Genomic DNA, 55733 nt, shown 5'->3' with positions numbered 1-55733 from the left:
TTAAATTTAGTATATGAGTTAGTGGTATCATAATCTCATTTCTGGTATACTTTATTAATGAGTTTCCAAAACCATCCATGCCGGGTGCTTTACCATTTTCTAAATTTATAATCAGCTTTTCAACTTCCTCGTGATCTGTTCGAACAATGAAAAATGAATTTGCTGGTGCGTTTCGCACTTTAACTTCTTTCATAAGATCCACCTCTCTTTTACCCAGATTTGAGAGGATTTTATCAGCTAGTTTTTTGCCAACTGTCGCGAAATGAATATTCGTCCAATCAGCGGACTGTTGCATGCTTTGGCAGTTATGTAGTGTAAGTAATTCTCTTGCAGTTTTATTTTGACTAGTAATATTGCAAATGTCTTTTATAGATTTCCAAAGTTTTCGCGGATTCTTTAGGTTTGTGGTCAGTTCCCTTTCTTGATGTTCCTGTTTTATCTTACGTAATAGGGTTGTGAGAAAATTATGGTAACGTGTGTAGGTAATCTTAAGTATTTTATTGTCGGGGTCTTTTTTAGAGTTTAAGTGTAGTTGGTCACGAACTCGCATACACTTCAATAGTCCTGGTGTTATCCAGGGCTTCAAGTTTTGTTTGCTTCTGCTTATTTTAATTTCCTTCGAATGTCTATTAACAATATCCGTAAATATACAATTGAAGGTTTCATTTGCTTTATTAACATCGTTTATATCACAAACGACAGACCAGTCGATTTCACTTAGAGCTTTTTTAATTGCAACAAAGTCCCTTTTGATAACTAGACGATTTACACAATGGTGTCTTGGTTTTTGTATCCTCAGGCCAGCTATTACTGGATAATGGTCTGTTATATCACTTTGACATACTACACCAACTACGTTTTGATAACTAACCCCTTTAACATAAATATGATCAAGACATGAAAGCTCACGTGTCGGTTCCGTTATAGCTGGGAGAAAACCACGTTCTGCCATAAAATACTGGTATTCTAAGCTCTGTAGATTGTTTGAGGTACTCAGTATGTTTAGGTTTATGTCACCAACAATAACAAACGGTACATTGTTTCGATCAGTTTCATTAATATATGTTTCTAGAGAAGTGAGAAAAGGGTCAATGATTTTAATAGATGGGGATCGGTATATGCCGAGTACGTGAATCATTTTGGGAACGGTTATCGCTAAGCAGACTGCATCGTCTATTGATGGTTCTAATGCTATTGCATTCAAAGTATCTTTTACATATATAACCACTCCGCTATTTTGGTTTAAATATTTTTTTGTTTGGTACGAATTATAACCCGGCAATTGTGGAACAATAAGTGAGTCATGGAGCCAACATTCAGTTAAGACTAACATATCGAAAGGGACTTTTATATTTTTTAGGGCTACTTGTAGGATATCGAAGTTTTTATGGATGCTTCTTATATTTAATGAAAAAATTTTAAAATTATGGTCCGGTACAACAAATTCTCTAATTCTAGTACAGTCAGACACAGTTTGACAATGAGGATTTATGGAGTCTAGGTCTGAACCTAGTTTATCGGTAAAAGTATTCTTTAAATCACTGTCGGATATATTACTCAAGTTTATCTCTCTATGTTCATTACAGATAGTTGAACAAATAATACATCTAACAAGAATCAGTAGACACAGACTTATGAATAAGATTTTCCAGGTCTTTGTGGGATCGTATAAGTATCGCCGGTTTCCCTTCGCGTTGTCGGACGTATATGGCACCATGTATACACCAGCAGAAGTTATAGCCGTGTTGTTTAGCTCTAAGACGGGCGTCTCGAAATAAAGCTCTATTTTCTTTAGTCAGTCTCTCATTAAAAAATATACGTTTTGGTGAGCCAGATATATCGAGGTCGGAACTACTCAAGTTCCGTCTTGATTTTATTGCCTTTAGGAAGAGATCTCGTTTTGTTCGGCGAAGAAAACGTACTACAACAGGACGTGGCAGTTTAGCTCCATCCTCTGGTAAGGCTGTTGTCACCGGAGGACGACGCGGCCCAACTCGGCTGATCCAGTCTATGTCTTTTTCTTCTAATTCTACCCCCACCTTTTTTGCGGCCACGAGTATCGTGTGGTTTAGATTTTCAGAAGCTGTTTCGGGCATACCAACTATTTCGATCTCGTTTTTTAAGTTGTTTTGTGTCTGGGTAGAAAGTTCCTGTTGTAGACTTAGAACTGTAACCTGTAGCGATTCTACCTCCCGTTCTCGCTTTTCTAAAAGTTTAATCCGTTCTTCTGCTGCATTCCATTTAAGCATTACTTCCTCTAGTCTTTCGTTTGTAAATGCAATCGATTGTGTTAAGTCATCCAGTTTATTTTTAACTGAGGTGAACTCAGACGTTAGTAGGCGTAGCTGTTCAGTCAGCTGGCTCATTTCAGATCCGTTTTGGTCAGGCTTTTTTCGGAGGGTAATGTTTTCTGGGGCAGAGCGGATAGGTGTGAAGCTGTTGTCTCATTTGTTTCCATAAGTCAGCGGCCTCAGCACCGCATGAAACCTCTATCAAAATCCATCATCCATGTCCTGGAGGAGTTTGCTCATGTGAGTCGCTTAAACGTACGAAGTGCCTCAGATATTTAGGAGTTCATATTGATGAAAACCTTTCATTTAAATTCCATATAGAGGTTCTCTCGTCAAGAGTCAGAAAGATTATATCAGTAATGAGAAGTGTTAGAGATGTAGCAAATCGGGAAACCCTCAAATCAATTTACTACGCATTGTGCCAGTCAATAATAACATATTGTATAACATGCTGGGGGAGTGCTGCCAAAACCTTCATGATCCAAGTCGAGAGAGCACAAAGATCAGTCCTCAAAACCATGCTTAGGAAGCCATATAAATATTCTACAGACAAACTGTACAAAGAGGCTGACGTTCTTAGCGTAAGAAAGCTTTACGTTTTAAAAAGCACGCTGTTGACGCACCGCAAAATATTATCTGCCCCTGATGAGTACAAATATCTACGAGATAAAAGGGTCTACAGAGTGAATATGCCAGTGGTGAATACTGCCTTCGCGCAACGCCACGGTCTCTTTGCCAAGGCGTTTACATATAACAGAGTGGCGATGCACTGTAACATTAAAAACAAGAAAATCTACGAGGTAAAAAATATCGTGTCAAACTGGCTTGCCTCGTTGTCCTATGGCGAACTCGAGAATAACCTGGACTTAAATCGGCTAAACTAAAAAAAAAAAAAAAAAAAAAATAGTGATAACTCATCTATACATAATCCTCACGACACAGGCTTAGCCTAGTGTGAGGGTTATAGGAAATAGAAATTTTAGAAATAAGTAAACTTTGTTAATCTATATCGCCAAATCTAAACTGTAAATAATTTTTGTCAATAAATCTTTTCATTTTCATTTTCATTTTTTTTTTCATTTTTCAAGGCATTGCAAGCAGTGGGCGTCTACCGGCTGAAAAAAGAAGAAGTATAAGCCAGATATATATAAATCAATCTGTAGTCTTCTAAAGTGTCACATTACAGTGAAATATTATTTAATAAACACTTAAGATTTTGAACATTTTTGATATGTTTAAATTTAAAAGCAAAGAATCTTATCATTTAATTTACTAATTCAATATACATATTGTAAGTGACAATCAATATATATTTAAAATAACTTTTAAACTAAATTTACTTTTAAAGAATTGTTATAACTTTTTAGTAAATGCAAAACTAGGCGAAAATCGAAACATTTTTTTCTAATCACTTTTTATTCAATTTATTATCCATATCCATAATGAGAGCAGATAGGTACGTTGTTATAACTTTCTCTTTCTTTCCTTTTATAATAAACTCCTGTGAAAAAGTTTATAAAGTAAAAAGTTTTAAAAAATCGGATATTACGAAGTGGCCTGCATCCAGTGTCTTCCAACTTAATTATGGCATTCCGTGACCTAAGCTGCCATCTGTTCTGCATGCTTAGTGTTTCCTGCAAACTACCACTTGAACTTCTTAATCTGCTGGACTATGCCGGTTACTATCGTTCATCTACGAATCTCCTCATTCCTGATTTGATCTCAAAGGGAAATCCTGAGTATAGCTACCGCCATGGCCCAATTAGCGACTGTAAGCTTTCAATGAGGGAGTATCCATCACTGGTAATACACATTTGTCGCAGACTTTTATCTTTAGGTGTTGAGAGATTTTTTGAACGCTGCCCAGCCGTGTTGCATTTGTTGAAAAAAGAGAAATATTTTAATAGTAGGATTAAGGATTAGGCAATTAAAAAGTTCTGAAAACAGACTATGTTTGTTGTAGGCTGCTATTAGATGACGAACCGTTTTGAATCCTTTATTTTAAGTTAAAGGATGCAATTGTAAAGGTGAGCTGATTAAACTATAGTTTTTAAGAAATTAGGCTCTCTTGGCATTCTTCGCACGACATACACAAGTGATAACTATAAAAAGTCTAAAGAGGTAATAATATGAATAAATGAATACTAATTAAGACAAATCTTGCACGAATAAATAACATGATACACGTTTAACAGCGGAAAAGTTACGTTAGCCTCTTACTGGTTAGTACCTTACAATATCTTTAGTAGCATTGACTACCGCGCACTTTGTTCGATTATTTATTTATTTCACTCTTATTACACTTTTTGCAATGGCAGATTAAATCTGCCTTATTTGTATTCTCTACGAGTCCACACATTATAATGTAATGTTAGTATTTCTTCCACTAGTAAATGTCACGAATGTGTCACCGTTTGCTGACCGTTTAATTCCGAGAGGGAATTTATAAAAAGTTAATTCAAAAGCAGAAAGTTTCGGATAAGAAAAAACACATGAAGTCAGATTGAGAGAAGTGCCAAGAAGTAAAATATCATTTAACAGGTTTATGTCTTGATTTGAGTTAAGCGAAGGTAGGTATGGTTAAGTAGGAAAGCGAAGTCGCAACAAATCTCCTCGACATATGTATACCATTTATTTAGCTCTACATACGTATAAGAAAGAATAATTGCTCTTGTTTTACTATTAAGGAGTAAAATAATTCAAAGTGAAAACCCAGATTAAACCTTTGACGTCACGGATTATTTCGAAATATCTTTAAATGATTTATAGGTAAACTACATACGAACAATGATTGGAATTTTCTATAGACCGATCAGGTCCCGTAATTCTAGGAATTGTATGTTTCACACAGAAAGTAATCAAGTAACAAATTAATTGTCTGCCTTCAGTTCATTATGCAAATTACCCGTACAATACAAAGATTTAATTGTGCAACTGATTTATGTTCCGTTCGATCGTTCAACTGTCGTAGACTTATATTATACCGGTATAAATTAAAAAAAACCCGACATAGAAAAGTATCAGTAAACATGTTTTTAACCAATTATTTGTTGAAATAAAATTAGTTTAACTTTTGTATTGTTTTTAAATTATTTTTTTTATGATTAAGTAGCATGACGTGTAATTTATTGCTTTACACAATTAAATATAAATAAAAGATAAATTTTAGACAGGATGTTAAAAAGCCCAAAATGAAATTAATAAATAATTTAAAAGTCATGTGATGTTTATTAACATAAAAAACCCACGATTATGTCTTCAAGTCATGTCACATTGGTGCTAATATTGTGTATACTTTATGATATAATAAATACACGTAGAGCACAATATTTACAATAAAAGACTACCTTAGTCAATGTAACTAAAGTTTGTATATTAAGAGTAGTTTCTCGGAAAATTTATTGCCCGTAATGCAGAATAATAGGACGTGATTATGATACATAGTTTTTTAACGAGTTTTTTGTACTTACAACTTTTAAAGTAAAACCCAGCAAGCCTAATGACTGATGATTACAATACTATTTGCTTTTGCAGTAAATTTCAAAAAATCCAGCTGCTATTATTTTATCGTTATACAAAATTGGTACCTAGATTACATTCTATACACTTAATACATATCCAAAAAGGAAGTGACTGGAACGGTAATGTTTAGCAGAAACAAATGTTTAAATCATCTGCTACGTTCGATGTAAAACATTAGTAAGAATCAATGAACCAAGACAGATGTAGATCGGAGAATTATTTCGAGCTGTATTGTTTGTCTGGAGTGGCAGTGGGCGGGGTACATTATTCGTGCAACCGATGGACGTTGGAGCTGAAAGCTTTTCGAATAGCAATCACGGGCCGGTACACGCGGCGTGGGTAACACCACTACTAGGTGGACTCACGACAATAACGACATAGTCAAGGTCGCAGGAAGTCTCTGGATGCAGGCGTCGCAAGACCGGTCATCGTGACGATCTTTGGGGTGGCCTTTGACTTGCAGTAGGTTTTGTTTAATCGAAGTTTCATCAAAACGTTCAACATTAGGTAAAAGTCTTTTGGTACAATCAAAGTGCGCGCGAATATTTTCTTCTGTGTTTTTTTATTGAAATATTTAACCTCCTTGGTATAAAATACATACCGGAAAGTCATCGTAGCGTTAAATGTCTTAAAATATTGGTTGCTTAATGTTCATATGACATATTTAACTGCAATAAAAAACACACATATTGTCGACAACGTACTAACACTATGTATTAACAGTGTTCTGTAAATGTAAAAAAATGACATGCGTCATTTGTATAATTTCTTTTGCATTTCGAATTGTTAAAAACAAAATAATAAAAAAAATCAAATCACTCTGTCAACGTTTTGTTATATTCAAGGTTCTCTTTGTATTTACCATAAAATTTGTAATTAACAAGAAATTTGAATTTTTTTTATTTATGTTCATGTTCTCGTGCGTATTTTTTTGAACAATTATTACAAATCACTTCGAACAGAAACAGGATATGGCTTTTAATGAGAAATGTTAATGATTTGATTTGTTAGCCAGTATACTAAGAATAATGGTAAGTTGGATTTTATTACGAAGCTATTTTTTCAGTCAAGGACGAATGTTGTTGCCCAATAACATACCCAGCTTTACTGGGTTTAAGGTTGCAGAATACTGAAGGCTCTTAGCCTAAATACTTTTACAATTTTTCTTCTTCTTCTCAGCCACTAAACGCCTACTGCAAGACATATTCTTTCTCCAAAGGTCGCTACGGTGACTGCTCTTGCACTGGTCGCACTCAGCGACTTCCTCCGACATTTACTATGTCGTGGGTCCGCCTAATAGGATATATATTTACGTTAGATGCATGTCATGTCATATGTCACTCGCTAGCTGTCTGCCAACGCTGACGGACGTGCTTTCTCTATAGTCGGCAGTCCATGCTGACTGCCTGTGTTAGTGTACGCAAGTAGTGCCAGTGCTCACTGTTTAGCCTGAAAGCCTGCCGGGCGGTCTTATTTGTAGAGCGCCCCGATGTGGGCTGTAAGACAAAAAATGTATGGAGGACTTAAGGCGACACCCAGCCCCCAACTATCAAGAAGTTCACCTCAAGCTATGGGTGGGCTTCTTAGCTAAGCACAAGTGCTTCCTAGAAAGTGAGTCCGACAGCGTCATTACAGTCCCCGCTAGGGCACTCACACCTAAACGAGCAGCCGCTAAGGTCGTCGTAAGCCTCTTCCTCCACTAGGAAGCTTGCGAGGCAGCAGGACTCGAACGCGAGCAACTCGAATATGAAAGTAAATGGACCATATTCCGGTCAGAAGGGCTTCACCATCGTCACGAAAAAAACAATAAAGGGCGCAGGAGAAAAGCGTCACCGAAGGCACTTTGGCCTCTTCTGGCAACGGAATGTCGACTCTCTCAAAGCTCATTCTTTGTCGGTCTTCAAGAAAACCACAAGGGTGATATTCAAATCGGAACCCAGTTCGGGGCTTTCCCCGGCTTCATTTGGCGGCTGATAAAGAAAAAGAATGTCACCACGAGGTAATACGACAGATATCCTTCGGAGTAGAAAAGTCAGAGATTTTGCGGCCTTCAAAGGCACTGCAAAGTGCCTGTTTCAGAACATAGATACGACATTTGGGATGCGCTGCTTCTGAACCTCGAACCTTTGGAAGACGCCTATTGGCGTTTGGCAGTCTAAAGGCAGAGGACTACGCAACAGTTCTGATGCCGGTTTTTGAAGACTTGGAGAAGGCTGTGGAATTCGCCGACAGTTTACAAAATCGGCGTCAAAAATTAACACACTACACAAACCCACACACTTACATCTAGTTCACACAGAAGTAAGTAGGAAAGTCGCCAATTACCCAAAGTCACGGAAGTAAAATTCGCTGAGCTTATCAAAGATCTCAAGCCAATAAAAGCACCCAAAGCGAAATATTAGTTAGTTTGTAAATTACAATTAAATTGCGTATCTTACATTGAATCTAGGTGATCATGACGAGGCGTTTGTTCCAAATAGGATGTTCGACGAATACGAGGAAGATCTTCGATCACCGTTAAGGGCTAGAAAGACTTAATTCGTTTTGGCATTCCCATGGTAGGTACCGGTATAAGAGAATCTGCAAGAACTGTGGGTATAACTTTTTTGACAACTTCTGTACTGTATATGTAATTATTTGGACCATTATATACACATGTAATAATAATATACGCAGAAGTATTAGACTTGGTAAACGATTCAAACTCACTATTACGAGGGTCAAACTGAAAGTTCTTAGAAAATCCAAAACTAGGCATTCTAGCAAGTTATTAGTTTTATTATAACTTTTCAAAATAGCGTCCATTTACATCAATACATCGCTGCATTCGATGGAACCATTGAGAAAAGCACCTTGCCCACTCGGCCTTAGGGGTCTCTTCGACGGCGTTTTGAAACGCAGCCACTGCTTCTTCGGCGTCCGTAAAATGTTTTCCTCGAAGTTTTTCTTTTATTTTCGGGAATAAATAAAAATCGCAGGGTGCGAGGTCGGGGCTATACGGCGGGTGACCCAGTAATTCCACGTCTGAGGTCGCCAAATAGTCGATCGTTTGCCTGGCGGTGTACGACGAGGCATTGTCGTGATGAAGGAGGATCCTGCTGCGAGCTCGTTTCTCTCGAACTTTTTCCAAGACAAGTGGCAAACAGTTGTTAGTGTACCACTCTGCTTTAACCGTTTTCTGATCCTCTAAGACAACTGTCGCGTAATGACCTGTCTTTCCGAAGAACGAGGCCACCATCTTTTTTCCAACACTTTGACCTCTCTTTACTTTAGTTGGCAACTCTTCGGAAGGAAACACCCATTGAGCAGACTGTCTTTTGGTTTCCGGATCATAACAGTAAATCCAGCTTTCGTCACCCGTTAGTATGTCGAACACAGCATTTGAGTCACCTCCGTTAAATTTTTGGATCATTTCTCGGCACCAATCAACACGGCGGAGTTCTAAAAACTTTCAGTTTGGCCCTCGTAATACAACTGAATTGCAATATTGAAAAAGGCTGAAAATTTGGTATTATATCGGACTACATTTTTATAAACTTCTTAAATACCTGACGGATTTGTGACCCTTTATACAGATTTAAAAGTGATTCCATTATGTTTTTACTTCATCTGTCCATTGTAAAGCGGAGGATCCTCTAGATATTTAGTCTGGTCCTAAATACTGTTACAATTCTAAAAAAAAATAATACTTTCGGATTTGGAATTTGTCATTTTTTTAAAGATTGTTCGTGGTGTTTTCTTATTTTAGCGCCAATGTATTGTAAAATATATTTTGATATATTAAGTGGGGCAATAAAGAGAACCGAACGCTGTGATTGCATTACATAAAGTAGGTATGGTACCAAACACAATTTTTAAAACCCTTCATACCCATCCGGTATTAGTCAAATGTTTGGATACCAGACTATTGATAAGTACAATAAAACCTCTGCTTGTGATAGAAAAAATTCTTGACATCCAGTCATCAAGTTTTCGTACAAATATAGCGACCAAAGCAGTAAGGCAAAGAATTCGAAGAAATCCTGTCCGAAAGCAAAAGATTTTAATCTTGGAAGATGAAGGTAACTTCTAGAACCATGTCGCGAATTTCAAAAGATTACTTACGTCTTGCAGCCTTTAAGAGATGCACTGCTAAACAAATAATTTAGTGGTAAAGTTAAAACAACTACTTAAGTGAGGAAAGGGAGGTGATAGAAAATTTTGGTTTACGGATGATAAAAATTTTTACTACAGTACAACGCGGAAGTTAACTGATTTTGGTGATGGTTTGGTGGGGTGTTGGCCATAAGGGGTTACTGAACTATATTTTTGTAAAAAAGGTATCAAAACATCGTGTACCTAGTCGTGGTAAAGTGCATCAAGATACAATTTTTGAGAAAATAGTTAAGCCCCTTAATAACACTATGCTTAATAACCAAGAATGATCCTTTCAGCAAGACTCGGCTCTGGGTCAAAAAGCTTGATACACCCAATTTTGATTAGAAACAAACGTTCCGTTCCGGATTACAAGACCGTCATCTAATCCGATATTAATCCGCTGGATTATTATTTGTGGTTACTTTTAGAGTAAGACCTGTTTTAAACGACATGACAATTTGGAGTCCCTAAAACAATCCATATGTTTGATTAGCAGTGAACAATTTTTCGATAGAAAGAGAGCGTGCTGCTGTTGATAACTGACCTCAACATTTATAAAACTGTACTGCGACCAATGGAGCCCACTTTGAATAAGCGATATATATATTTTTAACGGTTTTATTTATCTATTAAACTATCACACTGTAATAGTAATAAATGTTTCATACAATAAAAAAATGTTATTCTATCTTTAGAATAATATTTATGGCCAACTAAGTAGACAACATTCAATAGTATCGTGTTTCTCTCACGTAACATGGTGAAACTATTGCGAAAGTTAGCTTAATTTTAAGCTCTTGAAGAAAATGGCGCAGTGAAGTCCATCAAATTTTCAAAATTTTTCTTCATTATCACAATTTCAAGGCATTAATGTATTTCAATTAGTATTTTTTACCATTTACCATTCTAGCTCACGTTAAGAATTTTACAAAACGAACTTTTGTGCTTTTTTAATTATCTGCTACTGTCCTAGATCCTGAATACATACTCTTTTATTCCCTAAAATTTATCTCTAAATTTTTTAAATTAAGAGATTACCAACTGGTACTGCATTATAGATTGTTATGCTGATTGTAAATATCACTATTTTATTTATATTATTTATTTAAAGTTCAATCACAAACCTATATACGCGGATTTAATTATATAAGCTTTATCAAGGTAAACGGGTCTACATTCAAGAGATAGAATGTTGTAGATTTAAAAATTTAAGGAATATAGAATTAATAACACAATTAAAAACATACTATTTGTGAATAATAATTTCATTTATTATTAGTTCGTATCAACTAAAGAATCTTTTGTTTCATCCCCGCAAAATCAAGGTATCATTTAATAAACGTCTTTGATAAAATCAGACTAAAAAGAAAGAAGATTCAACAAAATGGTACAATTCAACGGTGTAAATAAATGGAAAAATCAACAAAAAAAAAGAAAGTATCAACAAAATGGTAGTTTTGAGAGGATTATTTAAGTAAAGAGATATAAGCGGTCTGAACGTTATTTTTTACTTCATGGTAATATAAATGTAGACTGTGTATAAGAGAGTCCACTGACCGTAGTTTGTGTTAAAGTATTGTGAAATGTTGATTCGCGACCCTAGTGCGTAGAATGCTCAATATTCAAATAGCTGATGTTAATTCAAGGTTTGTTGTAATCCAGAAGTGACGGTTACTTTCCTTGTTAGTTAATTAGGATAATTCTTACATTTATTTACTCTTTTCAGACATTATTTAATGACGGACTTTATGCTGCATATTTCTTTATGAGCAAAGAATCTGTTAATTTGAAACGATATGTTCAAACTTGAAGATCACATAATTATAAGGCTTACTAAGTGTGACTTAGACTCTTTGCGATAATTAGATTTTGAGCAAATGTTAGATGCAGTATAATGATGATATATTTAAACCTGCCCGCTAACATACACTTTGGAGATATATAATGATTCAATAGGAATACTTTTAACTATATTGATTGTTAAATATCATTATTTAAAAAACAACTTTTACTTAACAATATGTATTGATTTACACTGATATACCATTAAAAGTAATTGTGATTTAAAGTTTATTACAAACGAAATTACAAGTAATAATTCCTCACTTTACCATTATATTAAAATTTAACATTTCTTAATCAGAAGTTTTTATTAGATGAATAAACCTTCCTACTTTCAAATTATGTTTTTATTTTCTAAACTATTTAATATATATGAACAAATAAATAAATATAATATAAAATTTTCCTTAAGTAGAGTTCATTATTCATTCAAAAGCATATAACGCACGTATAACGTCAGAGTAGCTCCAATGATTACTGTCTGATTACTTATTAAAACAACTAATAAAGACTACGTCCGTGTGTAGGAAATACCAGAAAAAACTGCGAAATTTTCCACGGCTCTTGTAACATTACGATCAAAAATATATCAAATTTCATAAGCCCCGTAGTTTAGCTTTCGCCTATAATTTTTTAGTTTTGTTGTGCTATTAAATTTAGTGCATTTTTATCCTAGTTTTATAGAATTATTTTACGGGTTATTTTACGGTTTATGAGTTATACAGTATAGTATAAATTATTAGCATAGTTATACATTATTAGTATAAACAGATGTTTACCTTGAAAAGCTAATTTAAAAATAATTATGAATGTGTGTATGATGTATATATATATTTATTTAGATATATATAAACGTCATAAAGTTATAAAGTCAAACTATGTACAAATATATAGATAAAAAATTATTTCACACCATAATAACATATGCACGCACAAAAAACTCATATAAAACTAAACACGATAAAATAAAGAGTGATAATGAATTAAAATATTTCAGTACATATAATTTACATATAGCACATATAGAAGCATGGATATAGGTCATGATCTAGTGACCAGAATCGGCGGACGAGATCTTCATTCATGACCATCATGACCATTTATATAACATTGAGGAACAAGAAAAAATAATGTATTAGAAATATAACCAACATGTTTAAGGTTATTTAACCGTTTTGTTTAAACCGAGGTTAATGATTATGTGTGCCAATGTTATGATCTCTCACAAATCGAATATTGACCCTGCATTTGAATCTTGCCCGGATCTTATGGCAAAAGCGTAATATCGGATTAGGTAAGATGAGATCATCGCTTTTTAAATATTGAGACGGTCGCTATTTTCTTTGACGCTTTTATTAAGCCTGAAATACATTACATACACATTGAAACTTATAACCTCCAAAGTAATGTTATGTATAATTATCTTTTAAGTTATAACTATTTATTTGTTCTAACAAATATATATCAGTAATAAAATTATATAAATCAAATAATATAAATCTTTCTGAAAAAATATGTAATTACACACAAAATAAATATCCTATAATGGTATGATGCAGTATGTGGAAGCGTATTGGTGGCTTTTGTCTACAGATTTTTATACCTGTGCTAATATTGAATATAATAATTGGTTTGACTACGAAATTTGCAATTAGTAAACCTTATTTCAGTCCGCTTTGTTTAAACCGTACACATAACGCAATAATTTGTGTGAACTCTATGCTTGTATTTATTCTTGGAATACTACAATATATATTCATAAATTTTTCCGATATGGTCTTTTTTTAAAGTAATAAACTTTTATGAACCTTGAAGACGTATAATCCTTTTTTACGTGGAGAGCAAACTGGTCTTTTTGCCCAACCTAAGTAACGCTTGAACAATAACAATGCTGACGTACAGGCGCTTGTAACTGATAATGAATTATCCTTTTTTAGTTTTTTTGTTTGGAAATCTCAAGTTTTTTTTGTTTTGCAGGGCTTACGAAACTTAATAATTATAGAACCTATTGTGATATGCAGTTTGTTGACCGAAGAATGAACAATATAAGTAAGTAATAAGAAATGAAGAATACTTTAAGACTACTTATTTGTTTCATCGTGTAGTTATTACAAAAAAATCCAAAAATAATCACTGAAGAAAATAAAAATAGAATAGCGTACCCAGAAACGAAATTACACTAGAAATGGTCGAAACATTTTTATCTCTTCTCATACATCAGTTTTTCATCAATAAGTAATGCCATCCGTACAAACTCCCGCTAAACTAAAGAAAATAAGACACTAACTTTTTACACTACATGATATCAAATTATCGATTTTTTATATATGATGATATTGAAAGTGGCCTTAATTTATGCAACTGTATTCTGAATGGACACACACACAGCAATTTTTTTTTCATAAAGACACTACGAATCAAATATTAAATAGCTGGAATAGTTCTTTTCTACAGGGCGAAAAACGTGTTTATTGCAGCAGCGTTTCTTCACAATAAAAAGCCATAAGAAATGAAACTGCACATGAAGCTGAAATAAAATATGATAGCTGTTTCAAAATCAGTCATTTTATTTTGTTTAATGCGAATGATGCCTAACTGAGTCTATTCGCTAGTCTATTGATTTAGTGGCCCGCACTTTCTATCAAGAAACTTTGCATATATTACCTGTTCCTCTATTTTTTGGCGATAAGAAAAAATTGCCATTCATAAAACTTTTTTATATCGTTGAAATTAGTCAAATGTCGTGTCACTATAAATTAGTGAATTGTCACTAGCAAACAGTATAATCTCGTATTTGTTTTTCACCATGTAACGTAAAAAAACATTAATATAAATGAGAAAAAGATAGGGTCCTCGAAAAGATCCTTGTCGGACTCCGTGGATCATATCACATGACCACTATCATCTTTTTATCAAGTCTCAACTTTGTAAAACATAACGATAATAAATTGAACGTTTTTGTAGCAATATTGTTCGAATATATCTTGAATACGCAATTCTATATATGTAGTAGAAGTCATATCGTGCCTAAAACGCGCCAGGAAGACTATTGCACTTTATTTGACTTGGCTTAGAAGATGATGCAATAATTGGCGTCATTGCTATAGCAGCAAAGGATACCGGAGTTTTTTGTTCATTTACAAGTTCTTGGTTTGTTTATGGCAACTGCCAAAATAGATTCAGAGCATTCATATTTAACGGACCTGCCAAAGGTTTTGGTATACCAAAAATGTATGTCCCGGATAATAGCAATTTCTTTAGACTCCGTTTCTTCTAAATTTTGGACTTTGCGACGATGGCATGAAATCTTGTTTAGTGAAAATATTCGGGTTCAATGGACAAATTCCTGAGGCCAGAAATCTAGATTCTGTTTATCTTATGTTCGCAATTTGTACGCATGCTATGGTATAGAGCTATTTAAACCATGAGCTATTAATGATATGAGCCATTAATATGTAAGCTATTAATGATATGAGCTATTAATGCCTATACAGAGCTTCCAGCGGCCTATAAAAGGACACACACATCCAGTGGCTTTACTTTATAAGACCTGTAAAGTGGAATAGAAAGCATTGTGAAAAATTAAAAGCTTGAAGAGAAATGTGACTGCTGTGATTGTTCAAAATTAACAACATAGGTAATTCTTGGATGGTCATAATATATATAACAAACTGCGTAAGCTTTTAGCCAAGTGACAAATAAGTCTTACTTTATTTAGCCAATGTTAGAGTTATAACGCATCAGCCGATCATCTTTTTCTAATAAACATCACTTTCTGTCTAGTAAAAATCCACATCACAGCAGTATGTAGTTTCCGGCTGCACTTATGGCGCGCGTAACTATTTTGTTGCTTCCTCGTTGGCCGCTTGTAACAGATCCTTTAGCGACGACTCTCGTTAGTCCTTTAACGGCGGGGATTTTTCCTGGGTCTGTCATCGCACTGTAAATGTTACTAGTTAGATGTAACTAGTTACTTACTAGGTATAAACTTATGTTGCTCTATTAAGTCGTCAAGTTTATGACAGAAATATTTGAATTCTTTTTTATTGAAAGCAAAAATTCATTTTCCTTATATTATTAGGGTCTATCTTCCTCAGACATTAGCGTCCATGCCTTTGTTTTACATTTACACTTAATATTTCTAAATCTTTTTTTGCTCACGTTTTTGAATGTTACAGCGTTTATTTAAAAAAAAGTACATCTCTTAATCTATTTCAACGACACCTTAATAATGTCGAGTTTTTAAGATTGCGTTTCGTGCTACCTCTCCTCAACCCTATACCGTATTGCCATTCTCAGTATGTACACTAGTATTTGTGCGGCGGTTGCCGTATTCGCCACATCGATGAACCTTGCGATCGCATCTTGAGTCATGTGCGTGTAATACATGCATGTGTTTGTGTTACGTGATATTGCTACCGCTGCATGATGGACACTCATATGCAGCTCGAGGGCGTCTGTTATTTGACGGCGCCACGCTCTTTAGCTCTTGAGCCCTTGAACCTATCTCTGTACCGCAGCCTTGGCTAATGTGAACTTGTTTATCGGCTTGGTGTTAATTAGGTACAGAGTGTTTCTCTATTTAGGGATCTTCTACCCAGAGTAAGAATATATGCCTTCGTGTACTTCCTTTAGAGCATACGCAACGTCCAACGGGTTACTGCGGGTGCAGAACAGTTCCTCATTCGCTGAAAGAAATAATCTGGGCGGTCGTACCTCACCGGGAAAAAGTTGTTACGGTCGATGGAGGGCAGCTGGTGTACGTCGCCTATTATGGTGTTATCTTCTTTGACTTCCTCCCCTGAATAGTTTGGCTGCCATTACCACAGCTACGAAGTGGTTCATCAGCGGCAGAAATCCATTTAAGCTTACGCAATCTGTGACACATAGTCCGTAGTAAAGGAAACCAAGCAACTTAACTTGTTCAGCAATTTAAATTTCTTCCTGTAGATTGCAAACGGGCTTGTAGTCTCGGGTTTGGTAGTAAATACCATGTTATATTGTTGTTTCTTTAGGAAACATCTCGAATGTTATTGACCGGAGAATTTAAGCAGATTTAAGTTCTCCGGTCTAAGCCGCTTTAGTGGTGGGCCTTCACGATTTTTTTGCATATTTACAAAAATAAAAAATTTAATTATTCAGGGGCGATGGCACTCTTAGGAGAGTTATAACCCGAAACGAACGTTTTTTTTTAGTCAATTTGAAATAACAAGAAAAATAAATTATTGCTGAAAATGATACTGTAAAATAAAAAAGTTACAACGTGGTTTTGTAGTTAAATAGAAAAATGAATAATTAAAAAATTACTAAATTTTTTATTTACCGAGAATAAAAAACAACCAAAAATCAGAGCGGTCGCAATCGAGAAACGAGCTTCACGAGTGATGCGAACTGACTGTCCGTTTGCATGGCTGCCTGTTAGAGGCCCCTCTCCTCGTATTTCCCGCGACGTTGCATATTGCTACATTCCATTTTGACTGAGGTACAGAAGTGAGCGCCATTCCTCCTACAGATACTACAATCACAAATAAACGAACAATGATTACAGATGAATAAACAACAAGGGAAAAAACCCGATATATTAAAAAGCCTGTACAACTTCTGTATGGATTCCTTTGTTAATAAATTAATTCAACGCCGCCAAGCTAAAGAGCAAACCAACTTGCCTAATAAAACTATATCGAGGAAACTCGTGATTTTCGGAACAGAGAACATTTAAATACCCGTTACTCTGACAATGTGGTCATCGGTGTTCTGTAAACTGTAACATGAATAACATTTTACGAACCAAAAAACATCGATTTCTTTCGCCATACTTTTCTAATATCTATATATAATTTGAATAAAGATTTAGCGAAACTCTGGTGGCGGCTTGTTAATTATGAAAGGATCGGGATTTTTCTACCAGCTCTTATCAGGAATGAGGATATCTGTGAAGCTTTGCAAGCTTGGAAAATTGAAATGGCAGTGGTCACTTAGTGCGTAGAACTGTTGATCGCCGAGGCTTTAAGATTCTAAAGAATAAACCACGCACCGGCCCGCGCAGAGTAGGTTGTCCATAAGGAAGACATTTATTGCAGGTTGTTTCCAAACGGTCCTATTGGAATTCTACGGTCCTGAAGTGGATGCCTCATGCCTTAAATGATAATAATTAAATAAGGATTAATTAGGTTTTACCGGCTTAAAAAATGTTGCCATTATATTATATACGTAAAAAAATTATGCGCTGTTAAATTTTATCGTTCCGGAACTAATTTTTTGGTTTGGTACACGTGAACACTTTTTATTGGAAACGTTGGAGGTTTACATATTCGTTAACTAAAATGCGAAATAAAAACTTATAATAACAATGAGATTTATCATAAATAGTAATTTTTAAGTAGAGAATAAAACTGTTTGTTGTGGAAGTCTTACATCCATTGCATGTTCCTTTTATTGAGCTTGCGGATATCTGATGCCAGCGGTGAAAGAACCAATGTACTGAACGAAATCGAATAATTACTTATTACTCAAAAGAAATTATAATTTTTTTTAAATCCGGAATTTCCTATATTTTTAATTTTAAGATTTAAGCCTTGGCGTTTGCACATGTTAACTGCGCAATTGTAAATGTGGCCTTTGACAGTTTTTTTTTAGTTTTTGCGATTGTTTGTCACTGTTGACGTGCTTATATAAATAAATAAATATGATTCAAACTTAAAGAGTGCTTAGTTACAAGTTATTTTGTAAAACTATCCCTGATAATTGCATTTGGTCCGCCTCACATTTTCAGTTCACTCTTAAATATATCATATTAAGTTTATAAATGACATTAATTACGGCGCAGTAGAATCGGTTCTTCAGCGCAGTGTAAATAATAATTTATTGATTTAATGAAGAAAATGATATTATCTGTGGCGAAATATAAACCGCTAAACTTTGTTTGTTTCTAAACCAGTTTAGCTCTATAATTTGGCGGCAGATTAGACGTCGTGCATTTTATTGCGATTGAATATGGATTTTACAATAGTTTGACTACCTCATGGTAATGATTTTATCGCTAATTCTATTTGTAATTAATCCAGTCTCGATCATCATCGATCATTCTTTTAAAAAGCGATTAGGTATCTCTTTTTAATAGAAAATTCTACAGATACGATTTATTAGGTTTTTGTTTTAAAGAGTTCGTGTGAAATTTTGTAAGTAGGTTTGAATTATTTAATATTAATATTAGATTACAATAATGAAATCATCTTTCTATCGTGGTTGAAATACACGAAGTATTATACTGCTAGACATAGGACCTTTCTCGAAAAGAGCTCTGTTACCAACACGAAAAATAGTAATACACGCAATTGAAGATTGTTTGACGTTATTACGTGCAGGACATAAGCGTATGTGGTTATATAACAAAAGAGCTATGAAAAATCATTCGTGAATAAGCTACATATTTTGTTGTAGATATTTAGTATAACAAAAATTAAATAAATGAGGCTTCAGTCCAGCAGTGGATGTCTTAAGGCCGACATGATGTTGAATAAAGTATTTATAAAGTGAACAAATTTAATAACATGGTGTAAAATTTAAAATGGCATTAAATAATATTAAATCAGTCTATATGTATATCTGGCAATTGAGACGGCTATGCCCGGCTTCGCTGCGTGGTCGAAATCAGATCCGATGAATAACAAAGGTCGCCAACGTAGCTCGAAGAATTTTTCGTCTGAAGTGGCAGTGGGCGAGGCAAATCGCTCGTACAATAGATAGCTGTGAGGATCGAAGGGTTCTCAAGCTGGTAGATGATGATCATGATATACATATGGTTAATATAACTCGGTAAACTAAATGTGAAAGCTTCACAAATAGAAAAAAACAAATACATTATTTAAAAATACTTTATTAAAATAATAAATAAATTGCAAATGATTAATTATGAGGCAAATTTTGAGCAGATTGTCGACTTGCTCTCGCCGGTCTTTAAAACTCGAATATCCGCATTATTTTTCTACACATTCAGAATATAGTATAATGCAACGAATAATTGGCGAATTTTTGCAGGTTGTGCAACACCTATTGACATATAATTCAATAATGGACGGAGCATTTGACAGAGTTCCCAAGTTATGTTTTTGCAAATAACTCGTACCGATACTGTGTACTGTTTTAGGTTAATAATCTGCAGTAGAACTCATCAAACCGCCAATGTGTATTCACGAGCCTCTGAATAAAAACAGATTAATATTCATAATTCCGAGCGTAGTAAAAAGATATTAATTTCTTTATAGGTAGACTTTTTAAGGTCGTCGTTCGTAATAGTAAAACAAACTAATTTCTCTACCACTAATATTAAAGACCTAACAAAATTAGTCGCGAATCATAAGTTTTAAGACGATAGTTATTAATTTTCTTAGTGTACTGAATTTGCAGATTATTATGGTGGTCGTAACAGTGTTTATTTCAAGAGTGATTTTATTAATGTCATTTTAAAATCGCACAGCATGTAATTTTATGGCTTGTAAATAAATCATTAAAAGGGGTGAATCGTGAAGATTTAATTTTATTTGTATCGAGAACGTGCACTCGGAAATATTAATAGTGTTCGAAGCACGCGTATCTGAGGAAGCAATGTCATACGGCTTCGTCTATTACAATAATATGTCTATACATTTTACACTAAATAATTTTTGTGTTAATTTATCGAAAATACATTAATAATAATAATAATAATAACAAAGTATATTCATTGGTATTTCCAGCGAAATATAACAAGAACACAATTATGTAAAGTTGTTAGATGAAAGTTTACACACAAACAATTTTTTAATATTTAGTTTAAACCAGGAGAGTAACTCTATTTATTCTTTAATTTTAAAATTTATCAAGTATTAACAGTGTTAAAAAAGCAATACACCAAAAAGCAAATATAACTCTGATTTTTGAGATTGTAAACAATAAATAGAACAAGAACATTTATGATCAAACCGCCAACAATATACACAACAGCGTGCGTGCATACTATATGTGTATTGTTTGATATTAATTATAAAACTATATCTTTAATCCAATGTGTGCTAACATATGTTTGATATATTTAATTTAGGTGCGTGTTATAAAAAAACATGAACGACTTACAAAAGATTTATTTTAAATATAATATGTAACAAAGTATAAATTACAAAGAATATTAATGTGTTGAGCGGATTGTATAGTTGATTGCCATTATTCGAGGACCGTTTATGAAATAATCATAATAGAACAGCTGTATGAACCTATGGTAACGTAAGTAATAATTGTATTCGTGACCTGCGTAAAATATTTACACAACACAAGTGGTAAACAAACGTACCTACTAATGTTTAAAAACTAAAGCGTTATATTAAAAAGTATATTTACATAAAAAAAGAATTGTGTTCCGTCTATAAACAAAACTACAAATGCAGACTTAAAAGTATAACTCACCACAGATCCTTCCACCAAAACCCAAATATTACATGTACGAGACAACATCTAAAAAACTTTGTACTTAAATAATATAAGGCATTCGATGATAGAAGATTTATAGAGATTTTGTGCATTTTGGAGACCAGAACGACTTTGCCGCGTACTTTAGGGATGTTTCTTTAAGTTTGTACATGAAAGGCGATAAACAAGTATACTATTCACCTTATTAACTATTGCCTTGGTTCGACGAGACACGATCAAAAAGCTTGTAATTGCTGAGGACTATGGTGGATTACTTTTTTAAAAACGAAATGCAGCGAATTACAACAATACTTTAGTACATGCACCAATAGTTTATTTGCACTAGAAGCGAACATGTCATAGCGACGTGTGTCTCATGGAAATTTCGAGACTGTCCCAATTTAAAGCTATATTTTACATTTTTCACCCGCGCCACTATGAAACTGGTCTTCTGCGGACAAAGGCGTCTGCTGCTGAGGATGCGTACGAGTTGGGCACCTCGGTAACAGCCTCTTGTTTGTATCCGTTCTTTCCGTTCAATGAACTACTGTTCTCGTTCATTACGACCTGCCACAATGAAAACATGGAAAAATTATATCAGATCTTGTTCCCACATTTTGGGTTACAGCAAACAATCATTAATACCTACCTTAAATTTAAACAAAGACAATCGTCAGCAGAAGCAACAAGTGAATATTTTTTATATAAAGAATTTCAATTAATTTAAATTTTCAAATTAAATTGATCAAAGAAGTGTTTTATGTTACTTAATATTATAATGAACTTAGTGCACAGGACAAATGGCCGCTAGGGCCTTAACATTTTGAAGAAGAGACGACAGACTACACGTAAGGTGGGCTGATTGCCTTGTTAAGGTCGTTCAAACGCGTTGCATACAGGCCGCTTTCCACCGGGACGATTGGAAATTTCTAACGTGAAATTATAAAGATATTATGAAATAAAATGAATTGCTGGTTTTATTCATTGTCACCTTTTGTAGTACAGAAATCTGCCACGGATACAATATTCAGCTTTACTGACTTTCCAGTTTTTTCGAACTCTAAGAGCGAAAAGATAATAGCGCGCGAGACAATTCCCGACAAATTAACCTAATAACAGGTAATTTAAGTAATGTAATTGTAACTTACCATACAAAGACCATTGGTAATTTTGGATTTTCTCTCCGCTTTATTATAACGTGCTTTGTAGAAATCGCTGAAGAGGAAAAGAAAGAGGAAGCCGTGCATCGCAATCCAGTAGACGAACGGCCGAGGGTATTGGCATGACGGCCTGAACAACACTTGCAGCTGGTGACTGAAGATCAGCACAAATTGGACCTGGATAAGATAAATGTTTCACATTACAATTTATCTTACCTTTTCCACTCCTTCATAATCCATACATTTGAATTTGCTAAAGGAAAAGGTGTTTATTAAATATTAAATTTATATTGTTTTTCTATAGTCTAACAAAAAATTCTACCATGAAAAGCAATCGTTAAATTTTGTCGCTAATTTTTTAATTTTTTGTTCGTTCCAAGAACGAAAATTGCATTGATGTTGTTATTTTTAATTTTTTATAACTCAGTTTCTAATTGTAGATAAAAGTTATAAGAAGCTAACAATTATATTCCAAATGACCTTTGTAATTCAAATTCATCGTGACGTTCATTTTTTAAAATCTGTATGTTTTGAATATGTGTGGAAAATTTATCACTTTAATTATTAAGTTACGTACCATTTGGAAGGCGGTGAGGTATTTCTTCCACCAGATGTACTTTTGGTACTTGGGGCCCATGGCTGATACCATGTAGTAGAAATACATGACGATGTGAACAAACGTGTTCAGGAGCGCGAAGAAGGTGCTATGCCCACCTGCGTCAAGCAATTTGTAAATTGATGCGTGCCGTTTAATATCATTCTCACCACTTACGCTCACGTCAGAGATACTAACGACAAAACAGCAATATTTGCATCGAATTTTACACAGTAGTGTAATTGCAAAAAGTCAATGTGCGGACCAGTCAATATACAGACTGTCAGTCAATATTGGATAAACTTTAGCATAAAACAGAAACAGTTAAGCTCAGTTTGTTCAATAAAAATAGCTTGATGTAAAATTTAAAGTGTTAAAATACATTGATTATACAGTGTTTGTCGGTAAATTCGATTTGTGGTTAGACACAATGAAAAAGGAATTATTTGTGAGTGACTGCAAATGTGGATATTGCGAACTTATAAAACCAGTATTATGTTTTTTATATAATTTTCGAATCGACTTAAGCCGGTTCACAAAATGAGCTAATTAAAACTTGTCTATAAACAATGCTTATTTTCACATTTACTTGTATAAAGGGTTATTGTTTCCGTAAATAATTATAAAAACTACCTTTATAATTTTAGTTTTGCTAGATTTATTTGTGAAAATGCAACATTTATTACCATTAATTCAATTAAGGTATTACACAAAATGCTCACGATTCACATAAAACGTAAAGGTAAATGAAATAATGTGAATACAATAAATACATTATTGATAAAAAAATTAACAACAATATAAAGGGTATATAAAAATTCCTTAGACATAGTTAAGGTAGCTGGTTGTGGGCAGCTCAAGACCTGGTCATTGTGGCAAACTTTGAGGGAGGGACCACGTGTTGCAGTGTGCGTCTGTTGGCTTATATAATGATGATGATGATGAAATAATGTTTAGTAGTAGTATTTATCCATTGGTCGCATTTTTGTTTGATAGTTTACATAAAAAATAAGCAATACTACCGTCGCTAATAGATATTGTCAAGTACACAGTAATTATTAATATACTAAGTGTCAATACAAATATAAGTTCGAGGTGTGTTATAAATATTGTTTTCTGTGAAATGCACACGGAAAATACTGCATTTATATACTTAAGATGATACCTATTTGCCTAAAGAATTACTTTAATGAATGCAAGTGGTAGTGTTGCATGTCTTATGTATTCCATCTACAGGATGACTCGGTATAGGGGTAAAAGCATAAATTGTTTGTCAGTGAAAAGCTAAAAGTTTTTATACTTGCTAGCTATTGTTTTGAATCGAGTGATCACTTTGAAATATTATTTTTTACTTTTGGAATCCGATAGGCCAATGGTTGTTCAAAATCGGCAGAGACATTTAAATTTTAAACAAAAATTGAACGTATTACAAATAAAATACACTAATTTCCTAGAGACATCAGATTTTAATAAATTCAATGGTTTCCTTGACAAACTTGCTTGCTAAATATTTATATGTCATTAATTTCATTAATAATATTCATATTTCACGTTTGATATACAATTGTGAATTTACTTAAAACTGTTAAGGATTTACACTTTTTGTACCTTATTGACATGTAAAAGTAAATATTAACATAGACTGTATGAAAAACAATTCTGACTATTATTTAGGACCTACTCTCTCTTTTATTCTGTCTAATATTATTAAACAATTACAATTTTTCTGCCTAGCGGGCTTTACTTTATAACTCCCGGATTTATTTCGAACAAGTTAATAATCTCCAATATTCAGTACTATACACGACTATTTTTTAAATAAGATAAAAATCACCAAGTGGCCATCTAAATCACCTGATCGATCCGAACCTTATTAAAATGAAACTCAAAAGCAAAACAAAAATTTACTAGCTTAAAGAAACTTTAAGATTTGTAGCAACTATAACATTAATTTACGTAATTATGCCTAAGATAATTCAAGTAAAGATGAATAAATAATAACAAAATATTATTTTCTCAACACTATTTTTATGAAGTTAGTATAAGTCCTTAAATTTATGAAAACATATAAACTTTAGTTTATGTTTTTTAAATTAACTTTACCTTGCCTCTAACGAACATTTAAATTATTGTGTATTACAAAGGTGTGCATATGAATAAACAAAATACAGATATTTGGTGTACTGTATTGTTCGCGCCGCATGGTATGCGAGTGTGATGTTATAAATATTTAAAAACTATACATTTATATGTATATATATATACACACACACACACATAAAAGTTATGAGTGACTTACCGGGTGCGAACTTGAGCCCGAACCAAACAGACATGGGCATGATGCCGTGGTGTATGACGTGAAGAGTGGACACGTGCTCGTTCTTCTTTCTTAACACAAAGAACAGCGTGTCGAAGAATTCCGTGAACTTACTGAAGTAGTACCACCAGCATGTATTCGCCATCTATATATATTTATATGTTTAAATAAACAGAGATTTAATTTATTTATGTGCACAAATCGGGGTATTAAGGGTAAAGAGCTTTGGCTTATGGAAAGTATCGAAATAATCTTTGAATATCCGAGTTCATTAATATCACTCAGACAGACATTCTAGTGATACCGGAAAATAACAACTCGGGCGCAGATATTAACAGATAGTAAAGTGGCTTATTTTTTAGGGCCGCCGTTTTTTTTTAATAAACTAATTTACCTACATTTAATTACACAATTAATATTTTAAAAGAGGCTCAAGCTGAAGCCGCTTCCGTAATTTTTTTACCAAAATAATGTTTAATATTCGATCTCTGTTTTTGTCAATTTGTTACCTTCATAATAAGTTAAATGGCGAGTAACGGCAAAAAATATTTATTTTAATTTTGTTTTAATAAAGTAAATCACTTATGTTTTGTTTATTTTTTATTCATTTATTTGATTGACTTCCTTTATTGTCGCATACTACAACTTAAAGCTACATTTAAAAATCCTTCACAATGTAATAGGATTATTTTACAACTTTTTAAATTTTCTTGTTTAATATATTTCTTATTCAGAGACTGTTTAACATTAAAAATTCACTTAACAATTTAGATGAAATGACGTACTATAATAATAACCTTTGTACTTGTGGACGCTATTTGTAAATAATAATTAAAAACACTAATAATAAGTGAAATACATTGTTTAATAAAATATATGTGAATAGAACATCATAGAATTATAATGAAATATCTTTTTAGTTCAGTTATCGTCGGGGTTTTAATGTTAGATCCGAATAGGAGCTCTGTCAGCCTTCAGAATATGATGGTTCTCTAAGTTAGCTAGCTAAGTTATCTCTGTATCAAAAGCGTCTTACTGCCCACACTAAATTGCCTTTCTTTAGCCTACATACATATTTCGTAATTATAGTTTTACTTTAACACTTAAAATTTAAAAGCAAAACACGGAAGGCATTAAATTAAAACCTTGAATATAAAGTAATGTCCTTTTAAGCTGCCGACGTGGCCGTGCTGGCCTTGTAGATATTTCTGAATTTCTCTTTTTATTGCATATTCTTATTAATCTTTTCATTTAATATATATCGTTTTTCTTGCCTAGACTACTAGGCAACAACATCGTATTAAAAGCAGCGACTTAAATTAAATACTTGGCTATATACACATAAGCGATATCGTTATGGACTGAACAAGACGTGAATAAATATTACATATATAAATATTAATGAAATTAACGGAAAAAGAACTGGTTTTCTGATATATGTCACGGTCTATTCGCAAAATTATTAATATAGCATTTAAAATATCAACATTTTTGTTCTGTTTGAAGTTCCTGGGTCCAGGGTACATGTTAAGAATATTGTTCCTATCCAGGAGCAACAAAACTTAGTTTTAAATTATATGTATGATATACATGTTCTTGTGTATATTGCTGTTTTTATGTTTATATAGTTAAGACATGTTAAATAAATCTAGCGAGAATTAGCCAGGGCTGTTGGAGACTCAGTAATAAATGTTAGTTAATCAAGTGCGACTAACGTGGCAAGATTGTTTTTATTTATGTTTAAATTTTATTAAAATTAATTAACATTCATAAATAAATTTTACAAGTTTACTCTTAGAGTATAAGATAGGGAAAATACTTATAGATGACTTTGTATATTTAATGTCATAACTTACCCTCATCGCTCGGGGATTCCGTGAATAATCAACGAGTTGACACCTGAAGTCGTAGTGACCCAGCCAACCGCTCATCAGATACTGCGAATTTGAGTGAATAGCCAGTTTTAAATTTATTGCTGTTGCTGTCCAAACAATTTAATGTATTGTCTATTCAGAATGCAATTATTTCTATAATTTCATTTGAGTAATTGTTAGTTTTGAATAAACTTTTAAAATGAAAGATATGAAAAAAAATTACCGTGTTCCCTTTATATGAAATAATAAAAAATGCACCTTTTGTTTATAACAGCTCTTACATAATGGGATCAAAGAGGAATTATTAATTCCACTCATACAATACGTAACAAGCTCGCACGGAAAAGCGGCGAGGAATAGATTAAAATTCATATGTGATGCAAGTAGGTCAAATTCATTAATAATGCGTACAATAGTTTGCAAAATTTGATCACCCGAAAGTTATATCAAAAATTGGAATAGTTGTTTGTTTTAAAAAATCGAACTAATGTTCTAACCAGGTAATCTCGTTGTCATACGTGTAAAACATCAACTTCCATTACACGTAACATTATTATATAAGAGCAATCTTGTTTAATGCTAACAACACGACGTACCTATACAGTCGTAGATATTTCTTTAATTATTGAAAGCATCCTCAGCAGGATGTGAAAAATAATCCAAAATATTTCACATTGTTACTGCTGTGTACTGGTTGATAATTTTTTACATTTATTTATATAAATAAAAATAATTAAATGACTGAAGGAATAATGTGGCAGGTGTGTGATGTAATAATAATGGTAATAGGTAGTAATAGGTAATAGTTGCGTGGCAAATATTGAAAAAAAAAATCAAATTTGCATAACCCGCGTACGAATCTCTGTTTACCTCGTAGAAAATCCACGCGCTGAATATGGTCTGCGTAAGATTGTAAACTATAAGAATGTTTCTTAGTTCGAACGGTTTCCGGTTGGCCATGAATGCTGGACCTAATTTTTTGGCACAAAATGCGTAGCACAAGCAAGCTGCTAGCGTTGGCCAAGGAGAAGACATCATGGGCCAGTCATTCACCCGTGGATCTAAAACAAAATTAAATAACAAAATTATCACAGAATTTGAAAAGCTTTATTTTTTTCTTATAAGAGTTCTTAAAAGTTCTACCTACTCTAAAAGTTGATTATTTTTTAGGCTTTTGAGAAGAAAAGATTTAGGAATACACAGTATAATGTTTTAATAAAATTATCATGTAAAATGTTATTTTAATTGCACAAGTACGCTATATCAATAACGCAATTCAATATTTCCGTAAAAAGTACGAGGACGTAGCGATTTAAGGTTCATTTACTTTTTCTCATATCAGTATTTATCCGGTTGAGTTTTCACGGTTAATATTTACAAGTTCGTTGGGTTTGAGGTGATGTCGATTTAAAGGCGCTTTGCCTAAATAAGTTTACGCAGGCAGGGCTTCCTTAAGAGCCTCGGAGTGTTCACTGGATTTCAGACAAACCTTAGATCGCTTCATCACATGGTTGGAACGTTATTAAATAAAAGTTAATTTTCATCAAAACGACTTTGCCTTGCTTAAGGCGGTAGTTGGAAAGATTTTCCTTCCAAAAAACTAAAGTGTAATAGTCTGTTTACACATAGTAAAATATCATAATTGAAAAGATTAGCGAGAAATATAAGACAGGAGAGCTCTCGCTCAATATAAGAAATGAGAATTGAAAAATTAAAATATACTTTTGAAAATTAAAATATACCACGAATAAAGAACAAAAGAGGCTATTGTATAGGAAAGTAACTCTCTTTGCTCTTGAAGGGTCCGAGTAGCCTATATAGTCAACAGAAAGTGCCGACTAAACGAATCCATGCAAGCTCACCTTGTTAAAAGGCAACTTCACTCGTGTAAAGAACGTGACTTCGATCGGTTCTTTGATGTGGTTTTTCTTTTTTATTTCCTTGTTCCAAATAAATCTCCATTTTTAGAATGTATATATACGGTCGACAAATAATATAACAAATTTTATATATTTTTACTCGTAAAATTTATTTTTGAATTGCTGACAAATTTCGGTATTTATTGGATTAAGGCTGTCATTTTAATTATAACAAAACAATAATTCATACTAAGCTTATATTGTTCACCGTTTTTTTATTAACAGCCGATGTTTAGCTTGTAACTCTAATAGAAGTGACTGTAATAGTTATTTGTACGGAGCATACTATGTCACTATTTTCCTTATACCTTACGCTACGTTAACCAATGCTTTACTCAAGAAATATACTTCATAGTCTTGAATTTGTACAAGACCAACAAGGATATGTAGTAAAACATAAGATACATGCTATAAAACAAAACATCTGCTCACTTCATCTGTGTAATGTATAAGAGTTATGAAAGAAGTGTTTTAAGATACACTCGTTTATTTTGTTTTTTGATACAAAGAGTTAACTAACCTACGTTTCAAATAGTAAAAAAATTCTGGAAGATTCATACGAGTTTTACTAACGTCTAATATTTAATACAATCAAACAACACTACAATCAAGTTACCTAACGCTGTCTGTTTTTAGTCTTTTAACTTACATGTTAAAATTTTTGATTTAGCATCAGTTTTAAAAATACTTGTTTTAAATATTATCTACATGAAGATTATTTTAGGTGTAAAAGATTTAAAGGAGTTAATGTGTACTTTATTGGCTGGCAATTAATGAATGGTACTGCCTTACAAAAATCAATGGTTGCGGAAATAACATGTAATGAATAACATAGTAAGAAATATTTCAGAGAGATCACATTATCCTGATTGAGAGATGAGATATTCACCCTTTTTAAAGCCTTTACACCAATAACCAACCACTATGTACAATGTTAGGGGCACATAACACATGGTTATGTCGTATTTTAAATTGTAGCGAACGTTCTCACATACCAGTGCTAGATAAAAGTTTTTCCGAGTCATGTGACTTTGATTTATACCTAAATTTAATGAGTACGGTGAACTCGTTCATTTGCTAATATTTAATTTAGATTTCTTATTTACATGCTAAATCGATCGCTGAAACCAACTTCCTTTTCTTTACTGAATATTAGCATATAAACTCTTGGTCTTATTTCGAGGAAGATCAAAAAGTATCAAATTAATATCATCAGAGATATTTATAAAAAATAAACTTCGAAATTTGTTTCCGACTACTAAAAACAAAAAAAAATTCAGAAGTTAAGTAAATTAATTTTTAGGACAGGGCGGAAGCCAGCCTGTTTCTAGCGTCTGCATAAACTAAATTGTAAATAATATTTTATTATTATTAATGTCTTATTAGAGTTTAGTGTTGCCTGATTTTGTTAAAATCATCTGATCCTCACATCGGGGTCGATATTCGAATAAATTGCCTGTCTTCTTTTTCCACGATATTCTCTTCCAGAATCTTGACTCGTTACGAAACAATTCCTTTGCTCAAGCGACAACATTCAAGTTTTGTGGGAAAGAGCAAGATGGACTGTGTTTCACGATGACTCGCTGGGGGTAAAGTGACTTTGACCTTCAGACGAAATTAAATAGTTTTGGTGATAATTTTTACTTGTTGAATATAATAAGGGTTATTACCTCCGAAATCGGCGAATTGCAGCTTCCTGCAATATTGCTTTACAAATAATTTTTAGTTCGTCGCTAATGTCTAATTCTTGTGTTTTATTTTAAATCGACTATGCACTCCAGTATACATTATACAGTATTTCATTGACATCGCTCGGGTTGCCGACGGTCTTTAGGGCTAAAAGGTTCTTGAGTGGCGGCCACGAGCCGGCAAACGCGGCGTAGGTAGGCTTCGCTACTAGATGGACTGACAACATAATCAAGGTCGCGGGAGACACTGGATGCGGGCAGCGCAAGACCGGACATTATAGTAATCTTTGGAGGAGGCGTGTGCGTCTTGCGGCGGCATCAATGAATGAATACTCACTCATAATAAACGATAAACAAAAAAAAAAAACATCAATAATGCTGAAAATCATTGAGTTGGACTAGACATTTGAACAACACTGAGAACTGACATTTCCGTATAAACTTGCCATGCGACGTCAAAAACATCAATATTAAAAATAATTAAAACTGGTAAAATATGTAGTATAACAAAAACAAGAAACGTTAGAAGTTCTATTCAAATTATTTCGCAAATTATATATCTCTGTCGAAATATAATAGTATTTCGTAGTTTTATCAAATGTATCCGTGAGAGTGGTTTACTTAAACTAAGCCGAATGGCGTGGCTCAGTAGGGGCCAATGCCCAACACCGAATTTGTCAAATATGATGATGATGTTCGGACTGTAAATAAATCATTTGATGCTATCTCCCGCAACATCAAGCACATATTGGTTTTTCCGAAAGACCAATTTGGCGGTGAAGAGATTTCTTCACTAGCTAATTATGATGATATTATTATAAATGAACTATATAGTTCTTAATTCACTTTCGATAAGTATAATTAGTTTTCGAAAAATTTTCCAAAATTGACTTTTCATTTACATATCACACAGTGTTAACTGTTTATAGTAGAAATCTTCTTCTTTGACATATTAAGAGATTATTTGTCAATTAAATTTGAATGGACAAATAGTGTAGAACTGGGGCTACCAGATCCTTTTATTTTATATTTTCGTTACGGCACGAGGGAGGTTTTTAGCCAAAATAACAATAGTGCGCAAACCGTAGAGTAAAAAACATGTCACTAGCTTTTGATGTCAATCAAAACTTTAAAAAAAAGCCGACAAAAATATCATGTACGATTACAATGAAAACATTATAATTGAAGTCTTGTAGTGTACAAAATTTAAGCCTTAATTTTGTAAATAATAGTTTTATATTATTAAGATATTAAATGTAATAAACAGAGTTATCGCTCTAAATTCGTTTAATTTAGTATATACAGTATATAGTGTATATAACAATGTGTATACAGGTATGTAACAGGACCGATAGATCAAAACAAAATTCATTTCACTCCCATGTATGTTCAGCTATTTTGAATGGTTTGGTTGACATAAGATAATTTGTGATGTCTTTGAAAATATCCGGTTCTTTTGTTTGGTCAATCTATCAAAATCAATATTAATATTTATTTTGTTAAATAAAAATAACCATTTAAATGTTATTTTTAATTTTATTCACCAATGATTAATTTCAGTTACATGATACAAGGCTTAGTATTCAATTAGTTTGAGGCAAAAAATCACGAGCGTAGGCTTAACAGTTACATTGTATCATTTTCTTAAGAAATCAGACTTTTTAAATCTGAAAATTCAACTGAAAATCGCTAAATATACGTTGGGGTGAAATGGAGGACAGGTATTGAGAGATTTCAATCGAGTGTCACAACCTGTACACATGTAACATAAGAAATAAAAATAATATATGGAGAAACAGTAAATAGTAGGGTAACAGTAAATAAAACAATAAAAATTCTGTTGTGGCTACAGAGTGCTGCGTCGAGTGGTATATCGCAGGCGTTACGGTAGTGATGCTACATCAGCAGAGTTTAGATCAGTGCCGCTTTACGTAATTGTGTTGAGCAAACGCCTTCGATGACGCCGTCTGAGCGGCGAAGCGCTCACTCGAAAGTTAATTCGACTCGATCCACTTAAAATTTTGCTATCTAGTTTTAATTTAGAAGATTGCGAAATTAATTTATTTATAACAAAATTATTATGTAATACCTTTAAAACGTTTCGATTACGTTATTATTGACTTAACGCATGTGGCATGTTTTAATATACAGTCTGGTTAAAAATATTGCGAATTTTGAAATTCCGCGGGTTACGTATTCGATTTTATTATGGCGTTATATTGGCCCTCATGTCCCTAAACGTTCAGTTAATGTTTTTTGATGTAAAAACAAAAGAAAGTGCGTCGGACGCATTGCGTATGTTAACTGTGGCATATGGTGATGCCACCTTAAATAAAAGTAACGTTCACGGTGGTGCAAAATGTTTTGTAAGTGTGCTGGAGGCCTGAGTATATCAACAACAAATCAAAACAGTAGTTGCATTCGTCAAATGTTGGATGACTGTTAGTGAAGTTGCCAAGGACCTGAACATAAGGATTCGCTGACAACATTCTATTTTTACCAAATTTTTAGGCGTAAGACGGGTCGTCGCTAAATTTGTACTAAAATTGCTCAATTTCGACAACATTAACATAGTTAAGGAGTTGTTGGACTCTACAATCGAGAACCCAAATTTGTTCCAGATGGTAAAACCTGATGATGAAACATTTGTCTATAGATATGACGTGGACACCAAATTTTAATAATTGCAATTGGAAGCTTCCACATGAACCAAAACCGAAAATTGCGCGCCTTGTTCGATAGGATGTGGAGTTATTGCTTTTATAGTTTATTTGCATTGTAGAGGTGAGGTGCTCTTCACGAATTTTGTGACAAAGATATCTTCATAATGTTATGCGCAATTTATACGAAACAATTGTCCAGAAACGCCTGGATTTAAAGAAAAATTAAAAAAAAAATTGGGACAGCCCTTTTTAAACAACGTTACCTATGAGCGAATTTTTGGCCGAAACATTACTCTATTTAAGTCGCAGTCTCTGTATTCCTCGGTTCTGTGTATATCCATCAGAGTTGTGTGACTTATTGTTGTTCCCGAAACAGACTAGGAAAGGAAAGAACGACGCTGTGCTACGATTGACGAGATAAATGATCGAGAGAAACGTTGAACAAGATCATTATTTATTTTAAACGTGTTAAAAAATGAAATATACGTTGGCAAATGTATAATATCTTATGCGTATTACTTTGAAGGGGACAAAATAGATGTTCATGAAAAAATAGGTAAATTAAAGATACAAAACATAAATACACATATTATAAATAATACACTAAAACAAAAAAAAATCACTATACTTATTGAAAAGACCTCATTCATTAGTTAACAGACTTAACTTTTTATTTCAAATAATACTCTATACTTAAATCTTAATGTTAACTAGTCATGCAGTCGCGTGTTAGTAACAGTAGAATTTTTTTTATACCTACTTTTTTATTTTTAAGATAAAACATCCGAACAGAGACGTTATAAAATATATTTTACTTGTACAAATTTATTTAAACAAATGAATTATACTTAAAATAACATGGCTACATAGGCTAAAATATTTAAAACATTTAAGGCATTCACGACGATACTGATAAAAAAAAATTACTTACCGCTCTTGTTGTCCATTAAATCTCTGTACCAATGGTAAATACTCGCCATGGTGGGAAGGGTTTTCCAACACGAAAATTCTGTAACAAATAAAAATACAAACTTAATACCAATTAAGTAAGCCGATTGCTGGACTCGAGCGAATTGTTCGTACAATTAGGCCATTTGACTAACATCGGTAAGGCGTGGTGCGTGGAAGTCGGCAGTGTGCGGCTATTTCTAGTCATCACGGGTTTGGTTTAATTCAGTGTATTCAACGTGCCTAAATGTTAAATTTCAAACTTTTAAAATAATAGTAGTCAATTCATATAGCGCGTACAGATGGCCTTTTTTATCAGTGATATAATAAATACAACAGATTAACAAGATGGTCAGTCAACGGATTAACAACAAGGGGCCTTAAATTTCTGGAGTAGGGACCTCGGACCGTCAAGCGCAGCGTAATACTTCCGCCCTCAAGGTTACAATCTTGTTAAGATCATAGATGTAGGTCGCTTCACACTGAGCTTATTGGAAATCTTTCAGTGATGCCTATGTCTCCATATATACATGCTAGCTATTTAAACGCAAATTATTAATAAGAACTTGTATAATAATTATATTTATCACCAATAATGATCTCCAGAGATGTATAATTTTTTTTGTTCAACAGATAAACTATTCTAAAATTTTCGGACGTATTACAACTAAACAAATAAAAGCGACCTTATATAATATCCTTGAGGTTATTTAAATAATCGTGTTTTAAGCAGGGTCGGATAATATTGACAGATCAATGTGGTAATAAATATAAAGAAAAACATAGGTCTGTTCCAAGAACTTAATCAGATACATTTAAGGGATAACCTCGATTTTTGGGCCGTTATTTAAAAAAAAAAAACTAGTATTTCTACATAGTGGATGACGAATAGAATTTTTTACATTTTTTTCATATCGTGAAATGTACTTTGTTATATAAATAAGAAGATCTAGAACACGTCGTAAATAAATCTACTGTAATAAATATTATATAAGTAGATTTGCATTAAAGCAACGAACGCATCTAGATCAGAGATGACAATATCAAATGGAAAGCAAACGTATCCGCGCACACGTTGAACATTTGAGAAAAAAAGTAATGTAGTCGCGGAAAATGGAAATGTCCTAGAGCAATCGACGTGTTTATTAACGGAGTACATCGATGGAATGTTTACTCAACAAACATCTTTAACGCACGTACGTAACTTTGTTTGTAGCGCGGATAGATGGCGGAAGTAAGCGGGTTGCAGCACTGTCCTTAAAAAATACGGTTGCAGATTTAGCATACAGAATGAATGATTAAGTGAATTCCAGCTATTACATCATAGAGCACATGCTTTAGTGAAGGGGACGAAAAACGAGAAAGATTTTTGTATTAAAAATGTTTCGAAGTATAATTAAGCACGGTGAATCACCACGATCACAAGGATGTTGCAGAAAATTTATCTGAATTGCTTTTGCTTTAAGTTGGTTTTCTTTCTGCAACTCGAGGACGACTAAATAAAAATTATTTGTTTACATAACATAAATTACACTGTTGTACCATACTACCGAAACATTAATTGGCCTAAAATAAACAGTTATTAGAAATTAGATTATTGTTCTGCTTTATAACAACTCTTTCTTATACGATGCTGGTTATCCAAACATTCTTGTATAACGAGCTCATCTGCCCCGTATAACGCGTTATATAGAAATGATTCCCATTTAACTTTTATTGTTTTGGGTTTAAATCGAACATAAAGATAAAACGCCGTTCTGAACGCAATCGAACTATACGTTATAACACTTGTTATTTGAGGGACATTTAATCACGTTATCAAAGTAAAGTGTTATGGGGGTGCAGTTTACTATCTTTAAAGACCTTATATATAATATTGTAAATTGCAATTCACAACGCTTATTGATGAATATTATCCTGAACTATTACCTGAATCAAATCTGCAACCACGATTAGAATTTTTTGGTTTGTAACATCGCCGTTTTAACTGATTTGTATTAAAATATAGTTCTGTGTTGTTATTGACTTTATTCAGAATATACAGAACTATATCAGAGGATACAGAAACCATTCATAATTTTATTTTTTTCTGCCACCGGTTTTTTAATAGTTTTTATCTTTTTTAACACATTACATATAGAAACATTGCAATATAATATTGACTAGTAATAATTGAATCAGTATTGTGTTCCGAAACACAAAGACCGCCATTTCGTACGTATTCGTCCATCATGTCAATTAACAATCGCATCGGAAGTGGTGACAGCACGTTTCGCTTCTAAACTCACGTTGGTATGCTTTCGTTCTATTGTCACGTTCCATGAATGTCATACAAAACCATCTATCTTTGAGTAACATTAGGTTGTTAGTGCAAATTGTTTGTACAAGTGTTAAAGCACTTTATGCTTTAAACTGTAGTTATATAAAGACTATCTGACAAATTGACAATAAACGTTAAATGCATTTAATCGAAACTGTGTGGCTTGCGCGTGCACGCACGTTTTCAAACGCTGATAAATTACGTCGACATAGAGAGAATACATTTGTTTAATACTATTTTGGAACTTTCTGCTAATGGTACTTTTCATATTTCATTAAGTCTTACTATTCATGTGGATATTTGACAAAGTATATCAAGTGCATGACGGCGATTAAAAACGGGAACGATTTCAATTGAACTCGATTTATGCTTGACGAATTAAAACAATTACCTTGATTTACTTCTTTTCTCTTCAAAACTTCCAATAAAAATAACTACTGTAATATACCTTTAACACAATGTAAGCATTTAGCTTTTTATTTTTATTTATTACTTATCATTGATAGTGCGTATTACATCTTGAAACAGAATACACGGGTCTATTGGTTATATGTGTAAATGCATTAAATCTTTTACACTTATTTCTTACCACCTTGTATACAGTCACTATGAAATGTGATACATTATTATTATTTTTTTAATTGCAATGCAGCACGTCAAAAACTTCGGGCTGTAGAAAGTCTGTAAGGACAGATAATAAACAAAAAATAATTCTCATATTTAATATATTATTATTACATAATTTATTATTTTTGAAACCTCTGAGTAGGGTTTACCATGCATTAAGCAAATAAGCTATACATTCACCCATTTAAAGCTTGTACACCTATAACCATGGTGACATTATTAAAGTTTATATTTCGTACGAAAACAAGCTATAATAATTGTGGATCGTAACGATATTTGCTCACTCATATTTACCGAACCAAAAGCACGAAGAAAATACAAAAAAAAATTCGTTCGTATTTCTACAAAAGAAATGTATTTATTTTATATTCGAAACAAACAAAACTATACCTCGTCACATTATCACATATCACATTCTTGAGACGACATCAGCGGTAGAAAGAGCGGGAAGATGGAACAAAGCTGATCTTACACAACTGTCTATTATACGTTAGACCTTGACCCGGTCTCTGCGATGCTAACTCTCACTTACACTTGAAAAATATTTAAGTGTTACTCGCTATACGACGTGGGTTATGTAATACGGAGATCGGTTATTTAATAATAAAAGAATATAAAGTTTGTATTAATCAAAATAAAATATTTCGGGAAACGATTATGTTTTTCAACTGAATTCGGCATTTTATAATTGCTGTACGTAGCCAACTTGAATATTAATATCAATTTGAATAAAAATTAATTCGATTTAACTGACCTAATAAATGATTAATAGAAACTGTAAGCAACATAAAAACCGAGTAATATTTAACTTATTAAGATAATCAATTCCTAAATCAGAGGCGGTTTGATTATTTTTCAGATTTTCATCTCGTGTGTCTCACAGAGACTGTTGAATGGTTTTATGAAAAATATTTATATTCAATAGGGATTCACACGTCCTAACAAGGATAAAACACTTAACTAAAAATAAAAATCAAAAAAGGTAATTAATTGTCGATATTAGCAATTAAAAAAATCATGATAGCAATCAATTAAATTTTTCATGACTTACGGCCTATTATTGGCATTAAACAATTTGCCTGCCATATGAGGGCAACGAAATAATTATAAACAGGTGCATGAATTATTTGTCAATGGGTAACGTTGTGTACAATTCGATGGAAGAATGTTTATAATGCACGGGATTCGTGTGACAGCCGGTAGGTCGCGGCAACTTTCACTCGTACTCTGTCTTACGTAAGGACGTTGCGCCAGAGCGACCACGTTCGCGCCCTGCGGAACCACTGACCCACTGCCACAGAGCAGTAGTGGTACACCCCACTACCCGACATTCATCCCATAGAACGTTTGAGAACGTTGCGTTAACGTTGCGCGAGTTACCACTGTTTTTTCTTGGCGTTCGCTTACTCGATGTCAGAAAAGATTGCAAAGAATATAGATAAAAATCACTGCGACTGGAATTGTTTGGCGCTAATTTAAATAAAACGTCTTCAAAATTTAGAATATAAAAAACGTAGGTCATATTTTTTCTTAACTCTATTAATGCAGTTAATGACATATATCAAACGAAAATCGCAAATTTAATTTAATATTACTTATGTACGAGCAAATTCATTTACATATAATAGCTGCTTTTTATTGAAATTCATCAAATCGATAAATGATAAGCGAACACTAAAATATGATTTAAAAGTTTTTGTAAGTAAATGATTAATATGGAAATTTCGGCGGTTTAAACAGTAGCCTACATCGAAAAGATACATTTCAGGTTATGTATATATTACGTAAATATAACAAGATTCTAATTTTAAATGTTTTGTGCAATATTTTATTTGATACAAAAACATTTAAACGAATTTACTAAAAAAATAAAAACTCAAACGATTATATCAAGTTGTGGATGATAAATAAATAACACTTATCTTTATCATATATTTGTCAGAGATAATCATAGGTTTTGAAGAGTTCTTAAAATGTTAGGTTGTATCGAAACCTCATAAAAGATAAAAATTGGTATGGATCCATAGTCCTTCATAAATTTTATTTTTAATTTCCTACATTTCATTAATTGTTACAAATCCTGTACCAAGTAGCACAATTTCCACTGTTGTGCATCTTGGATGTAAATTGTGCTACAATAAACTGACAATTGAGCCAAAAATAAAAAAAACTGGAAGATTTTAATGTCAAAAATCCGCACTAAACTTCCAAAACAAGTTCATCTAAGAGAGGATTATCTGAACATTAAGACATAAAAAAGATGTTTGTATATAATATTTTCCGTTACGTTTGTATATAATTTTTTACCTGTTAATGCGTTACAATGATATTCAAGTACGCGTATTTTTTATCTATATCATTATTTTCGTAAGTAGAAAGGGGTGTATGTAAAGCAATTTGCTGTCAATTAATGTATGGTACAACCTATCTAAAGATCAATAGTTTCAGAAATAACAAATAACGTAATGATAAAACAGTAACAAAAAAATCGTTTTCAAAATTCGGCTTACTACAAATTAAAATTAATTATTGTTTATTACCTGTCCCTGTAGACTTATTACAGCCAGAAATTAATAGCCTGGCGCATTTCAATAGAAGAAAAAAAATTAAATTCTAATCTAAATAAAAATAAATACTACTACTACTAATAAATAAAATAACCTTTACATATTTCTTATAAAATTATTAACTCAAAAACCTTAATGAGAAATAAGCTTATCTGATCACTCGAAATACCAAGGATAGCGGTAAAGTTTTTGAGTTTATTTATTGACGACAGGAAACGAAAAATTACTTACGTCCGAAAAAAAAAAATACGTTTATAAATAACCATTGTGCAAGGAGTTCCGATATCGCCTTCTTTATACGGGCCTAGTAAAATTTAAAGGGCGCGATCTTGACTCGGACGTTGACCGTACTTAAAGTGTAATTCATATTAATGGATTACACCTTAATTCAAAGACCTTTAACGATTTCTGATATTTTTTTTATTGTTGAATGCTAAAGATCAGAATAAATACGAGATGTACGTAGTTTTGTTTTATTTGGTATGCGGTACTTTATTATAAGATTAATTAATATTTAGATTGATTAATTTTTTATTTAGGTACATATTGGTTACTTATATACATTTAAATAAAGACAGGAGTATGAACGATTAAAAGCTGTTAAATCTCTGCGAGCTTTGTTTTCTAAATATCGTAAATTCAAAAAAGTCATATTATGTCACCACACTAGTAATATATATATATATATATTTATATGTTTATATATATATTCATATTACAATTCTTTACTGAAGTAGCATGAGCTACTCAAAATATCATATACGTGTTTATTGACGTAAATGCTTAACTTTTAAATAAAATAAATACTCGTAAATTATATGAGTTGTCTTAATATGCAGTAGTTCATTTATTAAGACTTATCACGGCCATTTTTATACCTTTTTATTTCCGTATATACCAGATGTATCTTTGCGCAATATATTCTATCGGTTTTTACTTGAAAGTTATTAATGTTTTATATTAATATTAATTCAAATAAACTATTGAAAGCTATTTACAATTGCTATAATCGATTTTGTATAAAGTAACACATTTCTTGATAAACAATATCGATAATTTTATACAGGAAAAAAATACAAAACAAACTTCCATTTACACATAATCGATGTTAAGTAAAATCGAACGTTATGCGATTTACAACATACATACGTAATATTTGTAAGTTCAGTTTTTAGTGTGAAACGTACCTTTGACTTTTTACAAATTAAATTAGTTTGATAACTAAATTATTCCTTGTAGACAAGTAGTGCCCCACTCAAGATTATCCAGATTGGAACATATTCTTTAATATCAAATCCTGCGCAACTTTACGTTCATCTTATTGGGATAAGAAAGAAGTTTGCGTAATACCAATAGTTTCGTTAATTACGACAACATTCAAAACGGAAAAGTAATGTTTACACACTTGCAGACGAACCGAAATAGACGCCTCGGTGCGGTAATATGGGATAAACAATTTGTAAAAGATTCATGTTAACATTATTTCTTAACGCAACATGTCATTATTTAATAACCGGAATTATTTAAATCCCATGAAGTAAGGTCTTACCAGGTGGTCAATTTCTACTCGGTAAGCCGTGTTCCGGGAAGCATGTCATAAATCCCCTACTATCGAATTCTACACGCCTTTACCACTTTGTCGTAAGTGTTCCAAAAATTTATAACAATTTATATATATTTTGGATTTATTTATAGTATATTTATTTACTCGACAATCAATTGTATTATTGATAACAGTGATAGCCAGGAAATTTTTCTTCGCAAGAGATCTGTAATTACAACTTGTTATATTTAGCTAAAACCATTTAAGGATAGTTTACATTACTAATATGTAGAAGAGACGGCTGTTGAGCCTGTTTTTGTTAGGATTGCGGTAAAATACTATGAACTTTGCAAGAAGGAAATCATAAAGCAAGCTTTATGTAGCAATTAAGAGTAGTATTACAAAAACAACTTCTTTTTTGTTTAACACATACGATCAGCCGTTAAAATAAAATCTCGTTGTAAATTTCGGTCACAACTTCGTGAAGTAAGCAATACCTGTTATTAAGTTTTGGTTGATTCGAAAAGATTATGTTGTTTGCCACAAAATAATTTAAAATTATTCAGTATACATTTTTTAGAAATATAATTTCATGTGAACAAATTGAAAATCACACTGATAACAATGAACTACTTAAAAGGAAAATCAGTATTAACATTGTTTATAAATAAACATTGTATAAAATAATATGAAATTGAAATATAATTGTTTTTGCGTAATTATATATTTACATTCATCCTGTATAAAGTAATCACTCTGAAATTGTTACATCGATTTGTTTTTTCTATTGGAATGCGACAGGCGAATAACTTTTGTCAGTACAAAGTCTGCAGGGATAGACAGTAAACAATAATTAATTTTAAATATAGAACTTTGAATTTTGATTAGCTTTGCGTTATTTATTATTTCTGAAATCATTGATTTTTAGATAGAGTACTAAGTATTAATTAGCAGCAAACGAGCTATGCCTTTACCCTCTAAAAGTTTTTACAAATAGGTGTCTAATCATACTGTACAGTTAATTTACAGTCAAAACTTAGGTGTGTAAATTATAAAATTTAAAGTGTTGAAATAAAAGTTTAGCAACTCTTATTAAACCCGGTCAGCGTCTGTTGAAATCAAACGTGCGGTACAACGGTTTTTACGTATTGTTATGCGACCAATTGTTAATTTAAAAAAAAAATACTTTTTAAGATAAAAATTCATTTTTTAGGTGTATCTACATGAATAATTTTTATTAAACTTTATCTTCGTTAGCTAGATATACTTTTTTTCTTCCTTCATTAATTAAATTTTTAACTAGATCATCAAATTTTAAGAATTATTCGATAATCGAAAAATTTTAAGAGTAATACAATATCGGCTAAATATTATTAATATTATATAACAAAATAATACATAAAACAAACTTACATTTAATATAACGGCAACTATTGTTTGAGCGACCCTAATTTCAAACTGGCGTAACTGGCGGTTTCGAATAGGAAAATAAATCGAGTCGAATTTTTGTGAACCAGCGAAGCGCACACGCAGATGTTAGCGTCCGCCGAGGGCACGACAGACAGTGACTGAACGTAGCCGGCTCTTACCACCACTAAGTCGTTATTAGCTCGCTACCTGCGTCACACGCACGTCAGAGAAGCAGCCAACAGCGAGTCGACAACTTCTCCATAAACCAGAAATGATCGTTCCTTTAGCCTGTTTTCTATAAGTTCAAGCTCGTCTTATCTTCAAGTATTAATGCGACTTTATTCTATTATAAAGAAACATCTCACGCAACATTAAGTAATATGAATTGATCAAGATAAAACCAAAATTTGAAAAAAAAAAAACTGGAGGACTTTTGTATGTAAAATATTTACAAAATTATATATAAATGCATGGAACTATTTGGACTGTCTCCTATTATTCATTATAAATAATCGTAATAGGACAATAGACGACTTCTCGGACTCTTGGAGGTTTTTGTAGCAATGATTCTCTAGCATCCGATTCCAAGCGATGCAAATCCTACTGAAATCTTCACCCTACATTACACGAATACTACAATCGGTTCACTCACAAGGCATACATAATCTATCGAAGAGGACTGTTAAAGCAGAGGGGAGAATAACTTCGGTGGGCCATATCTGACAATGTGATGCCTTCTGATTAAAAACGCAGGCAAGTGCGCTAAATTAGAGAAAGCAAAGCCGTAGTTCGAAAAGAGAGTTGGAAGTAAAAAGCTGAACTAAAAATTTCTCATCTTGTCTTCTGAAAGATTCAAAAAGTAGAGATGCTTTTGTATACCTCATTTCCCTCGCCCGAGCCGCGCACTCCGCTAGACGAAGAAAAAGATTTAACAACAGCTTAGAGGGCCAATGCTATCTTACCTACTTCATCTTCCTTTCCTGTAAATCCTGCCCACCACTTAAAGTTGGCCCTGCAGTCGAAATCAATCCAGTTACATGCGACTTTGTTATGGATGTCACTCGCAAATTGCGCCTCCGTAACAGCCCCTGGCTTTAATAACTACACCATGAAGGTAATTAAAAGTTCTTCAATTATAAAGTGGTATTTATCAACAAGCTCTTTTCTAACGATTGGAAGAACGCAGATGTTCTAAGTCCAAGTTTTCTTTAAGCTTTTGGGATGATTTATAACCAATTAATCTTGAAAATTATTAACAAATCCTTGAACACTTTGGATTTTAAAACAAATATATACCGCGCATCTCCGCCGCGTCATAGATTACATTACCGCCAACCGTATTAAGGGATCTGACACAGAAGTTCCGATCTTCTACGACGAGGTAATAGTGTTCGTCAAAGTCAGACACAACGGCACATATAAAGTTTATTAGGTAATGCGAATACGTCGAGGGTGTATGTACGGCAAGTTTGCACCTATCGGGTCGTCGCCTAGGATAGATGCTGGGTCTGACTTTATATACGCTCTGAATCAATAATCCATCTCTTTTCAAGGGTGTAGACCTAGGTTTATTCGCTTACATCTGTCGTACACCTCTAGCATCAGAATAGATGCCATACGACAACGCTTCTAAACCGAAGCCAACATCTTAGAGTGTTGGTTCAGGAAACGAAGAATAACTTTAACTTTAGTGCAAGCTCCACTAAAGCGCGAAACAAGGTGGTCTTTATTTTGAGCTGTAATTCCTATTTCTGAATGAAAGTAAAAAGTTTCATTTGAAGAGTCCTAACATAGGCAAGAACGATCTATGCGCGTGTTAGGTGTGCAAGTTATTCACAGACTGCCGGTTGTACATAACATTCGTATTGAAGGTCTGCATGTGGACTCCGAACTACCAACGATTGTTAAATTTCTCAAACTAGCATTCAAACACTGATTCTTCCGATTTTAATGGATATCCGTTAATTGTAGGTGCTGTGACCTACGAAGCAATATCACCAGAGACAGTTAAATGTCCCGCCGTCCTGAAACCGAGACAAGTTCTTGAATTTCTGGACAGCACGAAGACTCGAATCCTGCCAGAGTATATATAAATCGCAACCAAACAAGATCATGAAATTTTCGCCGGCGAGAACGGTCGCATACAGGAACTACCATCACGTACCGGCAGGGTTTACTCACATCGTAGAAAAAAGCCTTAGCCTTAACGATTTTCGTAGTAATAGTATCGGTACCCAATTAATAGCAACTAAACCAATTCGAGAATCGGCATTCTCGAGAATCCTTGGATGGAAACGCTAAATGGATAACGAGTGACAAAGCCGAGGCTCTTTCTCGGGGGTGTTTGCACCTGATAGTTTGTTGGAGCGTCCACTTAAACGATCAGAGCTCGGCGTTATACGTCTTTTTAATTACTTAGAAATTTAAAGACGAGAATAACGTAAAAGACAAAAGCGTAGTGAATTTTATTTTAATAACACATACATGATAATTGATAAAAAACTAATAATTTTAGAATATTTCAGTTACTCAAAAAAAAAATAATAATTATAATTCATAGTTGTTAAAAAACTCATCAACTTATTTTACATTTATGTGCAAAATACCTTTTGTACGACAATATATAATTGTAATTAGTAGATAATGAGGATTTTACTCATAAAAATTACAACATATTTCCATAATAGGAATTCTACAAATAATAAATGCGAAATACTTATACGAAAAACAGAATACAATAGCTTCTTCGCAGGGAATGAAGGATCTTAATTAATATTTCATACCATTAAATTTACTTGATTAAACTTAATGTTCGGCACGGTATAAACTCCAGTTTATATATAGTTTAGCATTCATATTTAGATGTGTTCTGTGTTCCCTGTAATAGTATTTCGTCGTTTCAGGCTATTGCACTCCCACTGTAAGGTATTCATGTCCCCCAAAGATATCTATAGGGGGATATACCATAATCGCCACGCTTGCCTCTGTTGCCCATACCCTAGAAGCTTGTTTTATGAGCGGTGGCAATCATATATATGTGATTAATCCACAAAGTATTAATCATTTAAGATTGTATCCCGAGAATTAAACCGGCGACCTACGATCTCACGTTTCAGTCCTGTACCGCTGGGTTACTACTCTATCTAACGTGCTCGTACATGTTAACAATTATTCTGGACCATCCATCTATTTTATCCATCTTTTATAGTTTCATTTGTATTGAGTTCACGGAACAGGTCCGTGAGCTATAGAAAGGAATCTAAGTTATTTTGAACACTATTAATGACAAAATTCGAAACTTTATGTTTATTTCTGTTTGATATTAACGTTTAATTGAATACGTTGCAACTTGATAGCTAAATCTTTTTTCGAATGATTATTACGAAAATATTTTAAAAATTAAAACTACTTTTGACTTTTATATTCACACGACCATTTTCAATAACGCTTTAATACGGGAAATCTAGGGGATAAAATCCGTTAATTTTTTAAAACCATTAACGTCTTTTTGCCATTGCCACGTGACGGAAACGAATTAAACTAAATACGGATTTATATGAAGCACCAGAATCGTGTTCGTTAAGACATTATTTTTGTACGTCTCGTTAACTCGGTAATTTATCCAGATACGGCGCCTTTAAATCGGATCACGAGACAGTTTATGCTCTTCATTCATTCATTCATGTCAGCCGATATACTTCCCCCCACGACCTTGTTCCTACTCACGCTGTGCCATTGCTTAGCAGCAATATGAAGAGTGATACTTGACACCCTCTATATACACGACTGTCATTAGTTATTTTTAATAATATATATTAACGTAGAATACATCGTTTTTACGTTTTATTCGTTTTGTCAGGTGAACAGAACAGTGGATGTTTAGTACATAGGAATAGGTGTAATATTATTTGCAAAATAGTGATGTAAAAGGTGTTGTTTTCAAATTTTTAAGGCCAGTTGAAATTTCACTAAGAAATTAAGATGTGTTTGTGCAGGATTTATGCTTGCACTCAGATTTAGACACTAATTTAAAACACAAAAAGTTCAAAGAATTTTTTTATATATAAACCTGGTTTATGTTTATAGACTATGTGGGTTAATTGAAAAAAAAAAATCATTTCTGAATAGGAGCAGTGAAATTCATTGGATCCATAGGCAACAAATTCGTAAATCCAACTCTGTATATTACCTCATAAATCTAGTTTCAAAGCTTTAGTATTTTTTGACAAGCCTTTAAGATATTTTACCTCATGTAAATAAAAACTATACTTCACAGTTAAATTTTCTGTTACTGCCCAACATTCGTGTCAAGTTTTAACAAGAGATGATTTTTTTTGTGTTATTAAATAAATGTTTTTAATACCAATTAAGACATGTTTTAATAAACAACAAGCAATCTACCTGTTTGTTGTTTATCAATTATAATATCCTTTATACTTAATAAAACAATTACAAAATTTTATTACAACCATAAGTACTTGTATTAAAAATATTATTTATGTGTTCATTATTATATATACAATGTATATTTTTATGCAATTAGCTTTATTTTAAATTATCATTACATATTTTTGTGAAGTTTGATTAAAAAGTATATTTTAAAGTTGAATTAATTTACGAATTATCATCAGTTTGTAGTGCATGGCCTGTGACACACAAAACAACAATTATGAATGTAGTTAAAATTTACATCAATTCATAGAATTTGTGAAAGCACAAAATATGTAGGTATGACAAATCAAATTTGTAGTTTTATATTTGGTTTTCCCAAGAACATAATGAAACTTATACAGAAAGAAAAAATACAACAAAAAAATTACCTTTAAATGTTTTTAATTTATTCCCAACTTTTTTCACTGTTTCAAAGGTAAAGTTTGTGTAATAAACATGAGGTTTTAACAAAACATGGTAACATTATAGTGGAGAAGTATTAAATGACTGGTTCCCATATAGATAAATTCAAAAAAATATCTCATTGAAAATTAGTTTGAGACCCAATTAAGAAATTAATAATCAATATTGGCGAATCATTGTTATTTTTAGAAGTAAAGAGGGGAGTGAATAATTTAGTAAATCACATCAATTCTGCCCAAAAACATTCTTATTTTGAAAGTGAATAATCTATTATTTGTTACAATGCATTTAGGATGAGTAAATTGTTGATGATAAGGAATTAACTTTACAAGGTATTAATAACTCCTGGCAAATTTTTATGTAAATATCTAGACATTTTTTAAATTACATCTTACTATACTTCTAATGCAAAAATACACAATTCCTCCCTGTTGACCTTGTAAGGAATGCAATATATACAAAATAAGTTTTGAAACGACTCCTGGTAAGCGGCATAATATACCCAATATTATGCAGTTGCTTGTGATTCTTTAAATGTTAGACAAAATATTCAATTATTTGTAAGTTTGTCATTGCATGGTATGTATATGAGTTCATATTAAATAAATTTACAAAAATATGTACTTATTTTTATTATAAATATGTTCCACAACAATGTATGGATGATAGTGTTATAACATACAATTAAGTTTAAGTATAGCCCAACAGGCACAATAAATACTAATTGTAAAAAAAATGTACCATTGTGTATTTTTTATTTTAATGATACACTACCAGTTTAAAGTCTAAGTATATCTAATAAAACTTGCACAATATAGAAATACCTGTTCACACATATAAAAGGGATATAACAGTATTCTACAGAAGACAAAAATTAAATGATTAAAGAATTAAAAACAATACTAGCATCTTTATTATGTTACGGCGTTGCGACCATTTAATATAAGAAATGTTACAGCTATATCTTCAGCAATAAATTAAAATTTGTGTTTTTTTTATTAATTTCGTAAATTATGATAAGCCGTACTTTCTACATTTTTTGAGGCATTGAAAGCAGTGGGCGTTGTACTAACGCAGTGAGAGCAAATAGTTAAATTTACGTACTCACCTACTAAAATCTTGATATATCACCACGACAAATCTGTTACAACTTGAGTATTATTTAATTTTGTTATATGCATACAGGCTATAATCAGGACATTAGTGGAGAACGATTGTCACCTCTTCATTTATCCGTACTCGCTGACTAATTTAGGTTATAAAAATAGCTCTTAGTGAGCTTTTAAGATTTGAATGAATTTTTGTCATTAATTAAATATTTATCCTCATTATTGTATACACTTTGAATTTTTATTGTTAAATTATAATGGATACTATTCCCTAACAACATACTAATCCAATTCCATAATTCAGTCCTATCTCAGTAAGTTTACACAGATGAAATAAAACTCAGTACTTTGACGTTCTGGTTACGTCATTAGTGACTTAAATTTTGTATTTAATCTGCAATTGAAATCGTAAATTTAAAATTAAGAATCATAATAAAAAGAACTAAGTTTTTACAGCATTTTATTATACCGAGCTAATGATTAAAGAAATGTTTGTCTACAATGCGGTTTTAAGGTGTTTTCTTGAAAAGGTTATATGTTTATTTTTTTACGCGCCACCTAGCGATAAGAAGTAACACTGAAAATAACATTTTGATTATCGTACACGAGATGGCGAGATATACACCATTAAAATAATCTATGGCAGTTAAATATTTAGGGGTATAAAAATTATGGATATTAGTATTGAAATATGTCTAATAAAGTTGTTTGGAACTACCAGAAAAGTGTTTCGATCATTTTTTATTCTTCCTCCGAAATAGAAAAAAAAACTAAAAGTATTAACAACTAACAGGTACAACGTGTTCCAAGTATTTAATATTCGAACGGTTTATTTAAAATTGATGGATTAATTAATTGAAAAGAACGTTCTGCAAATAACAAGTATCAATTCAATACGGAAATCTGTGACTCATAATAACGAAGATCATTTTAAATAACGAAGTCGCACTAGGAAACAAATAACATGGTGTTCGTGTAAAAAAAATAATGAGTGAGAGATTTTATTATCATTATCTGGCGCCAGATGGTTAAGTAGGTTTTACATATTACAAGTACAACGCTCCATTAATAAAAAAAATTAATTCTCTTTGTGTTTTGGTCCTAGACATCATTACGTTAACCCACTTCGAAGAAACCTTATGAGGAGTTCAGGAATCAAAACCTTCATTTGAAATAAAATATTGATAATTAACAGAAAAAGATTTTTTTTATTAATAAAGATGAGATTGCATAAATTATATCATTTTTTACATGACCCACTCGTAGATATATAGAATTGGTTACTTGCAAAGTTAGTAATAATGAAGTATTTTATGAAATAAACATAAATTTAATTAGCCCACAAATAAAAATGTTCTGTTATATTTTACAATAAACAACAAATCAATATTATTTAATTTTAAAATAGTGTAAATGACAATGCAATAAAACAATAAAATTGTAATTAGTTTTTTAAGTAATTATTTCAAACAATCCATAACTGGACGTAGTAGGCATCTCACAAAGATTTTCAATTAAACCGATAGAAATCGGCCTGTCTTTTTAACATATTTATTATTATTTACCATACTCTACTTACTCTTTGCAGTAAAACTCGCAAATTTAGTTATCTTTGAACGTTAATAAAAACATATTTCGAAAAATAACCTATTCCGACTGAAAATGAAGTAGTATGGTTTTCTTCGTAATAAAGATTTTTAAAGACAGAATGCTAGGTGGCGACTTGTGTTACAGAAGCTATAGTAATAATTCAAAAAGAATGTGAGGTTATATATACATAGGCCACTTTTTAATTTAAATGCATGTTATCATCCATTTGCCTATTTTGTTGTATTATATGTTTAAAATACGTCTTTTTTCTCACGGATTTTGGCTTTTCGCCAATTTTTCATTCACTGCTTCTACTGCTTGACTTGAGGCGGCAAATCGTTCAAGGCGCTTTATCTTGACCTCTTTAATTTTTGTTATTTATTTGTCAGTAAATACAATTTAAAAGAAATTGTACGTTATTTGTTCTCTTAAATAATCGACATCGAACATAAATGCCTACGGGGGATGAACAGAGATAAAAACTCGTTTTGTTATTAAGTATTAATTACGATATATATACAATATTATGTACAATTTATTACGAATTAAGAGTTATAGTCGCATTAGTACGAACACCACCTTGCTTCTCTTTCTTTTAAGAAGACGGCGACTTGTATGCTCGATAGGGGAGGCCCGGGCAAAGTATATACTACAAGGAAAAATTCAGGGAAATAAATTAAATTATGCTAGTTAGAGAATTTCTTATCATGGATTGCACTTAAAATCACCTTTGCTTACATGAGATCACCATTGAGAACCCAGTTTATTATTCGCTTTGCTCTACCTATCCGGACCAAGCGGATATCCATTGCAGGCAGAATGTACATATTTCATAGCAGTTATAATAGAAGTTCTTCCTTGTTCTCAATACGATGTGCAAGCTTTTTGTGCCCTCTAGCGACACTGAAAGCAATGGATCAAAATGTCTATAGGTGTTTTTATTCCATATATTATTTATTATTAAACCCCTTCACTCGCGCTAAAGAAGTTTTGGTGATCGTAGCAGAATCTCGGCATGTTTTTTCCTAAGACTTGAAAACCAATCTTTGCCTGTATAAAATTATGAAATATAATAAAATTGTTTCACCTAATAATCGTATTAAGGCTCGGGGAAGCGGTCCATTACAACTATTTCCAAGAAACTATCACGATAATGGCAAAACTCCTCCCCGCATCCTGTGCGGCTTGTATTTTGTTAGGGTGTGAGATTTAATTATAAACGAACTCTTGGGCACCCTGTATATATCATGTTTGTGTCTGTGTATTATTATTACCAAAATGCTGTTCTTTACGGGCATTACAATTTAATTCAAATATATCTAACTCGATATGTTATAAGTTTTAGTATAAAAGAGCAACATCGTATAAAGAACAAGACTTTATATTATGTTAAAGTTAATAAAATATGCATTCTCTTACATGGCAATTTTTAAGTTGTTTTCTCAAATTTCGTGTGGCTTAAAAGGATGTACACGCTTACTCTTTAGAATACATAATGGTAACTTGTAAGTCGATCTGCGCGTGGGCGGTAACTTTGTAAGTATTCTTCGGAGGTTTCTAATCATGTATTGGTTAATAAAAATTATATGACTAAATAGTTCGAATTAAATTTTTTTGACAGTAATGTCTAATTACTTAAGTAAACGTACCTACGTCGTAACATTCATTATCTAATCGAAAGCAGCGAGGGGCAATGGAAGTACGATTCGAATGACTGCGGGGATCGGAATGCTTTACTACCGGCCGAGTAGGAGTAAAGCTTACCCCCTACGCACCTATCGTAGTCAAAAAGAGCTTTTGTAATCGTCTTTTTACTCGACTTGGTGGCTTTATACTCGTAGTAGGCTTTCTTCATGTTGTTAGGTAAGTGGTGCAACAGGACATTTAACTGCTTCTTCGTGAGGAGCAACAAGTGCAGTTTTTTGAACTAGAGGTGTTGGTGCACCGAATCGAGATTGGCGTGCAAGTCTTGGATGTTAGAGACGAGGTGCACGTAAAATGAGAGAGTGAAGCAAGGTACTAATAGCATATTTAGCACTACTGTTGATAGAGACATTAATTGGACTGACTGGAGACTGCGGGGTCACTCGTGACGTATTTGGGTAAGGGCGTAGGTCTCCGTTCTCTACCGTTGCGCTACCAATGCTCATAATATTCCGTATTCTTTTATCGCATTCATAATATTTGATAACTGGTAATGCTTAATCAACTATATTTAGTAAAAAAAGTATCAAAATCAACCACACTTTACATACATTGTGCTATTGTTTGTAATAAAGAAAACAATTTATTTTTATATAATTAAATATACTAGTTTTAAATAAACTGTTTCTGGTTTGTCTTTGTATTTGTTAGTGAGTTCATTTAGTAGTTTTAGTAACTTAAACTAAAGAAAAGTTTTGTTTGTTTTAAATTAAAGGTCATACTTATTAGCACGGTATGATGGAGTGACCTCGTGCCCATAACTGTCGTTAGTAAGATCACTATACAATTTTTTTTTAACATAAAGTAATAACTTGAAAAACGAGTGGCAAAAAAACGATGTAACTTAATTCTCGTTGAGCGTAAGAAAAAAAATTATAATTAGTAAACACTTAGTGAAAATTACCATAGATAACGTAATGTTACGGACAATTTATTCCATAAGTTCCCTACACTTACTCCAAGCATTTTAACACAAATGAAACTTAGTTGTAACTATTATCTTATTACTGAATGCTTTTCCAGAACTATTTTTTAATTTATTTGACGTAATAACTAAATTGATATAAAATTAGTTTATTTTTTTTTTCAATTGCAAAATTTGTGTGAATTGTTTTTCTCAAATAATACTGTTATTAATATATTTTTTTTAACATGATTTATACATAATGGCGTATACACGAACGCGATAAATTTTTAATGGAGTAAAGTTTTTACAACAAACCGGATCCTAAAATATTCCTCTGCGTGTTCTATTATAACACGAAATGATTTTAATAGCCTATTGGTGTCAACTCATCACATATGTAAATTTTAAAATTTATCAAATATAAGATTTAGGAAATAATTAATATAATTTCAAATTTAAATAGGTTACTTAGCCATAGCTTTCTCTACATATTTTTTTTAGTTTTTAAACAAGCTACAACTAATTACCAATACTTTATCGAATGAATAAATTTTAATTATAAACACGCAATTCACTACCTATTTTTATATATACTGAATGTCAAGTATTTTTTTAAATAAACGTGAAAGGAATGTTATTAAGCCATGTTAACCTATAGAATATTAGCGTCTTAAATCTTTCCAGCTTTTACATTATTGGACTTAAATAGGAACGATATTTATTCCCTATAATTTTGTTTTTTTGTTAATTTGGCCTTTTGTTGGCACGTTTAGAATTTTATATATGGCCAATAATTTATGACACAAGAAGTAAAAATAGAGTTATTATTTATGCTCAATTTTGTATTAGTCTATTCACTATGGTCACGAATTTAGGAGTGTATGCCTTTTAGTGGTACCCATGCATCTACCGACTTCTAAAATTTACTGACAGATTGATTGTACTGTTCATTACACATTTTCTATCAAATCTTTTATATATAACTAACATAAATATTCGTAGAAAACGTTTTATCGTATGCTTTATACGTAAGTAATAAAAGTTGTTTTAATGACAGTGTGTTTTTATATACATGTAACAAATGTTTACATTTTTTCCTATTTGTAATGTGTTTTTGTAACATGTTTTTGTAAATGCTATAATTCTTATACTGTAGAAACTAAAAGATCATAAAACTACTACATATTGTTTATACAGTGTTGTTTTAATGTTAATCTAAAACTACTCTACTACTCAAGGCGCAGCTTATGTATTTGCTAATCCCTACTAAACTATCTTAACATTAAGCGTCGCTTTATTGTAAGATACCCCGATTTAGCCAGAGTTTGTGGAGCCTAACTATACTTGCCTTGACCATGATCTTTTTAGTATATTTTTCTAATTAGTAAGCTTTCTATTATCAGTGATAATTTTTTCACAAAACCAGTTTTTTTTTCATGAGATTTCAGTAAAGAATCTCAAAAGAGTACACGTTTCACTAGGTTGTTTCATGATAGTGTACATAAATGTAGTACATAAATGTCGAGACTTCGAACAAGTCAAAACTGTTTTATGGCCTACTTTGAGCTCTTCCTAAATGTCCTATCCACATTTATGTGGTGCAAGCACCATTTTTTAAACGACTTATGCTTTTAAAGGTCAACTCATCAAGTAAGCAAAATAAAACAAAACAAGTCCAGGATGCTTAAAACAATTTTGTAATTCTCTACAACTCCTTAAACGCCACAAAAATAACATCGAATTTCTTGTTATATTGGTTAAATTCAGGGATAGCAAAATGAACATAATTAGAAATTGTTTGACTATATATTTAATAACAAACAGATTTTACGGCAACAGAATCTAAAATGACATTTTATTTTTTTTAATTTTTCCGCTTTTTGTTTATATTATAATGAATCCTATCATAAAAAAATTAATGAAAGTTTTCTGTTAACGATAAGATATAAACACTTCTTAAATTTTGAAACTGTATTTCTTAAAGTACACGTGATTAAATATTAGATATATAGAGATATATATAGAGCTTATTTACATTAATTGTAATAAAATGGAGAGGGCTATGAATGAATGGAGTTCCGCTAAGAATTCTAATTAGAAATGATGTGATCCACAAAATAAAAGATTTTCATCATCATTGCAACAAATATGCGTCACTCAAAGATCGCCAAGATAACCGGTCTTGCGCTACCTGCATCCAGCGACTTGCTGCGACCTTGAAAATATTGTCGGTGCACACTGCGTCTACCGGCTCGTAGTTGCCAATCGAGTACGTGAAGCCGAAACCTCAAGGACCGTCGATTGTACGAGCGAATCGACTTCAGAGGATTCTTCAAGTTACGAAAACAACCAGTTTCCAAAAATGGGCGTAACTAAAGTGTACACTTGTTAACAATCATTGATAATATTAATGGTGATGGAATATAATTCTAATAATTGTTTTGTGACTTGTTTTCAACTATTTAGTCTAAACTTGTTCAATGCGAACATATTTAGGCTAAGGCTCTTGGCTGCGGTATGTGTCGTTTAGGATTAATTTACGATTTTAATTATTCTGTGATTAAACCCAAATTCTATATTGGTACCCGATTTGTTGGGAATGCTCGTGAAAGCTTACCGTCGGTCAGTAGCCATTATCAAGTCAAAAGGTATTCTATAGAAAAAACTACGTGGCATCGTTCATATTTTGCAAATTATCTTTGCTG

At 32.5% G+C, this 55733-nt stretch overlaps 2 protein-coding genes across 3 annotated transcripts; both read right to left on the bottom strand.

Annotated features, from left to right (window-relative positions):
• Nucleotides 1–1607: 1607 nt before the first annotated feature.
• On the bottom strand, nucleotides 1608–2366 carry LOC137931180 (uncharacterized). Its single transcript, XM_068774587.1, has one exon. It carries the CDS (start codon nucleotides 2364–2366, stop codon nucleotides 1608–1610), a length of 759 nt encoding a protein of 252 aa, XP_068630688.1.
• Nucleotides 2367–20893: 18527 nt separating this feature from the next.
• On the bottom strand, nucleotides 20894–49140 carry LOC137930819 (very long chain fatty acid elongase AAEL008004). Of its 2 annotated transcripts, none has more exons than XM_068774146.1 (8): nucleotides 48827–49140; nucleotides 34381–34458; nucleotides 28050–28240; nucleotides 27162–27242; nucleotides 25288–25450; nucleotides 22971–23107; nucleotides 22382–22570; nucleotides 20894–21800 (listed from the first exon to the last, which is right to left on the bottom strand). In XM_068774146.1, exons 2-8 carry the CDS (start codon nucleotides 34427–34429, stop codon nucleotides 21669–21671), a joined length of 942 nt encoding a protein of 313 aa, XP_068630247.1. In that variant the 5' UTR covers nucleotides 34430–34458; nucleotides 48827–49140; the 3' UTR covers nucleotides 20894–21668. The 2 variants fall into 2 exon arrangements, with proteins under 2 accessions (XP_068630247.1, XP_068630246.1); XM_068774145.1 differs by lacking the exon at nucleotides 48827–49140 and adding an exon at nucleotides 42868–43005.
• Nucleotides 49141–55733: the final 6593 nt, after the last annotated feature.

The sequence above is a fragment of the Battus philenor genome, unplaced genomic scaffold, assembly GCF_028537555.1.
Source record: "Battus philenor isolate CCGP_79_NKW_IND1 unplaced genomic scaffold, ilBatPhil1.0.hap1 SCAF_7, whole genome shotgun sequence".
In the NCBI taxonomy this organism is placed as follows: Eukaryota; Metazoa; Arthropoda; class Insecta; order Lepidoptera; family Papilionidae; genus Battus; species Battus philenor.
Note: the sequence above shows the minus strand (reverse complement) of the source record. Positions and strands in the feature narration are given on the sequence as shown.

What these genes read in the sequence shown, in the direction of transcription:
- LOC137931180 (XM_068774587.1), bottom strand. Translation starts at nt 2,366, where the DNA reads ATGAGCCAGCTGACTGAACAGCTACGCCTACTAACGTCTGAGTTCACC.
- LOC137930819 (XM_068774146.1), bottom strand. Translation starts at nt 34,429, where the DNA reads ATGGCGAGTATTTACCATTGGTACAGAGATTTAATGGACAACAAGAGC. An exon ending in GCGCGTGGATTTTCTACGAG is followed by an intron (nt 27,243 to 28,049) that starts GTAAACAGAGAT and finishes TCAAATTCGCAG; the next exon opens with TATCTGATGAGCGGTTGGCT. An exon ending in TTACCAATGGTCTTTGTATG is followed by an intron (nt 21,801 to 22,381) that starts GTAAGTTACAAT and finishes TCATTGTGGCAG; the next exon opens with GTCGTAATGAACGAGAACAG.